The 51,536-nt window shown below is 38.3% G+C and overlaps 1 protein-coding gene and 1 non-coding gene across 4 annotated transcripts; one reads left to right on the top strand and one right to left on the bottom strand.

Annotated features, from left to right (window-relative positions):
• Positions 1–10,768: 10,768 nt before the first annotated feature.
• MYBL1 (MYB proto-oncogene like 1) lies at positions 10,769–43,245 on the bottom strand. 3 transcript variants are annotated; one of them, XM_070392807.1, is made up of 16 exons: positions 43,147–43,245; positions 34,922–35,027; positions 34,529–34,600; positions 30,835–30,927; positions 29,376–29,596; positions 26,874–27,048; positions 24,709–24,780; positions 24,038–24,142; positions 21,296–21,529; positions 19,882–20,250; positions 18,262–18,404; positions 16,916–17,030; positions 16,007–16,123; positions 15,815–15,919; positions 15,194–15,373; positions 10,769–13,350 (listed from the first exon to the last, which is right to left on the bottom strand). In XM_070392807.1, exons 1-16 carry the CDS (start codon positions 43,164–43,166, stop codon positions 13,222–13,224), a joined length of 2,256 nt encoding a protein of 751 aa, XP_070248908.1. In that variant the 5' UTR covers positions 43,167–43,245; the 3' UTR covers positions 10,769–13,221. The 3 variants fall into 3 exon arrangements, with proteins under 3 accessions (XP_070248908.1, XP_070248909.1, XP_070248910.1); XM_070392808.1 differs by lacking the exon at positions 15,194–15,373; XM_070392809.1 differs by lacking the exon at positions 15,194–15,373 and having other exon boundaries at positions 21,296–21,526.
• On the top strand, positions 33,756–33,888 carry LOC138993560 (small nucleolar RNA SNORA51). The gene has a single exon (XR_011468287.1). It is a non-coding gene; the product is annotated as a small nucleolar RNA SNORA51 (small nucleolar RNA).
• Positions 43,246–51,536: the final 8,291 nt, after the last annotated feature.

Raw genomic sequence — 51,536 nt, 5'->3', positions numbered from 1 at the left:
TCAACAATACAGAGTGCCGGGGAAAAAGTAAACATCTTTCTGGGACCCTCCAGCAAAATCTATAGAGAAGGAACTTCTTATCCAAGAGCCCCAGGAGCAGTTCCCAAACTTGTAGCTTTCATAGACCTGCAGACATCATGCTCCTTTACCCCTAAATACTTCAGTATTTGCTAGAACAAAGATAGCCACTTATACAACCAGAGCACAGTGATCAAAATCTTCAAATTTAACATTAATACAATGTTATTATCTATAAGTTTTATTCCTGATGCTAATTATTATGAGCTGAATGTGTCTTCCCCATATGTTGAAACTCTAGGCCCCCTTATTACTATATTTGGAGAGAGGGTCTCCAAAGAAGTAATTAAGGTCATAAGGGTAGGATTCTAATTCAGTAAGAGTGGTGTTCTTCATAGAATGGAGCCAAGATAGTCTCTTCAATAAATGGTGTTGGGAAAATTGGACAGACATATGCAAGAAAATGAAACTAGACCATCAACTTACACCATACACAAGAATAAACTCAAAATGGATAAAGGACTTAAATGTACGACAGGAAACCATAAAAATTCTAGAAGAATACAAAGGCAACAAAATCTCAGACATATGCCAAAACAATTTCTTCACTGATACAGCTCCTAGGGCAGTTGAAACTAAAGAGAAACTGAACAAATGGGACTACATCAAAATAAAAAGCTTCTGCACAGCAAAAGAAACCATCAACAAAACAACAAGAAAACCCACCTCGTGGGAAAACATATTTGCCAACGTCATATCTGATAAGGGCTTAATCTCCAAAATTTATAGGGAACTCATACAACTTAACAAAAAGAAGATAAACAATCCAATCAAAAAATGGGCAAAGGATCTAAATAGACACCTTTCAAAAGAGGACATTCAGAAAGCCAAGAGACATATGAAAACATGCTCAAAGTCACTAATCATCCGAGAAATGCAAATCAAAACAACAATGAGGTACCATCTCACACCTGTCAGAATGGCCATCATCAACAAATCAACAAACGACAAGTGCTGGAGAGGATATGGAGAAAAAGGAACACTTGTGCACTGCTGGTGGGAATGCAGACTGGTGCAGCCACTATGGAAGGCAGTATGGAGGTTCCTCAAAAAATTGGAAATGGAACTCCCATTTGACCCTGTGATCCCACTTCTAGGAATATATCCCAAGAAACCAGAAACACCAATCAGAAAGGATATATGTACCCAGATGTTCATAGCAGCACAATTCACCATAGCTAAGATCTGGAAACAGCCTAAGTGCCCATCAGTAGATGAATGGATTAGAAAACTGTGGTACATCTACACGATGGAATACTATGCTGCTGTTAAAAAGAAGGAACTCCTACCATTTGCAACAGCATGGATGGAACTGGAGAGCATTATGCTAAGTGAAACAAGCCAGTCAATGAAGGAAAAATACCACATGATCTCACTCTTTCATGGATAATTAAGACCATTACAAACTTTTGAACAATAATAAATACAGTGGCCGAGCTGCCTCAAACTGATTGTCGGACTGCAGTGGGAAGGCCAGGGCGGGTTGGGGGACAGGAGGGAGGGGAGTAAGAGATCAACCGAAGGACTTGTATGCACCCATATAACCATAACTAATGGACATAAGACACTGGGGGGTAAGGGAGGGCAGGGGCTTGTCAAGGGCGGGGGGGGGGAAAAGGACACTTATGTAATACCCTTTGTAATACTTTAAGCGAAAAAAATAAATAAATAAATAAATAAAAAAAGAGTGGTGTTCTTACAAGAAGAGACACCAGAGAGCTCTCTCTCTCTTTCTCTCGCTCTCTCTCTCTCTCTCTCACCAGATGAAGATGCAGCAAGAAGGCAGCCTTCTAAAAACCAGAAGCAGGACCCTCACCAAAAACTGAATTTTTAGACACCTTGATCTTGGATTTTTCCAGTCTTCAAAACTGTGAGAAAATAGATTTCTGTTGTTGAAGCTGCCCTCTCTATGGTATTTTGTTATAGCAATTCGAGTAAACAAATACACTCATGGTCCCAATAATGTGACTTTGTAGCAAAATTTTTTTTCTGGCCCAGCATCCAATCCTGCCAGAATTCTTACAACACTTTGTCTATACCCCTTGCTTTGGTTCACAGTGGGTGTGGGGGACGGGAACTGCCATGTGTTTTTTATAAGCTTTTAGCGTGTATGTGTCCATCTCTCCAGGGAAACTTTAAGCAAAATGAATCTTTGCTTTTGTCGTGCACATCTGGGATTGTTATACATGGCCCACACAGGGCCTTGCACACAGAAGGTACTGAATGAATATTTTTTGATTGATTGAACGGGAATAAGCTTTCATTACTAACTGCATTACCGCTTCAGGCTAACGGTCACTAAGTGAACCAGACCTTGGTGGCATGTCCTGTCCTGTTGCCAAAACAAATCTTCCCATTGCTCACTGGGAATAATACTTAGTCACATGTATGCTCTAGTTCAGTGATGGCGAACCTATGACACGTGTGTCAGAGGTGACACGTGAACTCATTTTTTTGGTTGATTTTTCTTTGTTAAATGGCATTTAAATATATAAAATAAATATCAAAAATATAAGTCTTTGTTTTACTCTGGTTGCAAATATCAAAAAATTTCTATATGTGACACGGCACCAGAGTTAAGTGAGGGTTTTTCAAAATGCTGACACGCCGAGCTCAAAAGGTTCGCCATCACTGCTCTAGTTTGTAAAAATAACTCTGTCTTCACGCTCAGAGACAAATAAGCTCTCAAATCCCTTCAAGATAAATGTCGACCTCTTACCAGGATTTTGAAGACTCTTCAGGATCTGGCCCTAATGTGCATTTGCACTGTATTATTATGTCTTACTATACACTCCACACTTGAACCAAAATGGGTCACTTGTCATTCCCTTTGAATGTCCTTAATTTTCCATTCTCCAACCGTTACTCATTCTTGCCTTTTCTGCCTAAAATGCAATTCCTTCATCACCTTTGATTAAAATTACTCTCTAATATTGGAGCTCAACATGGAGGTGAGCGAAATTCAATTGTTCTTCCCTCTTTGCATGTATACATTTATTCCACAAATACTTATTGAGCACCTGCTACATTGCAGGCACTGTACTACATGGCATCTACAGCAGTGGGTGAGACAGATATAGTTTCCTGCCATCATCATCATCATCATCATCATCATCGCCTTTGCTAGTGGCCAGTCTATTTGAGAATCTGAGCTGGGTTTATATTTAGAATGACTTGCTTTCCTGATGTAATAGTACAACAGTTGGTCCTTTGGCCAACAAGAATGCCTCACCTTTGTAGACAACTCGAGAGTGGATAGGAGCATACACATTCATTATCTCATTTCATCCTAATGCAGAGATAATTCAGAGATAAGCCCGGTCCCATCTTATGAAAGAGGAGACTAAGACATTAAGTTAACCGACCTAGACTAAGAAGGGTAAGGATGCTGGCCTTCTGACCCCTTGTCCAATTTCACCACCTCCAGAAACCAGATGTGGAGAAGAAATGAGCAATGTTATCTCCACTTTATAAATAAGAAAACTCACTCCAGCACAACAGAAGTCAGATATGCTGCAAAACAAATGCAACGCAGTGGCCTTTAGAAATAAAATTCAATGAACTGTCTTCTACCAAGGTAACATAAATCAGCAATCAATGCTTTGAGAAAAAATTCACTAGTTGCTGGAATTTAGTTGAATTCATAAGTTCAATTGTTGGCAATTTGACCTTGCTTTACAAATACTCAAAACTTGAACAACTAATATTGTAATTTGTTAAACCCGTAAAAATGTCAAATGTAACTAATTCTTCTGCATTCCCAGTTTTGACTTATACTACTAAAGTAACTTAACATTTCAGAAACTTTAGAAAAAAACTCATAATCCGCAAATTCTAACATCACCACTGTCAGCTTGAAAGTGTTTCTTGTCATTCTTTTGTCAGAGGCACAAGTTTTATATTATTACAAGTATAGTTCCTCATCCCTGGCTTGTATTTTTTTTACCTGATGTTCTATTTAGACATTTCTGTGTTTCAACATAGTCTGGATGTAGAACAGGTCTTGGAACCAGAAGACCCAAGTTCAAAACACAGCTCTTCCACTTATCACCTACCTGCAAAGGCAGTTGTAGGTCTTTTGGGGCCCAAAGCTTTTACAATGTGGGTGGCCCTTCACAAAATTGAGAGCAGAATGAATATTTCTGTGGAATGAAAAAAGGAAATAACACATTTGGCAACAATTGTAGATTTTGTAGATTTTGATCTTTGCTTCTGAGATGTCTTTAGGTGATTTACCAGAAATGCTTCCTGATTGCAATCTGGTTGCCCCCCCGCCCCCGCCATACCACGTGATTCTTGAACTCAGAGGAACCCTGCAAATGGGTGCCCTGAAGTTTTAGCTTAATTTGCTTTATATTAAATACACCTCTGCCAGTAGATGTTGAGCAGGTGGCATAACTTCTCTGGTCATTAGTTTGCTCATCTATAGAATGGAGTCATAATGGCTACCTCAGGAGGCTGCTGTGAGCACCAAATGAAATAATGAAGAAACCAAAGTTGGAACCCAGTAGGCACCACACAGGCTGGTTATTATCCCCTAACACCAATGCGCTGCATTGCTCTAGCTCCTTGTAGAAACTAATTCCCTTTCGGTTAGATTATCATTTTTAAACAATCTATGTTTTCCTTTCTCGTCTTTTTTTTTTTTTCCCTGCAAAAAGCTTTATTCTTTCCATTTGGTCCAATGCATGGGCGAGGACTTCAGGGTGGTTAAAAGAATGGCTAGTAGTTTTGGGGAGAGGCTCAGGCAAAAGCCAGACACCAGGGGAATGCAGAAGGGCCCCTCAAAGGTCTCTGGGCTCCAAAGGCTCCTAGTCGTGCTTGAGGGTGAGCCTTTTGAAGAGATACTCGCCCAGCCCAGCCTGGGGGCCCACCAGCCTGCAGAGGTGAGTCAGGTGTAGCCCATCTTCTTGATGAGTTTCACCTCCTCATCCAGGAAGTGGGTCTGCGCAGGTAGAACCCAGGACACGTAGATCCAAAAGGGTCTGATTCAGGTTCCTCTCCAAGTCCATGGCCACTTCCATGGTGTTCTGAGTTTTGCCCACTCATCTTGGGGAGGCTTCAGCATGTCCTGGAAAAGAATGTGGCCACCACATTGGTTTTGCATGTTTAAGAGATGCTCGGAGCCCTCAAGCTGCTTCTCTGCCAACTCGAGGAAGAAGTGGCCCACACCCTCGAGAGCCACATCTTTGCAGTGGAAATAGAAGCAGAGAGAGAGGTAGGTGTGGGAGTCCCGCAGATGCAGGTTGTCCAGGCGGTTGATGGCCGCCTCCACCTCCGTGGAATAATGCTGACAAATTTGGGAGCTCGTGGTTGGTGGTTGTTTGGCAATAAGGAGTCAAGGTAGAAAAAACAACAACAGCGTGTTGGCTGGTCTCAGAGGTGGTTCTGAAGGTGGTGACTAGATAAGACGATGGAAAGTGGCCAGAGACTGGAAGAAGGGGTGTCCTGGGGTCTGTTCTGTCCAAACACTATTGAAGCAGGAGACACATCCAGGACCGCCGAGGGCACAATCTCTTATGCCATTTTTAATGGATTTTTATACTAGTAGATTTTGTTTGTTTTTACAAACCCTTCTCTAGCAATGTATAGCTAAAATAGGAAGCAAGTAAAGCTACACTTTATCTGGGCCTTCCCTTAATTATTTCTTCTGAAAACAGTGCCTAATAAAATCGTGTTTTTTTTTTGTTGTTGTTTTTTTTTTGGATGCGCTGATGCAATTAGAAAAAGGTTAGGGGACTAAGAGATTCAACGGCTCTGGCCTGTGAGCAGACGGGCCATTCATAACTTTGTAGTTTCTAATTCACAGCAGTCTCAGATGAATTTCCTGCCCAAGCTGGTCTGCTTATGGGACAAAAGCCTGGAAATGTGTTTGTTTCACGCCCCATTGGAGGCACACACTGCTCAGGTCTGGCCCCTCTGGTGGCCTATATTCATCAGTGATTTGGCTTTTACAAATCACTACAGGGGAATCCAGGTTCAGCAGCACATAAATGCTTTCCTTCATACTACTGGGACTCCACCACGAGCCTTTTTATTTTGTAAGTAACCCACAAAAGTTTCAATTAGCTGTTTCCTGTTACTGCTTCCTACCAACAAAAAATACCTTTGTCTGCAGTGATTTCTCCAAAATGTTATGAAAAGTCTGAAGGCGACTCCAGAAAGTTGCCCCTAAGTCATTTATTCCCCCTCCGAGGACCATGTTCATGTGGCTGCATTTTACCTGATATTCTACCGGCTCTCACAACCCAGGACTAATTAGGAACCTGTAAAGTAATACACGACATGAGGAAAGATGCTAATGCCCCTACAAGCGAGAGATGCCAAGTGTCTCATTTCATTTTAGTAAATTAACCTCAGCTTTAGTCCTGCCTTTGTGAAAGAAATGCTTCTGCAGTTACAACTACTCCAGCTTCAGCTCAGTTACCTCACCTACTGTAGTAATGGAAGAGGAACAGGAAGGGAGAGCTACCAGGTGGGGAGGAGAGGTGAACCTGAAAAGGAGGCTTGGCACCATCTCAAAAACATACTATCAACAATAAAAAAGATATTTAAAAAAAAAAAAAAAGCAGATCTGGGGCTAAGGGGCCAGAAAATGGGCCGTTTACATCCTCTGAGTGCCGCAGAGAAGAAACAAGAAACCAATGAACTAATTTTAAAGAGTGGGTGATGAGGCATAGCTATTATTTGCCAAGATTTCTCTTATTAAAACTATAGTACAGTGGGGCCTTGACTTACGAGTGTCCCGACTAATGAGTTTTTTGAGATACCAGCTGTGTCTCGGCCGATTTTTTGCATTGAGTTGATAGAGTAATTTGAGTTAATGAGCTCCTTAACGAGGTCGGTCTCGGAACGAATTAAACTCGAAAGTCAAGGCCCCACTGTATTCTCTTTTATATTAAAAAAAAGATAGCCCTGACCGGTTTGGCTCAGTGGATAGAGCGTCAGCCTGCGGACTGAAGGGTCCCAGGTTCGATCCTGGTCAAGGACACGTACCTTGGTTTCGGGCACATCCCCAGTGGGGGGGGGGGAGCCGGGGGGGGGGGGCGGTGCAGGAGGCAGCTGATCGATGTTTCTCTCTCATTGGTGTTTCTTATTCTCTATCCTTCTCCCTTCCTCTCTGTAAAAAAATCAATAAAGTATATTTTAAAAAAGGATATATGTGCAAAATACTTAGAGACAATTGAATACTTATAAGCAAATTTCCTTAAATACTAAAAGTAAATGCCTGGTCATTTTGTATTCTATAAGAGATAGGCAAACCTCAGTTTAAAATAAATTTATAAAAGTGGCAAAAGTATATCTGCTTTGATTTATCAATGTTGATTCTATGGTAAATTTCACTATACTACCTCTCTTAAGGTATCTGATCCACCTCTTTATATCCCAGTCCAAAGGTATGAAAATTTGTACTAATCCCTACTGTTGCTCTTTCCAAAGTTAAGCTGATTTTTTTCTTCTACTTTTTTTTGGGGGGGGGGGAGTGGGGGCATCAGTATAGCTCAGTAAGTGGTGATTTCTAATAAGGAGAGTGTGCCCAACCCTATGCCTGGGGAGAATGCTTCCCACATACACACACGGATGCATATTTATTAGATAAATGAATGAACCCCCCCACCCCCACCCCAAGGCTCCTCTCAGCAACCCTCCCACCCAGGGCAACCACTATCCTAACTTCAAATATCATAAATTAGTTTAGCCTGTTTTGTACTTCCATAGAAATGGAAACATATACTATACACTCTTTTGTGCCTTATGCGTAATTTTAAATTTAAGACTCAACCCAAATCTCAGACAATGGATTGAATGCCAGCTCAACAAAGCACTGTGTGATTTTAGACAAGACTCTTAACCTAAGCCTGTTTTCATTCATAAAAGTGGATTATAATAAGGTTTACCTAATAGAGTTGTTGAAAGGATTAAATGAAATAATGTACGTGACTGGTACATGGCTTCAGCTGCTATGTTGTCCTATGTTAGTCTGTGAACTTCTGTGTGGTGCAAGACCCGTGAGTTGTGCTAACCCAACAATTCCCTATAATATAGGAGAGATGGGGAATCCATACTATCCAAATAGTGACCAACCATTTTCTTTTTCTTTTTTTTAAAAAAATATATTTTATTGATTTTTTACAGAGAGGAAGGGAGAGGGATAGAGAGTTAGAAAGATCGATGAGAGAGAAACATCGATCAGCTGCCTCCTGCACACTCCCTATTGGGGATGTGCCCACAATCAAGGTACATGCCCTTGACCGGAATCGAACCTGGGACCCTTGGGTTCGCAGGCCGACACTCTATCCACTGAGCCAAACCGGTCAGGGCCAACCATTTTCTTATTCTCAAATGAGTATCCACAAATAAAATATTAAACTTGGCTATTGATCTCATTTGCAACCAAAGAAGATATGCAATTTCTATTACACAATTATTCATCTCCCCTTCTAGAACATCGGCTTCCTTAAGGGAAGGGTCATGTCCCGTTTATCACAGTATCCCCAGGACCTAGCACCAGGTACTGTAAGCACTCAGTTAAGTATTGACCACTAGTTCAAAGAATCAATAAGTGCTAATTGTATTGGGGCTTAGGAAATTATGTCAGAATTTGGCCCAATCTTTTGAGCTCTGGATTGGCAAAATGACAGTAGTAAAATCAAAATAAAGTCAATCTCCCTCCCTCTTACCCTGTGCTGGCCAGGAAAATCCAACCTAACACATTCTATACTTGGAACTAGAATAAGCACCCAGGTCTGAGACCTTCAGAAATAAGGACAGTGTACTACACTGCTTTCAATACTGAGTTTGCTCAAATTCAACAGCTTTTAATGTATTAATGCCAAGATACTACAAAGTTTTCAAAAACACTCTCTTCCCAACACGTCAGCCATAAATAATTTTTTTCCTGGTATATTTCATCTTGGTGTATGATGTATTTCACATATTCTTGACTGTACAGTGGGGCCTTGACTTACGAGTTTAATTCGTTCCATGACGGAGCTCGTAACTCAAATTACTTGTATGTCAAATCAAAAAGTGAATGAGTGAGACACGTGATGCTGGGCTGATGTTGTGACGTTCACTGTGACGTTCGCTGCGCCAACTAGCGGTGGGGTATCTGAAGCTGGCTCATAACCCGAATTTTAGCTTGCAACTCAAAGCAAAAAATTCGCCGAGAGACGGCTAGTATCTCGAAAAACTCGTTAGTCGGGACACTCGTAAGTCAAGGCCCCACTGTATCTTTTTTTTAAAGCAAGAAAGGGGGAAAGTGTAATGTTAGGATGCAATTTCACTTGGTTCATTTTCCCCTCCACTACTTACTTAAAAATAAATTTTCACTTCTCACAGAGTGAAGTGCCTCTTGAAAAACTACCATCTGTGTTATATTACAGTTAAAATTCTGATTGGCTGGCAATCCTATCACTCTATAACTGGATAAATTGAGCAGGAAATGACATGATTATAAAATGAGCTAAAAGATTTTTAACAAAATAGTTTACTGACTATAAAGCAAAACCGGTGTCATGCAGATAACTAATAAACCAAAGCTATTTATAATCTGTTGCATAAAATAAGTATGGCTAATATTCTCCACGTCATGACTAATTTTTAAAAATTCTTCAATTTAATACTTACTGAGATTTTCTAAGTACCCTGCTAGACACAGGAGCTATAGACAGAAATCCCTACTTTTCAAACCAAAGTCTAGTGGGAGTTTTATGGAAGCACTAAGATAATGAGGAAACGATTCACAGGTCTGTGCCCTGAAGGTTGAGTAAGATGTTAACAGGCTAAGGAGACAAATGCAGTGATGCAGAGAACATTGCACACACAGGCATGGAGACGGGAGCATGCGCATTAATGTTCTTGGAAGACGCAAGTCACCAGTCCACATTAGGAAGTGAAGAATTATTTAGGCATCAGACAACTATAGAAGGTCTCTGAATAAGAGAAATGTGACAGATCTGCTTTCTAAATGTGTTTTTAATGCTGAATATAAGAAGAGATCTGCCTTGTCCTCTCAGCAGTTACATTACACACTGGTTTCATGTGTCAGTCTCACACTTAATACAAGCAGTCTACCGAGAGGTAAACTCATTTCTGGTGGGTGAATCCATCAAATTTCTGAGCCTAAAAGGCTAAAGGTAAAATCTGGATGAATTCACCCAGGCAATGTAGTAATCCATAGACCTGACTGGGCGACCAGTTGACCTTGCCCAGGTGACACCCAGATGTGTCTGTAGAATGGAGAGCAGAGCGATTAAGTGAAATAATCCAATTAGAGATTAAGGAATGGAACTAGAACAGTGGTCTTATGTAGGCTGAAAATTTACAACAGATTTCAATGTGAGGGGTGAGGGAAGGACAGGAGACTTCTTATTGGATGATCGAACGGAAGGCCACATGACTAAGGGGGCAGAACAAAGGCAGGGCAGGTCCAAGTTGAGAAAAAGAGGACATGATGCATTTAAGGTGCTGACAGAGTGTCATGGGGAACTATTTAAAGACAGTTTAACATAAGGCTCAGAAAGAGGCTCAAGAGTTGTGTTAACAGATAAAATCACCCATAAAGGGAGTCCTAAAGGAGAAAAGAGCTCTAAGCACAGAATGTTGGAGTGAGTCCTTAAGGTTCAATGAATAGCATAACACACAAAACCAAAGTGAAATGAGCAATGCCAAGTCAACTTGTACACAGATGCTTTATTTCTAATGTTAATAGTCAACACTGTAAGCGAGATTCTCTCGCAATGGAAAGTTTTCCCATACATCAAGAAACTCAATTTAGTCAGGGTAATTGCTGTATTAATATGAAAACCTTACAACGAAATACAGTATTATATATGTGTACCAGTTTCCATGCAAGTATGGCTGCTACATGTATGTCTGGCATTTTTATAACATACTGAAAGAAATTCAAATGAACACAACAGTATAAAGGTGACTTAAGATGCCTGACATGCTTAAGATTTTAAAAGTTCTTGCAAAAAGCAACAAAGCAGTTAACTGAAGGATTCAACCAATACCAACCCAAGTAGTACTATATCCAATAATACCAGGCTTCTTTGCAATATACTACCTTTGGAATAATTTAATGCTCAAGAAAAATTATGCTTTAAAAAATATAGCTCTCCAAAGATATTATACTTTGGTGATTGGATACTATGTACATCCAAGGGCTACATAAATTAAAAAATAATAATAAAAAAACAGAAAACAAAAAAATGAACCATTATGTGCTATTAGTTCAAGGCAACTAAAATTGAAATGATCCAGTATGATTTTGCTACAATCATTGGTTTTACAAAGTGAAATTTCTGTGAGAAGTTCACTAATTAGGAAGCAATCAACATACTTAACAAACATGCTAAGATGATTCCAATTGGTCCATCTATTTGTTATCAACAAGGCATAATCTTAGTCTAGACATTTTCTTCACTTCTCACTACATCTGATATGCAACAATGAGCTAGTGGATTTAAATAGCTTAAACCCTATTAGGTCTATTGTTCAAGAGCTAGGCATTAAAATACTTAGTATTCCCATTTCTATTAACAGAGATCTCAGAAAATCTTAAGCTGTTTTTGTCTTAAGGCATAGTATTTTGGTATTTGCAAGAATCTGCCTGGTAATGGTTGATTCCATTAAGTTAACTTGAGAACCTGCCATCATTTGCTTTTTTTCTTTTCAAACAGTGCAAGTGGTGGTCGCTCTTTCCTTCTCTCATAGCAGCATACTTCAGGGGTGGAGAGGGAGAGAGTGTGTCAATTATAAATAAAAAAACTACAGTGTACAATTCTATTTACCTGTCAGTGTTTAAGTTGACAGCACACTATTATATGCCTCAAAAATATTACATAAAATCTCTACACAAAAGCAAATAAAGACATTCTTTCAAGAAGAAATAAAATAAGTGCAAACACCTAAAACAGGCAACTGAAGCAACTGTTGTAACCTGTAGAGAAACACAAAACATTTTTTAAAAGGACAAAATATTTTTATAAATAAAAGATAATGTTCTCTATTTCTGAAACATAGAGTAAATATAACAAACTTCTAAGTGCAAACTGTTTTTAGGGACCAAAGTACCATATTATTTTTTAAACAAAATGCAAAAATTTCAAACACATATACAAATTACCAGATTAATTTATATGAACCCTCCCCGTATAATTTAAAAAGAAAATATTAAATTATTATTTAGTACATTTTTAGAACTACTTTGTAACCAACATGATTTAAAGGGCATAGTGCAATACTTAGGTAGATGTGACATACAGTATAGATATTGTATTCTTTGCAGCTATAACTTACTACTGTTTCATACTTAAAAGTCAAAATTGTTCTTATGTAAGCTGTAACAACAGGAAACAACACTAGCTTCTAGACACTCTGTATAGGTATAAATATCTACATTTAAGCTTTAAAAATGAAAATAAATTATAAAAACAGACTTCTTTCCAATTTACAAAGTTTTCCTGCTCCGATATACTGTACAATACATTCAACAAACTCTCAGATCTTCTGAGACTTATGAAGAAAATACTGACTCTTTACAAAAGAAAAAACCCCTTTTCTATGCATTTTGTTTTCAGTACTATGCTCAAATAAATACATTTAACACTGTAGTTAATTTTATTGTTTTTGAAAAATACCAAAATTTAGTAGTGCAACGTTCTATCCTTCAACTTCCTTTCCATTGTGTTTCTTTGTAAATGGTAGGCTAAGTAAATCAGCACGTTGGCAAAAGTACTTCATAAAACCATGTATGCTTCCCATACATAGACTAATTTCAGAAATTACACATACTCTGTAACAAAACTGCAGCATTAAGAGAGTAGCAACATATATCTTCTGAAGAAAATATGTGAGAATTTACTTTTAGAATATCCATAAACAGTCTAATATGATTTTCCCATCTTGCTCTTTAAAAACAATTTTTAAAAATCTCATCTCTTAAAAGATAAATTACAAAACTGCCTACCCCTTAAGCGGCTTAGCTTTCTGCCTGCTTAGTATGAAAAAAGATGCAAACCGTTTTAGGGCTGTATTAAAACCTTAAAAACAATTAATTGACACAAATTTCATTGCAACCTAATTTAGTATAGGCTATACTAAGGGAGTGGGGCATTTCATCAGCTTTAATAACAATTACAGTATGAGAGCTCTTGAAGTGCTGCTAGTGGCTGTGTAAGTGCTCAAATATCTTCTTGCTTGTTCAGTCATAATGAGTTGGTCTTCTGTCTTCCCATAAACCACTGTTTCCCATTCACAGTTTGACTAGAGAGGAAATATTAATAGTAATGTTAAAATTACCAAAACAATTATCCATACTACTTCACAATTACACGTTTAAAAGGTAATTATTTTAATTGATTGGATATTTGACAAGTAGTTATAAAAAATATTTGGATAATGACATTGTGATTCTTTTTAAATAATGTTATGCTTTAAAAATAAATATTGAAATATTTTTGGTCATTTCTTTGGCTGTCTATATTGTTTACACGCCTGTGGAGGCAGTTTAAAAGCTTTATGTCTTGCAAAATAAGAAATACAGTCATAGCACAAAGTCAAGTTTATGTTTGTTTCTTGTGTTTTCTGCCCTTATTATAAAGACTATTACTTTACAGGTATGACCTGCTGTGTAATAAATTTTCCTGAAAAGCTTTGTATTAAACACTTGGAAATCAAATTATCTTAAATCAATTAAGAGAATATGCTGCAAGTCCCTTTGAAAAGCAGTGGCTCAAGACAGAGATGAGGTGGCTATACTTGATTGCCAAAGATGTTTTCAAGGAATGCTTAAATGTCAGGGATGCTGGTGCTGCAGTCATTGTGGTATAAAGAAAACTTCCTCCTCAATGAACTCTCAAATTCTCTGGTTTGAATTCTTCAGGTAACATAGTAAAAAATTCCAGCCATTTGGAACTACATAATGGCTGCATAGCAACAGGAAAAAGATGGTTTTACAACTTTTGAGCCAAAAAGTTCACCAGAAACCATTATACCAACAAAATCAAGCTGCAACTGATTCCAACCACTTACCCTTTCAAGTAGCAATTGGGGCTATATTTATGTGTTATAGGAAAAGAGATGCCAGAAGTGAATTTAGAGATCTTTCGTTTAAAAATGAAATAATACACACCCCTATGTTCATTGCAGCATTATTTACAATGACCAAGATTTGGAAGCAGCCCAAGTGTCCATCAGTAGACGAGTGGATAAAAAAGCTGTGGCACATTTACACAATGGAATACAGTAGTACAGCTGTAAAGAATGATATCTTACCTTTTGCAACTGCATGGATGGACCTGAAGAGTATTATGCTAAGTGAAATAAGCCAGTCAGAGAAAGACAAGTACCATATGATTCCACTCACAGTTGAAATCTAATGAATAAAATAAACTAACAAACAAAATAGAAGCAAACTCATAGACACAGAGAACAGACAGGAGAGGGGTTGCAGGGCTGGGTGAAAAGGTGAAGGGATTAAGTTAAAAAAAAAAAACAACAAAAAACACACACACATACACCTCGTAGACACCAACAACATTATGGTGATCACCAAAGGGAAAGGGGGTGGATAGAAGTAGAAGAGGGTAAAAGAGGTATAAATGGCGATGAAAGGAGACTTGACTTGGGGTGGTAAACACACAATACAATATAATACAGAAGATGCAGTATAGAATTATACACCTGAAACCCATATAATTTTATTAACCAATGTGGAAGGAAAGGAGAGAGGGAGGAAGGGAGAGAGGGAGGGAGGGAAAGAGGGGGTGGAGGGAGGGAGGGAGGGAGGAAGGAAGGAAGGAAGGAAGGAAGGAAGGAAGGAAGGAAGGAAGGAAGGAAATGAAGGAAAAAATGAAATAGTGATCAGGAAATCACCAGATAAGTCTCTCACTACAATTCCAATAGTTTAGTTTATATGTGGCCTGATAAAGGAGTCCCTCAAAGACCCAAGTTTAGTTTGAGTGACAAAATAATAATGAATGTTTAGTTACTGTTATAGTCACTGTCAAATTTAAAAAGAAAAAGCATAATTTGTGATCAGTAAGTCCAAAGTGATAACTGAATAAACAACAACAAAAATCATTAAAAGAAATTTATAAATTCATACCTGAAGATTCTTTTCCAATGTGACAACTTTGGAAGTGTTAGGGTTTGGTTTCTTTTTATTAAGTGTATATGTTTTGTTGGTTAAATTTATATCTTGTTTTTCAGGAGTCAAGTTGCACCTATTGTCATGTATTTCCAATAATGGTATCATTAATAAAGATGTTGTAAAAATATTTTCTGACTAAGAGAGAAAAAAAAGAGGAAAATAAAATAACTAGTTCAAAAATAGTGACAAATAGAGGGACTACTGAGTAAGGGTATTGGAAGCCTTGTTAATCTTCCTCTAAGAAAGCTTTTGGCTCCGATAAAATTTCTAGTAATGTAGTAAAATTAAATATTTCAGAAATAAACCAAAGATAAATACTGAGATTTAAAGTTTTAAGAACTACCACTTTTTGATATCATACATAAAAGAGACCCAACTCCTCTCAAAACAAAAACATATAAAAAGCAAGGAAGTAAAAAGAAATATTCTCTACAGTTACATGCTTCTTTCTGAATTAAGCAGATTAACACTAAAGGAAACTTTATATGACTCTCTAATGAATAGACCACAATGAGTAAGAAACAAGAAGCACTAGAACTTACAGCAACCATTATTTTTTTAAAAATCTTTACAAACCTGTGTGTCTGGAATGTCTTCAGTCAATAGTTGAGGACCTGGTTCTTCTTTTTCCCAGTTATCCAAAACTAGTGATTTTCTGACTTTCTTCACAGAAGCAGTATGCTAGAATGAATAATTTACAATAAAAACTTATGGCAAAGTCACTTGGCTATGATAAGGCTTTTATTAACAATGATACCAAAAGATTACCTCTTGTTTGCAGCTTTTGTAAACAGGTTCATCTTCCTCTTTGAGGAATATGTCCGTTCCAGTTTCTTCTTTTAGAACTTCCCGAATATCTTCTTCCAAGAAGGCAAGTGGCTGCGACTAAATTGTTTTTTAAAGGGTTTTTAAAAAGTCTTTTATACCAATTCCTTTTTCTCCCATTAGTGGCTTAATTTTCTCCCAGTTCCTTTTGATACATAAGTTGAATAAATTAATCAACTAACCAGTTTTGTGGCAAAAACAATATTGTACCTTGCAAGCATTGAATGAAGTGTGGCACTTTTTCACATATATATGTGAAAGCACAGATAATACTTCCCATCTCAATTCATGAACTACTGTTGCTAACACTATTATTAAAATTATTTTAATAGAAGCAACTAATTAAGCACATATTACTTAAAACGTAGCGCCACCAGATTTATTTCTATTATCTCTTTTATCTTCCCAATAACCATCTGGAGTACGTTTTATCAACTCCATTGAACAGAAGAGAAAACTGAGCCTTAAAGAGATATCCTGATCAGTTTTAAAAATATTATTAGGAAAGTGCTTATGTATATTAAAATATTAAAATTATTTCATTCTACTACAGGTAACTACTACTGAAACTACGAAAAGCTTGGTTTTAGTGTTCAGAAAAGAGCTCTGCTGACACTTGGTTTGCTCTCTCTAGATGATATAGCATTAAGTAAAAATTCACAATAGCCAAGCAAAGGTTTATTTACAAGTCAAAAAAGAAAGATTAACACAAAGTCAAACTTATAAGTCAAATGATAAAATTTTTATCAGCTTCAGTGAACAGCATTTTTTAAAAATGTTAAAAACCAAGGATAAAAATAAAACTTTGTTTTTATTAAAATTAGGAAAATTCTTTAAAAAGAGTATACATACCACAATTTTTAGCGGTCCATATTTTTTCTCCTGAGCAGCTAGGGCATTCTTAAAAGGAGTAGGAGTTCTTGGTGTGGTACCCAATATAGATCTTCTAATTGTAGGTGTTCTAAACCTATCCAATCATTTAGATATTTGTATTACAATCAAAATTTGTCTTCATAGGAATTAAGGAAGGCAAAGTCATGACAAAAAGCACACACTAAATTTATCTTGCATATACACATGCTTTATTTAAACACGAGAGGCCTGGTGCACAAAATTCGTGCAGGGGAGGGGGGTCCCTCAGCCCAGCCTGCACCCTCTCACAATCCAGGACCGCTGGCTCCTAACCACTCGCCTGTCTACCTGATCAGCCCTAACCACTCTGCCTGCCTGCCTGATGACCCCTAACCACTCGCCTGCCTGCCTCATTGTCCCCAACTGCTTGCCTGTCTGCCTGATCGCTCCTAAACGCCTCTGCCTTCCTGCCTGATCGCCCCTAACCACTCTGCCTGCCTGCCTAATCACCCCTAACCATTCTGCCTGCCTGCCTGCTTGATTGCCCCTAGTCCAGCCGTGGGCAAACTACGGCCCGCGGGCCGGATCCGGCCCGTTTGAAATGAATAAAACTAAAAAAAAAAAGACCGTACCCTTTTATGTAATGATGTTTACTCTGAATTTATATTAGTTCACACAAACACTCCATCCATGCTTTTGTTCCGGCCCTCCGGTCCAGTTTAAGAGTCAAAAAGTTTGCCCACCCCTGCCCTAGTCACTCACCTGCCTGCCTGATCGCCCCTAACTGCTCACCTGCCTGCCTGGTCACCCCTAACCGCCTCTGCCTCAGCCCCCGGTGCCACGGCTTCATCTGGAAGGATGTCCAGCCTAATTAGCATATTATGCTTTTATTATTATAGATTACAGGACAATTGTAAAGTATGCCTGCTTAAACTAATTCTTATTCCAATCAATTATCTTAAATAGAAAAGAGAACTAATGTAGAAAAAAAAAAAACAGTAAAAATGTTGTTTTGCTTGAATTCAAAGTTTTACACTGCATTTAGCTGGTTTTCAGTCTCCTAAGAATAAATGTAAGGTGATGATTTTTTTTTTTTCAATTCTAAGTCCCATATGGATAGGGATTATGATATGTGCATAAATGGATAAAAAGTTAATCTATTCTTGAAATCTAATCTTCTAATTTTCTCTAACATAATTATTTAATACTAGAGGCCCAAAGCACGAAAATTCGTGCAAGGGGCTTGGCCCTCGCAGCCCTGGCTTCGTCCGGAAGGTCGTCCAGAAGGTCGTTAGGCTGTCCGTCTAATTAGCATATTATGCTTTTATTATTATAGATCTACTTACCCTACATTTTCCTTTTGATCTTTGGGGGTTGCTTCCTTATGAAGAGGAGTTGTAATAAGAACTTTCTGCCCACAAATAGGGGTTGATGTAAATGAAGGATTCTCTATATTAACTTGTTCATTTCCAGAGCATGTGTTGAAAAACTAAAAAAAAGAAGAGAGTTTATAGTCAATTTCTAGAACATAAATATCCCTGCATAATTCTATTAAACTGATAAAATTTTCAAATTGTTTCCCAATTTTTCTTAGAAAAGGATTGCCTATAATACCACATTTACATTCCACTCCAGGAAAATTAAGCTCCAGGAGGGCAGGAATTTTTGTTTTGTTCATCACTGCCTTCCCAGAAATTAGAACAGTGTTTAGCACATAATAGGCATTCAAGAAATAGTTGTTTAACAAATATTCAAAAGTTAAGAACCAGTACAAAACTTTTAAAACAAGATATTATCAAATAGGAATCTAGAAACCATAAATAGCTGTTGTGTTAAATGTAACAGTTTTGTACAACAATGTAACTGAAAAAAAGTTTTATTAGTTTATTAATAAGTGATCTTAAGTGTCTTTTTCTATGAGAAAACTTTGAATTCAGAATAAAGCTTTGCTGATGAGAAATACAGCTGTCTGGCAAATTTACCTATTTACAATACATCTCAGAACTTCTGAGCTGCCAAAACTGGTATCACACAGTCTATTTTCCAAATGACACACTTTACTCATTGGATCTTAACTTACATACAAGTGTGAAGTACTAATTTATTTTTGTAGCCAATAGGTGGAAATTGCCATACAGGATGAATTTTAGCTCTATCAATTCTGGATCCTAATATTTGCAAAATACTTAACCCTAAGATTAGCAGTCAAACCCTCTTAAAACCCTGCAACGATGCCCATCAATTATAGGGTAAATTTCAAGCTCTTTGCCATTGAATATAAAGTCTTTATAATCTTGTCTCACCTTCTCAGCCACTTTCCACCTTAGAATTTACACTCCACCAAAAAATTACTAGTGTGCCCAAGCCCGTTTTACCTTCCTCAAGGACAGCGGTTCTCAACCTGTGGGTCGCGACCCTTTGGGGGTCGAACGACCCTTTCACAGGGGTCACTTAAGACCATCGGAAAACACATATATAATTACATACTGTTTTTGTGATTAATCACTATGCTTTAATTATGTTCAATTTGTAACAATGAAAATACATCCTGCATATCAGATATTTACATTACGATTCAGAACAGTAGCAAAATTACAGTTATGAAGTAGCAACAAAAATAATTTTATGGTTGGGGGTCACCACAACATGAGGAACTGTATTTAAAAGGTCGTGGCATTAGGAAGGTTGAGAACCACTGCTCTAGGAGCTTTGTAATTTTGGAGGCTTGGCTGGGGGTCACACTATTCACATTGCAATCTATGTAAATGACACCCCCTGAAGGAGGAGAAGGCACAATTTTCAAAAAACATAGTGATTGTGTCCTACCTTAGCATGCTCATACTTACATTTAAGTACATTATCCATTTTTATATGATATCAAAGCAACGAACCACTAGCAAGGATATTAAAGATGTAATTTAATCTAGCTCATCAACATTTGAAAAGATAAACAGAAACATTGCTACCTGTGAAGGAGAAAATGGTAGTGTTTTCACCGGTGTGTGTTTTAATGCTGTATTACTGCCATCATTGAATGTGCCATCACTAAGTTCACTGCCTGGAGACTGACCCACGCGCGTTCTTCTCTTCTTTCTGAGAATGGTTGGTGGAGTACTAAACTTGGCCACATTTGGGGATGTTAAAGGAACCGCCTCACTTTCTGCACCACTGCAACTGTTTTTTTTCCCTTCAAGTACAAGGCTGACGTTAAACTGACATTCCATGGCGCCTTCGTTGTGCTGAATACGCATCAGTTTAACTGGAGTGGACTTGACAGGAGAAGCAGTAGCACCAGTAAGATCAAAGCTGGTGACATCACTCCACGCTACAGGATCCTGCAATAAATCAAATTCTTTGAGTTAATGCTGTAACCTAGTGAAATCTGATCCTGAACTTGGGATAATTTCCAGTTAATTAGCTACTCATTTTTCTCAGTAGAAATAGGCTTTCCTTTCTTTTCTTGTTCATCTTTTTTTAAGCAAAAGCATTTGAGAGGAACAGATTATAGTTTTACTATGACTCTAATTTGGAATATCCCAAAATAATATTCCATCTAATTCAGTAGCTGGGCAATTTAAAATGTCAAAGTATTTTAAATAAAACGAACAAGTTACCGTACATTATCAGAGTACAATTCATAAAATTTCACACTCTATTCCACATCAGAAAAACACTATCAATTTCTACATAATCATTTTGGACTGTGTAGGGAACATCTTCAAAATGGTTATACACTTTGATCCAAAAATGCAATTTAACCTAAGACATAATCATAATTTTGCACAAAGCTTTACATAATACTGAAAAACTGGACACCACCTAATGTTCAATGATAGTATATTGGGTAAATAAATTTTGTTACATTCATATGATAGAATACTATGAAACCATTAAAATTCAAATTTAAAAAATTGTTAATAAAACAGGGACATGCTCATGATACAATGCGGGGGGATATAGAAGCATAATATATAAGTGCATCTTTGGCTTTAAGAATATATGAATATCTATGTTTTATATGTATAGAACACAGCCTGAAAGGAAATACCTTAAATTATTAACTCTTGGTTTATGGAAGATTTTCTTCCTTATAGTTTTCTCTGGTTCCCAACTATCTCTAACATATTTGTATAACTTGTATAACAAAGAATGAATTGTTAAATTTTAAATTTTTTAAAATTCTATACAAGGTTCATAAATCTTGAGAAAGATTTACATATTTTTTCCAGAAGTCACTGCAAAATATCAGAGTGAAATTAAGCATGTCAGACAAAGTAATGCTTAACATAAAACTGGTCAGTGTCCATTCAACTGAGTTTCTAAACATGAAACTATGTAACTGAAATTGAGCTTTTGATAATCTCACAATTTCAGACTTACAGATTCAATAAGTTCTAGAGTCTCTGCAAATTCTGGGATGGTCTGTAGAGAGGACAGCACAGCATTTGCCTCCACGGCCAGGAACTTTGTGGGTGAATTCTGCTGAGCAGCCATAGTCTGATTTTCATCCATACTATAAATCTCACTAGTGTGCTCCTCGAGGCTGTTTAGAGTATTGGACGTGCTATCATCCATGAGGAAACTACCAGACCAGCTAGAAAAGCTTCCAGGCTGCTAAAAGCACACAAAAAAAATGTGAATGTTACTTGTCATTTTCAACCTAAGCATAAGTTTGTATTTTAAATAAGTTATTTTCTAGAATAACATACTTCACAACATTTCAGCTGGAAATATAGTAGCAAATATACTGTTTTTCCTCAAAATTGATAAAAAATTTTCATTAAACTTCATATCTTAATTCTATTTCTTTTTTCTGTGTTTTTAAATTTACAAAATCATAGTAAGATAAAACAAGCATGTCCAAACTCCTAGAATCTGGCCTCTATCTTTCAAACTTCATCTCCCGACACTTCCCCCTCCCAGGGAATACCCAACTATATAGTACGTGTGATTCCCTGATGAATTAGTCTTTTACCCCAGAGTGCCTTTGCTTGAACTACTGCTCCCTAGAATGTTGTCCAACCTACTGACCAGGGAAAACTTATATTCCTCATTTAAAATAAAACATTAGAAAGTACTCCACCTGACTACTCTTTCACTACTGTTCCATTTATAATAATGACCTATTTCACTTACTTTGCTAATATATTGCCTATCTTTTAAGACTGAGCTTAAATATAATTTCTTCCAGGAACCCTGGCTACCTAACTCTCAATTAGACACCTCTCCTTTGCGCTCCCGTAAAACTTTGTAACCTATTTTTCACACAATACACTGTTTCCTGCCACTGTTCCCACTGCAGAGTGAATCCTTTGAGGTCAGGGAGAGTGTCATTTTCTTTCTCTCTCCAGTGATGTACACTAGGCGATTTACTTATCTTTTGAGTCTAGTTTCCTAGTGTCTCATAAAAAAAAAGAAAAGAGACTTTGAAAAGTCATGATTAAGAAACAACATGTAGCCCTAGCTGTTTTTGCTCAGTGGATAGAGCATCAGCCTGCAGACTAAAGGGTCCCGGGTTCGATTCAGGTCAAGGGCACATGCCCGGTTTGCGAACTCGGTCTCCAGTTGGGGGGGGGGGGGGGGGGGGGCGCGCATGCAGGAAGCAGCGGATCAATGATTCTCTCTCATCATTGATATTTCTATCTCTCTCCCTCTCTCCCTTCCTTTCGGAAAGAAAAAAAAGAAAAAAAAGAAACAATATGTAATTTGAAAGTTGTTAAGAGAGTAGAACCTAAGAGTTCTTATCATAAGGAAAAAACTTTTTTTTGCACCTACATGAGATGATAGATATTAACACTAAACTTAAGTGGCAATCATTTCACAACATATATAAGTCAAATCATTATGTTGTACACCTTAAACTTAAACAGTGCTATATGTTCATTATACTGGGGGCAGGGGGAGGAAAAGAAACAATATGTAAAGTGTATTGCACTGTCCAATGAAACTTTCTTAGGTGATAAAAACGTGCTACATCTGAAGCTGCTCAGTATGAAAGCCATTAACCATATAGGCAACCAAAATGTGGCTAGTGCAACTGAGGAGCTGAATTTTTAAATTTATTTAAAATTAATTTAGAGAGTACATTGCTCCAGTCCATAGGAAGCACTCAACCAATGTTACCTATTACAATTAAAAATAAAAATTGCTAGAATGTGCTAGAATCACAATAACAAAATGTTAAGTTTCAAGTTAAATAAGGTGAAAAATTTCAACACTGTTGCTAAACAAGTTCCATTCCTTTGAAAGTTTCCTTAAAAAAATACAAGAAATTAAAGCAATTTTATTTCATTAGCATAGAGTTTACAGCCACTTTCTGAAGAGAACTTTGAAATCATATGCATTTCAATTGAGTTTGTAGGTGGGAAAAAGGTTCAAAAAGGGAGATTGCTGGACCCACTGGAAAAAAACATAAGGCTGCAAACATACACACCTGACTCTGAACTCCTAACAATAAACTACCTACTTCACAGAGTTAATATAAGGATTACCAAAAACTCATCAACACATCTATAATGGATCCTCAGTAAAATGGTAGTCATGATACCCTGGTAACCAAAACCCAACATCCATACAAAAATTTTTCTAGAGAGTATAAAGTCTAAATGTTCCTTTTCCCCATATTTTAATGTTATTACTTTTTCCAATTTACTGAATTCAATTAGAAATACAATAAATAGGAAAAAAATTCAAAGAAAGAATAAAAGTAATTTTGGAGTGCATAAATCTCTACATTTAATTAGTTTTCAAGCTTTATTTGTCTTTCTACTAAAGCCATAATTACGTGGAATGTCTAAAATAAAACCAAAGCCTAATCTAAACTACACATCATTTTCACAAATATATATATCAAAAATCATACCTTAAGTCTGCTTAACATTTATGACTCAAGAAGCACCTTAATAGTGAACACTGTAAAATATGCTCCAAGAGATGCATATCAAAATCAGGCAATCTCAAAGTAACAAATTAGAAAGACTAGTCTTAGTCTATATTAACATCTGAAGTCATACTGAATATGCGTTCCACTTTGTGACATATGAAAGTCAATGCTGATGAGAACCATAAAAGCATATAAAAGATTCTAACAATAAAATCTAAATACTTAACCTAATTTCTTACCGATGGAACTCGCTTTCTTCTAACTTCATTCTCAGCTGACATAAGAAGCAACTCAAGTTCCTTTATTTTTTTTTCCTTATCAGGATCTTCATCAATGAAGGGTTGCTTAAATAAGTCAAATAAAAGAGAAAACAGGCTACTTAACATAATTGCTTTATTATTATTAGTGTTTTAATTTTTATTTTCTTCTGCACAACACAAAATCTATTTTCTCTAAAGCTGAATACTACTAAATCCCAAATACCCAGTAACATAATCCCTCTGGTGTCTAAAGAGGTTGATGGTAAATATTTACAATTTAACAGAAAAGATTTGGAAAATTTAAATGCATAAAACATGTATACTGCATCATCTGTATCAATTTAGAAATTTATGTTACTCTTAGTACATATTTTTAATCAGTTTAGCAAAAATATGTCCATTCGCAACCTGAATGCATGAAGTTGGAAAATAAAAGAACCATCTTACTGGTGTTGACAATCACTTTACATTTGTACGGTTTGTTTCTCAAACCCATGGAACAAACTTTTTCCTTTAATGTTACAATACGCAAAGCAAATAGGACAGATAGTGTTGTTTTTGTCCTCGTTTTATGGAAGAGGAAACAAGTACTATTAGACTTTCAATAATATGTTTGCGTTTCCTTTGTTTTATTGTAAATAAAAAGTTACCTGAATAAAGGCAGAAGTCTGCACATGTTCTATACAATTGCCTTCAGGTGACACATACTGATAGCCCGGGATCTAAGAAGTAATTAAATCATTAATATTGTAGATAACACTTTAAAATCTATGACAAAGCACAAAAACGCTTGACAAAATAGCAACATTAAAAACTCAGGAAGTATCTGTTAATTTTGAATGTTCATACCAACAATAGTTTCTTATCTAGTAACTAACATTCTTAGGATTTACTGATGAAAAGTATTAACACTTAGAAAAGATCTATGTTCTAGATGAAATGTGAGAATTATTTGGCCTAGAGTTATCAGTCAATCACTCTATTGACTACAATATCCACCAAATACTTTTTAAGTCTGTTATTAGGATTCCTCTATTTCCTGGAGAAGACAAAGTAATTGTGTTCCTATCTTTCAGAGGAAGGGGTTAGTCCTTATGAAGAGCTCACAGAGATGGAAACTAAAGCAAATTTTTCTACTTGCATATTTCCTACTCCTACTTCCAACCCGTGGCAACATCTAGGTAGAAAGATATGAAAACAGAGGCTTGTTCTATTGCTTGTCTTCGAAAAAAAAATTAGCATCATTCATGTACTTTTGAATATTTTGATAATAGATTAAGAATTATTCTGCTTTTCTAAAGCATCTGTAATAAGAATTTTGAAGTTGCATACAAATTTAATGTGCAGTGGTGGAAGGAAATATGCAAAGGTATTTTTTAAAACCTTAAAATCTAACAAATTTAAATATGATATTGTGTATTTCCCACAATGGCCTACCTAAATCACCATCTAATGCAGAATCATTATACATAACTTCTATCATTAAACTTAATTTTCACAATCTTGATTAGCATCAGTTATCACTCCACTTGGTAACTCCAATGGATTAGAAAGGTATCTTTCTCTAATTTTTCATTAAAATCTGTGACAGTATTTCAAATCAGTGCATTTTTTTTCTTTCAAGTAAAAATTAAAATTAATTTTTAGTAGTTTAAATGAACTATGTTTACATCTTTCAATAATTATTAAAAAGGAAACAATTCTTAAAGTATAAGAAATATCCTATCTTTCCAATATATTTTTATTGAGACTGTTAAGCATTCCCTTGGCCCAAATAATTTTTAAAATGAGTCAAAAGAATAAATTTCTATGAGTTAAAAATAAATAAAGTTAAATAACCTTTCTAAGATAGAAACAGAACATTTCAGTTTATACTGCTGAAATCTAGGACTCTAAAAGAAAAATGTAAAACTCTTAAGGTACTGAGCACCAGCAGATAACTGTCTTCGCATGTCTTTCTATTTGTAAATTAAGATGTCATTACTTTCTTTTAAAATTATGTCTTTAAAAATGTCCATTTAATGGAATAAAATCAATTCTGAGGCATACTAAGCATACATTTTTAACACAAATTTTGTCTTTTTTAAGTCAACTTCACTTTTACATTGTAAAAAGATCCAAGAATTGCTCTACATGAAAAATGGCATGACAAATAGCTAGATAGGGAAATGTAAAACAAACCTCATGAAAACTACTAAACTAATTTCTTATAGGTAGGAAAATGCACTGTAAGGAAAATAGAGCTTGCCCCGTTATGAACTTGGGTAATCTCTACTCTAGTGAACCTTTTAAAATGAAGACTGAAGTTACTCAACTGGTTAGTTAGTTGAGGGGGAAGCAAAGTTAAATGCCATCAAAGAACAAATTATTTACCACACCCTCCAAAACGATGGCTTGAATGATATTTTCTCCTTTAAATCATTTTATATGCACTTACATCTTAGAGATAAGGAATACTACAATTACACAAAACTTTTTAGAACTACACAGACAACCATTAGCTTTGAATCATAAATAGATTCAAAGAATGATAGTATTAGGAAATGTATATACTAAATTATTAAACTAAATAATGTAAACATTACATGTAAAAGGAAAAATTTTAATGACTTTGTCCCCAAAGTATTTATCAACCAAAAATGTAGAGATAAACCTCCACTAATGGTATAACAAGTTGTGGAATATTTTTTCAGCTTGGACATTCAAATGTCTTTTCTCCTTTATATGTTGTATTTGTCCTATTAAGAAAACAAATACCTTCCCATATAGCAACTAAAAAATTTTTTTAAATAATAAAGGTATTAAAAATATGTGCCTGAACAGGTATGTAAAATTGATTCTGGGTTTGCAAATGGTCCATTGTCGCACAAGGTTTGTGTTGAAGTTTAGATGAAGATCGTTCTAATTTTATTCCATCTTGTAAGTAGCCCTCCTGTTCCACTTTTCTTCGCATAGTAGAATTCCAATGGTTTTTAATAGAATTATCAGTCCTATAAAATGAAAGTGTATAATTTTAAAAGAAAAAGAGGATTCCAAAGTTTAATACTATATAAAATGTACACAGTGCATTTTACAACATTTATGTAAAATTAGTTACTTTTTAAATTAAAAAGATAAACTGTATGTCTATATGTCAGGCACATTCTAAGCACTGGAGATATAGCAGCAAATAAGGCAAAGGAAGTCCCTCTTTCATGGAATTTACATTCTCATTGGAAATGTGGCAGAAGGAAAGTAGGAAAGAACAGAAAAACAAAAATTAAATATGTAATAAGAGAAATGTCAGTGCAATGTACATTATTAGAGAAAAATAATGTGTCTCATTATCGATGTGTCTCATCCATGTTTCTCTCTCTCTCTGTCTCTCCTCCTCCCTCCCACTCTCTCTAAATATCAATGGAAAAATAACCTTGGGTGAGGATTAACAAAAGGAAAAATGAGTAATAAGGGTAATTTTGATTAGGTGGTCCAGGAGGGCTTCTGAGAGGTGACAGTGAAGCTAAGATATAAATGACAAGAATGAACCAGCTATAAAAGAACAGGAAAAAAAGAGCATTCCAGATAAAAAGCATAGCAAGGACAAAGACCTTAAAGCCAGAACAACCATGATTGTGAAAAGCAACCACAATTACAGAATCCCAGAATTCTTTTTCACTTCTTAGAACAAAATACTTATGGAACAAAGTTCATGGACTCCGTTTTTACCTAAGTTTCCTTTATATAAACATAAATCTTCAATCTACTTATAGTGTAAATTTCATCTTTCATAAACTCTACAAACATTTACTGAGAACCTAAGTTATGTCAAGGTACTAGACTACGTCCTATGCAGTAATAGCGAACCTTTTGAGCTCGGCGTGTCAGCATTTTGAAAAACCCTCACTTAACTCTGGTGCCGTGTCACATATAGAAATTTTTTGATATTTGCAACCCTAGTAAAACAAAGACTTATATTTTTGATATTTATTTTATATATTTAAATGCCATTTAACAAAGAAAAATCAACCAAAAAAATGAGTTCACGTGTCACCTCTGACACGCGTGTCATAGGTTCGCCATCACTGTATGGACAATAAAAAGATGTATGAGATTAAAAACATCAAAAGTTCCTAGGCCAGATTCAGTAACTTGAAAAGAACCTTAACATTGTGCTTTCATTTCCTTATCTATAAAGACAGCATTATTTACTCTGTGTATTTCACAAATATATGAAGGTTAATTAATAATATATGTATAAGCATTTTATAAACAATGAAGTACTATATAGAGATTACAACAACAAAATGCATATCTTCTAAGTGAGGTATGAATTTTTTCAATGTTGTTGGTCTATTGTACTATTAGGAAACATTTGAATCAGTGCACTGTATAATGTACATACCACACCCCTGCCGCTGAGGGAAATTCTACATCTGAGCCACATGGATATAGAGGGGTGGGCAAAAGTAGGTCTCTAATTGTGAGTACTGGAAACACAGAGTATACCAAGTAGACTTCAAGAATGTGGGCAATTTGAGCACTTATGAGATTGTACCTAAGTGCACCGTGCCTTTATGGCATTCTTTTGAATTAATAAAGCTATTGTAATAATTATAACTTGGCCCTGGCTGTGTGGCTAGGTCGGCTGGAGCATCATCCCATATACTAGAAAGTTGTGGGTTCAATCCCCAGTACGGGAGGCAAACGATGGATGTTTCTCTCCCCGCCACTTTCTCTCTCTCTAAAAACAATCAATAAAAACATATTCTCAGGTGAATTAAAAATAGTAATACAATTAAATAATCATAACCTGAATGTCTTTCTCCATATGAACTGTAAACCTCCTTTTGCCTACCCCTGTATGCACTACTTTCATGATTTGAATCATACCATAATTAAGAATTGAGTTTTCTCTAATGTACTTTCATAGCAATTTATTTCAGCTAGTATTGTTTGTTATTTTCTGGGCTTACGCATAGAATCCAATAAAAAAGAAACCTCTTCGATTTAGACTCCATTCCAACCAAGTTTGTACAAAGGTCTGCTTCATTGGCATTGATATATAAACATAATTTGGGGGAGGGGGTGCAGTAAATGTCCATAATCCAAAGGTCTATCATTTTATTGCAAAAATTACTATAAAATACTTCATTAAAAATAATTATATCCTTACTACAGATATATTACAAATAGTCCCAAATGGTTGCTTGTATTATACAGTCTAAATTTTAATTATAAATAAAATAAAAGTCATGGGGTACTTGCAAATATATTTAATAGTAACATAATAAAGATCAAGTTTAAGTACAGAAAAATGTATATACATTTATATAAGCACCTTCCAGGAAGTAGTTTGGCAATTTCTGCCCAACGATTTCCCAACCGCTTATGTGCTTCATAAATGATCCTGTCCTCCTCTTCTGTCCAGGAAGATTTCTTTACCTCAGGATTCAGATGATTATGCCATCGTTCTCTACACTGCTTGCCTATTCTTCCTTTTAAATGTTTTGCAATTAAAGACCATCTTTTTGGGCCATATTTCTGAACTAATTCAATAACCTAAAAAACAGAAAAACAAAGTTTAAAAAACCATTACCTTGACCGAATGTTAAAAACATAACTCACAAATGCTTTTTTTAAAAAATGCATTAAATCCAAGCCACAACTACAACTTAAAAAAAAAAATTTGCCAATAAATACTGCTTCAGTATTTGCCAACTTCAAAGACTGATCCCAAACTTATCTAAAATACAAGGTACTAATTAAAGTGACTTGTAAGTTAAATTGTTTTCATACAAATAATTTAAAGTAGCTGTAATAGCCTAATAAATCAGTTTGGAAGTAGGATGGATCTACAGTTATTGTCTTTTCATTTCTTCCTTTCTCAAACTGAAAGGATCTAGATCTCACATTTTAAAACTCATCAAGTAAATCAAATCAGTTCTGAGCTTAATGAAGTAGTAACTTTTTTAGAGTGTGGCAATAAGAATACTCTAATTCTCCAACTACATTAACAATTTTTATGCCATAAAGGACATGAGTGAAAGGGTAATTCCAAGTGGAGGACAGAAACTCTCCCATTCTTCTTTTTTATAATACAGAGAGTTATCTTGGTTTTTAAATCATCCAACCCTTTGGAAACATGATGCTTTGATATCTATCTTATTTGGTGACTTATTATAGGTCAGAAGGGAAAATTGAGAATGTATATTAAAGTATATAAAATGCTATCAAATAAGATAAAATTGTTTTTAAAATGTTAACTCAATTTTCAAAGAAACTATACCCTAAATGTTACTAACCTAAACTCTAAACAAGGTGCTAAGAGGGTAGTATATTTTACTTCCACAAAGCAAACTCTCTGAAAGAAAATACCATATATACTTTGACTCAATTCATTAAAAACTACATTCTGGTCAAGGGCACAAACCTGGGTTGCAGGTTCAATCCCTGGTCCAGTCAGGGCACATGCAGGAGGCAACCAATCAATGTGTCTCTCTCACATTGCTATCTCTCTCTTTCTCTTTCTCCCTCTCTCCTCTTCCCTCCATCCCTCCCTCCCCCCCACCCCAACTCTCTCTAAAAACCCATGGAAAAAATATCCTCAGGTGAGGATTAACAACAACAACAAAAAAAGACACAACTTACAATTCTTATGCAAGCAGCACCCAGAGAACAAAATCAAAGTGATTTAAATATAGACTTTATGTGTCAAAACAATGTACTAGGAAGAAAAAAAGCTAACCGATCTACACAGCGGAAGAAGAAGAAAAAAAAGAACATGAACATAATATTACCCTCTGATCTTCTTCTTTGGTCCAGGGACCCTTTATCAATTCTGGATTTAAAACTTTCTGCCATCGATGTTGGCACTGAAAATCAGAACGATTCTGAAAAAATTTAGATGATTTTGTTATTGGACAACTTTCTTCCAGAAAACTAGTCAGCCCAAACTTATGTCTCACAACCTTAAAAATAAAGTCTTCAAGAATAATGTATTCAACAGCATTCTTAAATATGTAATATTTCTTTTACATGCCTGTGTCCCAATTATTTTTTAATTAAAGTAGTGGCAGGGCTTAGACTACAAACAAAAACAATATATACTTGAAATTAAAGTATTTGTCTCTATACTGTACCTTGTAAAACAGCAAGCAGCAAATCTATAATACAAATACTGCCCATAAGAAATGTGTGTAAGGTTGAGAAATAAAAGGAAGTAAACAGAAAACTATATAAAGCAGATAAAAGAACTCAAACAGCACAGCAGCCTAGATTCATATAGTATAGCAGTACATAACTCTACACAATTAAAAAACCCTAAAGGCATTGCTAGACTACTACATGGTGCTTGAAGAAGGATGTTTATAAATGATGACCCCCCCAAGTTGTCAAGAAACTAAACATATCTACATGGGAAATGTGTATTATGTATCAGTTAAATTATTTAAGTGTTGAAGCTTAAAAGAAAAATGAATTTACCAGGATAAGAAAACCTTATGTAGAAATATCTCAAACTCCAAAAATGATTAATAATAAATCAAACCTTATTTTAGTCAATTCATAACTTAGTAACTCCTATGTATTATGATGATGATAATAATAATAGTTATTTCAGCCGAAACCGGTTTGGCTCAGTGGATAGAGTGTCGGCCTGCGGACTGAAAGGTCCCAGGTTGGATTCCGGTCAAGGGCATGTACTTTGGTTGCGGGCACATCCCCAGTGGGAGATGTGCAGGAGGCAGCTGATCGATGTTTCTCTCTCATCGATGTTTCTAACTCTCTATCTCTCTTCCTTCCTCTCTGTAAAAAATCAATAAAAAATATTAAAAAATAATAATAATAGTAACTTCATTAGTAATTCAGTTTACAAAGACATTAGTTAATATACACAATTATAGATAATTTAAAAATATATAAAGCAATAGATACCAATACTTTGTTTACCAATAGCTCGGTCTTTGTGCCTACTGCACTTCAAATTATTTTTATTCAAATTGAGCTTCATTTTTAGTTTCTATACATCAATGCTGATCCATTTTAAGGCTATCACTTTCTTAAAAATAATCAGGTTGTTCCTTTATGTTCTTGTAGCATTCTCTGTTCACTTCATTTGCTGTTATACCATTGAAGTTAAACTGATAAAACTAATGTAAATAACTTTTCTGATTTAGCTTCCATTTATTGAACATGGAAGCTAAATGTCTAGAACTATGCCAAACATTCTATGTTATTTCTAATTCTCTCAAAAATACTACAAAACCAGTACTATTATTTACATATCATAGCCTATATCAGTGATGGCGAAACTTTTGAGCTCGGCGTGTCAGCATTTTGAAAAACCCTCACTTAACTCTGGTGCTGTGTCACAAATAGAAATTTTTTGATATTTGCAACCATAGTAAAACAAAGACTTATATTTTTGATATTTATTTTATATATTTAAATGCCATTTAACAAAGAAAATCAACCAAAAAAATAAGCTCATGTGTCACCTCTGACACACGTGTCATAGGTTCACCATCACTGGCCTATATAATAAGAGATAAACATGCAAATTAACCATCACTCCACCACAAAGATGGCTGCACCCAAGGCTGAGGCCAAGTTCCCATAACGAGCCTTAAGGAGCAATCAGCAGGGACCTGAGGCTGCGCCCTCCCGCCCAGCAGGGCTTGACAGGGGACCCCAAGGTGCACCCCCCACCCCGGCGCCAGGCCGGAGGAACTCAGGCTGCGCCCCTGCCCTGGCACCGGGCCAGGGGACCTGAGGCTGTGCCCCCCACCCAGCGAGACTTGACGGGGGACCTCAAGGTGCACCCCTCACCCTGGTGCTGGGCCGGGAAACCTCAGGCCTTGCCCCTCGCCTGGCAGGGCTTGACAGGGGACCCTCAGGCCACACCCCCCGCCCCGGCACCAGGCTGGAGGCAGCAGGCCACACCCCCTGCCCAGCGGGGCTTAATGGGGGACCACAGGCCGTGCCCCCTGCCCCGGCCCAGGCTGGGGGACCTCAGGCCATGCACCCCGCCTTGGCGCCAGGCCAGGGGACCTGAGGCTGAACCCCCCCCACCCGGTGGGGCTTGACAAGGGTGGGACCGGCTGGCTCTGGATCTAGCCCAATGAGGGGGGCCCGGCTGGGTCTGGGTCTCGTGCGGTTTTGAGGCACACGTGGGTGGGTGGGGACTTGACTCTGGGTCCTGTGGTGCACCCCAGACTCTGACAGGAGGAAGATTTTTATATACATTTTACTAATTTTCTTTCATCTCTGACACTTCTATTATACAGAAAGTGCAAATAGCAATATTAAAATATTTCCTCTAATTAATCCCCTTTTAATGTGCATGAATTTCATGCACCAGGCCACTAGTTATCTATATAACTGAAGATCAAAGAAAAATTTTTCTAAGCTAATAGAGTTGACATTTGAACAAAATTTAGATTGGCTCAAAAATTTAATGTTCTTTTCATTATTTGGTCTCCATTTTCAGGTTATATTAAAAGGAGTGACTGCCTAGCCAGTGTGGCTCAGTGGCTGAGTGTCAACTTATGAACCAGAAGGTCGCGGTTTGATTCCCAGTCAGGGTATATGCCTGGGTTATGGGCTCGATCCCGACTGGGGGGTGTGCAGGAGGCAGCCAATCAATGATTCTCTCTCATCATTGATGTTTCTCTCTCTCTCTCCCTCTCCCTTCCTCTCTGAAATCAATAAAAAATATATAGGCCTCCTGGTGCTTACCACAGGCTGTGTTCTTACACTGACTGTACAGAAATAGGAGGCAGAGTAAACTTGCCCCATATACACCTCAGCTCAGGCTCTTTTGCCTGGTCTGTATTGTGAATGGGGAGACATTGAAAAAAAATATATATATATATATATATTAAAGGAGTCATAACAATATAAAAACAACATAGATAACATGGTTTCTGAAACCCAAAGTAGTCAATACAGAAGTTAAAATATGAATTTTTTAAAATATGAATATTTTGCCTTACTACCAAAAGTGTAGCGAGGAACAAATAAAAGTATACGTAAAAATACTTAGTAAATTATAAAATTATATGCTAATAAACAGTAGGTAAATAGTAGTATGTATAATTTTTTTAAATCGGTAAACATTTTAAAATGTAAGCATTTTATGACAAACTTTTCAACAGACTTTTCTGATTTTTATTAATTAGTTATCAAGTATTTCAATATAATTAACTTTTCTCAAAATGTTTTAATACTTATCAGCAAATATGTATAAAGCCCTACCCAAACTTAGTGTCATTTTTGTTTTAGATTAGTAATCTTTTTAGGCCCTGTGGATAAACTAATTACAAGAAAATCAGACTTTCTAAACCATTGGCCACTATAGGAGGACCAGAACAAAAGATGTTTTTAGGAAGAAAACCCGAACCTAAAATAATATAGACACATTTTTAAAAACAGAAAATTTAACTCAATTGCCCAAATCATCCATTATATATAGAAATATAATGTTTCCCTTACCTGAAGATGACTAGCAATGAGAGTCCAATCGTCAGTTCCATGTTGTTCAACCAACTTCTTTAACTTATCATCCTATTAAAACAGGTATGAACTTTAGAAAGCTTTCCCTCACCCTATTCCTCTATCCCTTAATACAGATAATTCTCTGCTTGTTTCATGCCATATCTGGTGGCCATTTTTAGGACTAAATCTACTATAATATAAGTTTTCCCATTTACTCTACTGTTTCTAGCTCAACATTAATCCACTAGTCATGCCTCTGGCTGAAGAAAAATAATGTGCAAGTTAGTTGATGGATAACTTTTCTCATGTTTTATTTTAAAATAGTTTTCATATCTATAACAGCATTAATAAATACAGGTATGAAGTTAGTAAACTTTATCAGATAATCACCTCATCTCTTGTCCATTTTACTCTGTTCCAGAGTTTCTTTAATCCTTTTTGTTGGGGTACTTCATAATCATGATCAGCATACTGAAGGTCATCATCCTCATCCTCACTTACAAAAACACAATTGTGAAATGAAAAATTTTATTTAAATTTTTAAATTCAGTCATTGAACAGGTATGACTAAAGAAGCCACTCAGACTAAAAGGCATATATCCAATAAGATTATTTAAAGTATTAAAAAAAAAAACTTAGAGACATACATTGGAGAGAAACTATAGTTCTTACAACCAGAGATAAGAGTGGATATGCCACCAGGGTCCAAGGTAAACTTTATGTCATCCTAAGGGGTTTGACTTTTATTCTTTATTTGATCTTTATCCTAAAAAGTAAAGGAGTTTAAGAAGTGAAAGATAAATCACTATCAGAAATTGGAGAAATGAAGGAAGGAAGACCAATTAGTAATCTTTTACAGTAAATTATTAGGGCCTGATAATGGTAATGGTAAAACACAAAACATAGGCAGTTAACACACTGGAAGAAATAATCCATTAATAATACAACAAAAGTTAAAATATGTAGAAATAACTTGAATGTACAAGGTCAAAGTAGAGTAAATAAAAAAACAGTATTGTGAGACACAAAAGACTTGAACTAATGGAAAAACATCCAGACCACATTCTTGGACAGAAAAATGGTATTCTAGATGTCCATTCTCCCTAAATTAACATAAAAATATACTGTAGGGAAACAATAAATCAAACAGAATGGCAATGGCACATAAACATACACACATCGCTACAACAGAACATTCAGAAAAAAATAAAACCCATTTGGGAATTTGGAAAATTAAAACAGCAACATATTAAATTAGTAGGGTAAAGATGGACTTTTCAATAAATGGTAAGACACTGGGTAGCTATTTTTAAAAAATAAAGATCAAGTCCTACTTTAAAATAAAAAATTCAGATGAAGCAAATATTTTACATTTTTTAAATGAAACCATAATAGTACTATAATAGGGTAGAATTCTGTTTTTTATATTATTGAGTAGAAGAGCTCTAAATGTGACAAAAATCAAGAAACCATTAAAGAACAAACTGACTAAAGTAATGACAATGGTCATGGAAAAAAGTACATGACACAGATATTTAACAGGTAGAAACAAAAAGATTTTACAACTACTAGATATGAGAGACATGGGAAAAGGAGAAATCAAGGATGACTTCAAAATTTCTGGCTTTGGGAGCATAAATAGAGCTATTCACTGAGATAAGGAATAGAGAAGGAAAGCTGAACTTTGAAGGGGATGGGAAGAGTACTAAGTTCTGGACTAGCTGATTTCAAGGCACTTAAGAACTATATGAGAAATATAGTATATACTAGTATATAACAGCAAGTATATATATTCAAATATATATATCAGCACCATACAAAGAAATGTAATGCAAGCCACATATGTAATTTCCTAGCAACCACATTTTAAAAAATAGAAACAGATAAAATTAATTTTAATAAATGTTATTTACCCAACATATTTTTAAAATTATCATTTCAACATGTAATCAATATAATCATGAAATGTTTTACATTATTTTTTTCTTACTAAAGCATTCAAAATCAGGTGTGTATTTTATAGTCAAGCACATTGCAGTTCAGACTAGCCACATTTCAATAGCCACATGTTGCTATAGTGCTGCTACTGTGCAAAGCAGATCTTGAAGGCAACTGGGCACATGGATATTCTGCTCAAGTAAAAAGTCTAGGGTAGCCGAAACCGGTTTGGCTCAGTGGATGGAGCGTCGGCCTGCAGACTGAAGGGTCCCAGGTTCGATTCTGGTCAAAGGGATGTGCCTGGGTTGCGGGCACATCCCCAGTGGGAGATGTGCAGGAGGCAGCTGGTCGATGTTTCTCTCTCATCGATGTTTCTGACTCCCTGTCTCTCTCCCTCCCTCTCTGTAAAAAAATCAATAAAATATATTAAAAAAAAAAAAGTCTAGGGTAGACACACAGTTTTGGCAATCACCAACATACAGAGAACAATTAAAGCCATGAGAGCAAGAAGTCCCAGAAAAAGAGGGCAACTGAATTGATAAACTGAATTAGAGAATTTTTAGTAGCCAGGGCACTAAAGTCATCAGCATCTGAAAATAACATAAGCCAATATTTATTTAAACTGCCTAAGTCCCAGACACTGTGGCAGTCTATAAAGTTTCTCTAAAACCCCACAACTCTAAAAGGGGATGATTATTCTTGTTATTCCCATTTTACAGAATAGGAAATTTAGAAAAGTAACTTCTTGCCCACAGTTACACCAAATATAGCATGACTGAACTCCAAAACTCACTAACTACTAAATATACCATATTGGAAAAATAGGTAAGAGAATACCAAAAAAGCTGGTTCATGCCAGACAAACTTCAAGTACATTTTTAAATCACAGCAAGGTTCTACTTCTAACTTAACTACTCACTTTGAATCCATGAATATATTAGCCTCTCAGAGCTTTAGTTTACGTTTGTAAAATGAAGATAATACCACCTACATTATAGAATAAATGAAAAACATGGAAACACCTTATACAGCATCTGGCACTCTCTGGTGGCTCAATGTTATTATTATGTGCATAGGCTGAATGTCTAACAATATTCAGTTATTTTGCTTTACTAGATTCAACTTTACAAAAATTCATTCTGATTTCAAATAGCAAAATCTTGATGATTTGTTTAACCTTATTAATAGAACTTAGTAAGAGCATGTAGGTAGTTCTTAATATTACATAGTTTCAGTTTTATAAAACTGAAAAATAAAGGCCTGGATTTAATACATACTGTCTACAAATCCTTTGTAGGAACTTCTCATTTCCCTGCTATTTGCAGCCATCTTCAGCTATCAGAAATATCACCTGATTAGCCAAGACTACAAATTGTTAAATTGGAGATGGTTCAGGATCCAATTACTTCATAAATTTCTAAGATGGCTACTAAATCAGATAAACCACCATACTAAAGTTTTCTATCCAAATTGTACGTACTCATGGCAGCTATCCTTCCTTCTTAATGCCAATTACACTTGCCAACCTTCCCAACCAAATAGTAAGCAGAGTGCAAAGACCACATCAAATATGTTAATCTCTCAACACCAAGTACAGTACCTGCCATTCAAATATGTATGTGTAAAATTAATGAATGAGTTTCCTTACTCTTTCACCTCTTCCAAGTCTCTGGATTCTAAAATTACCTCACACGTGGATATGAATAAAACATTTTTTTTAAAAAAAGAAAATACCTCTAGGAGGTTCTGAAGGGCATTCCCATTTATTAAAAAGGACTTCCAAAATCCAAATTTACCTCCAAATGATAGAACATAAAAAACAGAACCTGCTAAAACAAACATTTAAAAAAATATATTCAGTACAGAAGGGTTTCTTTGGGGTGTCATGTTGCCAAACCTTTCCTAGAACTATCCCAGCAACATTACCACTTCCTGCCATCCCAAACAGGCCTTGATTGTGCCTTTCACGGGTTCCCCTCTTCCTCCCTCCCTCAGATCCCAACAGCTGCCACAACAGCATTTTGAGACTGCTTTAAAAATTAAGTTATTTATAAATCAAAACAACTTTCAACTTGGGGAGTTGCCCATATAAATCTTTAGTCACAAAAATATCTACATCCTATCTAATCTGTATGAAATCCACCTTAAGGTTCTTACTAAAATATTTTAAGTTAAGGGTATGAGTCCAAAAATATTACTTGGGTCCAAAGAATAATATTCCTGGAAACTTGTTCATTTTTAACTTTCAAATTCTCCCTTATTTCTAATCACATACGTGGTCTGTGAGAAATTTCTATTTCTACACGGGGTTTCATTCTCTGTTTTGCATCAGCATGGTCATCAGTTTTCAGGCCAAGTTGTATAGCTCAGTCAGTGTTCAGGAAGCTGGGTTTTTGAGTGGGTGAGTGTGAGAGAGCATTAAAGTAGAATTCTTAGAGTCATCTCCCTACCACTGGGACTTCCCTAGCTAATTCTTAGTTTTAGAATTAAGCTATTTCTGTATTATTTAAATTATTGTTGAAAAGATTATGTAACTTTTAAATAAGAAGTATGACAGAAAAAGATCCTAGAGACAATTTATTAATATCACAACAGAAAGAGGGCTGACAATGCCAACAGTTTGCCAAGAATAAAGGGAAAGGATAAAACCCCACAAGAAACCTCACCAATATTCCAATTTCACCATTTAACAATGAAAAAAGTTCCATTGCTTTCTACTCTGCTCTATTTTTCTGATTTTTATATCATCTTTTAACATTTCTGTATTATAGCAATCAATGCTGGTAAGATGTACTAAATAAAATCAACTTCCTACTGTGTAGATAAATAAACCATTTCTAGCCTGGGATGACTAATCTAGAAGACAGCCAAAAAATAGGTGAAATTATTTCTGCCATCACAAAGCAAAAATAAAAGAGGAATTTGGTCTCAGAATTTTCATCCAGGCCTTGGTTCCAAAATCATTCTGACAGTTTTAGTGTTTGAGTTAAAGAAAAAATTTATGCCATAACTGTTAATACATTATCTGAGTATTCAAATGGAAAGGGTTTTGTCGATTATGAATGAACAAAGTGATTAGGGTAATTATGAAACAGCAAAGTGAAGCACACACATACAAAAAATATACTATGACTCACTAAGCAAGGAAGATGGTTAACAGTAACTTCACACTGAGGTGTAAGCTAATATGATGTGACAGTCATTTGTGAAATAACACACAATTATTCATACTTGACAACACTAGATAAAACATACTGGAGAAGTTCGATTTTATACGCCACCAATTATATCACCTAAAGAGAGTAAAATGAGGTTGCCAAAGAAAAAATGTGAGAATTTTAAAAACTTTATTTTTATTTGAAAACAAACTACTGGTTTGAAATTGGAGAAATATCAATAGTTTTACAAAATTTGTTGTAATAAAATCACTTCAACTTGATCATATTTTAAATCACAAACTGCATCAAGTCTGAAATTTTTATCATAATCAAAAAATACATCTTTATTAAACTGTTTTTGACAGAATAACAGTGCATTCTTAAAAAGTCCAATTGAATTCCAAGTATGAAAATTTACCAGGTTAATTTAATATAGTGAAATCAGGCCACCCAGTGGTAAATATGATGTACTGCATACGTGAATATTTTTCCCCCAAATCTTGACTGCTAACTAGCATCACTATAGTACACAAATTTGACTTTATTTGACCATTATTAATAGCAATAGTGAAGTAAATACTTAAGAGAGTTCTCCTAGCTATTCATAAACAAAAACAATATGAGGGTATTTCTATTTTATTCCATTAGTGGGTATACATTTTTAAATGAGAAAAAAAAATATTACAAAAGGGTTCAAAATAGCATATATATTAAATTAGAAGTTACCTTACAGACCATAAGATTAAAATCCCTTATAATAACAAATAAACAACTGGGATACAGAGTTTATTTGCTCCCCACCCCCCAAAAAAACCAACAACATTGCTAGTTAATGACAAAACTGATTTTTAAAAATCGTTTTTCATATTTCAGTATTCTTTCACCCATAACACCTATTTTGATGGAGACAACATAGTAAAATCGCTTCCTACACACACGTGTACCCAACTGAAAACATCTTCCAATTCAAGAACTGGCTTTTATCTTTTCAGTTTAGTGTAATCACAGGTCATCTCAAGTGTAAACAGGCCTTTTGGCTTCTAAATGACATTTTTTAAAGTTTATACTTAAGGGTAGACTTGGCTTTAAAAACTAAAATTAATTACTTAATACATAAATATGTTTTAAAAATCAAATACATGTTAATAACAGGTATGGCAACTTTAGGATTGCCTACAAATTGTCATTAAAACCCCCAGTAGGATCTAAAACTATTTGAAGTCACAGCAATGAGCCTTTTCTTTTATGTATATATAGATATAGCTATAGCTATTTTAAAGATCAAAAGAGCCAACATCCTTCAGCTGTTTCACACCTGAGGTAACAGCGTTTTACTTTTTTTTCAAGATCATACAGAAAAAAATGTATTACAGGATTTATGCCTATATATAGTCTTATGCAAAATTCTTATACAGCAAAGTATAATTTTCATTCAAATACTTGAATATAATTTAGAATACTAAACATTCAAGTGTGAAGACCCTAAGAAAATACACCATCCAGAAATGATAATTTCTCACATCCTCTACCTGAATACTCCCATAGGGTGTGCAACTTCACTCCACTATATTTAATTACTCCAGACTTATAACTCCTTAAATCATTCTATAATATACATTTCAATTAATTTATACAGCAAACAAGCAATAAAAGTCAACAGTACAATTAATGTTTAGATCTCAAAGTTCACAGTATTGTCAATAAAATAAAACTTATACAGGCAAATTAATCATTAAAACACTTCTTTCTTAGTCTATCATTGTGAAGCATACACAAATTATGAAGCAAACAGAAAACCAATTGGAGAAGGCACGATTCTGATATTCAAGCATCCATGTCTAACCATAACTAAATGCTGGTGACAGCATTAGCCAAGAAACTATTTTGAATAAAATCAACATCAGTACTGATAAGTACTGCCACACATTATAGCACTTGCCACTTGCTTACTGGTTATTTTTATTTTAGTTTAAAATTGTTGTATATTCAAAAGAAAGGGCCTAATCCAGTACCTCAGTAATTATAATTACAGGAACTTCTAATATCTATCTTTTCTGAAATTTAAGAGGTTAACTGGGTCCTTGACATTCCAGGGCAGTGATTCTCACCTGGGTGATTTTGCCCCCCAATAGACATTTGGTAATGTCTGGAGATCTTTGATTTTTCAGGGCTGGAGGAAGTGGGTGTTACTGGTATCTACTGTTCTTAAGCCAGGGATGTTGCTAAACATCCTACAAAGCCCAGGTCGGCCCCTCACCGCCCGAAGAATTACCTGATATATCTATAGTGCCAAGGTTGAAACCCCTGTTCTAGAAATGTGGGTTTATATATGTGTGTGTATACATTTGTTCCACCTCAAAAGTTTGACCTACACTGTAGTTGCTACAAACTAATAAGCTAACAAGGACTTAATTGTATTTTATGCTGCTTTCTGCAAAAACATCTTACATGCAGCAAGTGCCTAACAAATGAATATAGCAACAAATATAATGTGTATCATGACCAATTTGTAACAGAAATCTGCACTGAATGAATCCTGATACTAAATTTCAACTTAATACATCACTAGTTAAGACATTGAGGTTGTGGATTTAGAAACAAAGCCATTTGGAAATAGTGCCAAACTTCTTTTCAGGTTTATTAATATCACAATGAAAAGACAACCTAGTTTTGTTTTTGTTTTTTTGTCTTCCAAGTGATTACTACACACAACTTAGGAGTAACTACTATACATAAATAAATCAGATACATAAATTCATCCTAGCAAGTTTTTTGTTTTTTTGTTTTAAAAAAGTGCCTTACCGCTGTTCAAACTTAGCTACGGTCAGAGCCAAACATGGACACTCAAAATACTAAGTGAATCAAACACCTTGTTTTTATTTTAAGATCAAGCTACTGGTAGTATTACTGTGACATCTATCTCTATGTATACATATTTAATAGAAAGTATTAAACATACACACACAGAGCTGAGAGCATGAGTATGGTCATTACAGGAAACATCCTAAAGGTCCTCTCTCCACTATTCCGCAGGTTTTCCCAGGCTTTCGGGAAGCGAGGATGGCAGAGGGGTCTCCGCCCAGGTTCGCCCCTGGGTTCCTAGTTTCACTGGCAGCGATTCCGAGAAAAAAAAAGTGCCTCTGAACACCATTTCCAGGGCATCCTGGCAGAACACCGCCCCTTTTCTCGGCGTAGCGTCTTCCCCGAAGCAACTTACCTGGCAAGAAACTCTCTACACCAACAAGTGGTTGTGAGAGATTCTGGGGAGCATCCACTCGAAGGAGCAACCTGGGCATCTGTGACCCACTTTCTGGCTCTGAAACACGCCGGTCCCCCAACTCTGCACACGTCACAGCTGTGCTCGGGGCCAGCCGGGCCCAGGCGGCTGTGGAGCAGCGGGAAGGGAAACCTCTGCCCCGGGCCGGCCCGGGAGGGCCTGGTGGGGAAGCAGCGGGAAAGGAGAGAGGATCTGGGGATGAGCCTGTGACGACAGACCCGGGCGAAAGGGATGTCACCCACCTGCGCGACCTCTTCGCCATCCTTCGAGTACCGCATAGGCGCGGGCTGGGCGGGGACGCAGGTCAGCCTCCTCCAGCCTCAGGCGAATGCTTCCGTGCCCCGACCCTCCCGCCGACTGCCCGGCTCCCTCTCCCAGGCCACCGAGCGCGGAACGCACGTCCCCGGAGGGGCACGACAGAGGGGCGGACAGACACCCGCCCCCGGTCCGCAGCGCTGCTCCTACCCCCGGCCCGGCCCAGTCAGGGATGCCCCCAACATGTCAGCAGGCGCGCTCCCGCCCTCCGCCGGCCCCTCCCGCCGCCTCTCAGCCTCCTCGCCTCGGGCGCCGACCCCCGCCCGCTCCCCGCAGCGAGCAGCTCTGCAAGGCTCGCAGGAGCCTCCTGCAGGGTTTTGTCCCGTCCGCCGAATCTCGCGCCCAGCCTCCCTCCAGAGCCGCCGTTTGAATCTGCGCACGCGGCCCCGCACCTCATTGGCTGGGGCGGCCGCACGCGAGGACGGGGGGCGGGGCTCGGAGAGCGCGCGCGAGGGTGGGCGGGGCCGGGGCGCTGGGAGCCGGGCCTGGAACTCGCGGGAGTCGGGACGGAGCCGGGAGCCTGCGGAGGGGGGCGGGGCTCGCGGGCGCTGCTGTGACAGACCCCGGGGCGCGCCGGGCGCCGCACCGCGAGGAGGCGGGACGCCGAGGGCCGCGCGGGGCCTGTCGGGAAAAGGAGTTCCCGCACTCGCCGAGAGGTGGGTCTGGAAGCAGCGACCGGCGCCCGCACTTTCCGGGGTTCGCGGACGGTGCTCCCGGGGACCTGGGCGGGGCTCGGCGGGGGACGTCCCTGCCGCCTTCTCGGGGCCACAGCTCCTCCCTCCTCGGTGTGTCCCGCCTCGCGAGGGAGGGGGCGCGGTCTGCGGACCTGAGGCGAGTCTAACCATCACTTTTGGGCGGCCGTTACTGTGTAAGCACAAACAGGAGCCCTGTTTGCCCCGACGCCCTAACTCCCGGAGTAGCGAGCAGTCCGTCTGTGGCGGAAAAGTGAGTACAGTTACCCAGAATGAGCTGCTGTGACAGGTGGAAACGAGTTTTTAGCTGAGGCAGGCGTGCTCGGGACCGAACCGGGAACCAGTCCGGGTCTGCGGCCGGTTTGGGGAGCGTGGGGAGCAGCCGCTGGGCGCGGGGAAGGAGCCCTGACCGGGCGAGTGATGCGGGAGAAGAGAGCGGGCGGGCCTCTCGCCCGGATGGTGAGCCCGGCGGGCGGTCCGCCGCGGGAGGCGCCCGTCCTTCTCGGGATCGCCGGGCGGGCGGAGCGGGAGCGGCACCCGGAGAACTCGCGGCGGCGGCAGCGACTTGAGAGGTTTCGCATCTCGGAGCTGCTCACGGCTCCATTCGAGTAGCATTCAAGTCCATGAACTACAGTGACCATTCAGAAACGGCGGAAGGTCTCGATTTGCAAGGTGTAACATGCTCTGCTGCAGACAGCCCTAACCCACACGTCAAGATTGTCAACAGCCTCGCGTTTGGCTAATTTTGAAATTGTACGCATCCCTTGTTGCACATCAGAGATGCAGGTGCAAATGTGGACTGAGAGGAGTTTGCATGCAACTGCTTTCAACATTTATAGTTCCTTTTTCTCAAGGTCTGGCTTCTGGGGAAGGCAGGCAGGTAGCTTTGAAGTCATTCCTTAACCGTGTGGCCGGTTCAATGTTTTGTTTAACCTGATTTAGACAGATATGTCATTTGAACACAGTGTTTTCTTATCTGCTCCTGGGTCCGTTATTTCTCTGCTTGTTGAGTATCCTAACAGGAAGCAGAGTTCCTGCTACATTTCAGGCGAGATCCGTTCCATATAGTAGAGCTTGAAGGCAGGTATTTTAGATTTTGACAGTAAACTAAATCACCCTCATTTTAGAGGTAGAGAAAAACCGTAATTCCTCAGAAAGATTGTGAATTGATGTAAATCACTTGTAAACAGCCAGTGTGGAGTTAGAAATAGTTCACAGTTGTTTGAAAACACATATTCAAATACAAAGCTGGGAGTTGGGGTCTTTTAGCAAAACATTTAATAAAGGAGTTTTATTCACAATATATCAAGAACTCTCCAGGCCCACTAATGATAAGAAAAACAATTTAGAAAGGGGGGAAACATTAGAACAGACACTTCACCAGAAAAGATATACAAATAAGCCACATGAAAAGACGCTCCACATCATTGGTCATTAGAGAAATGCAAATAAAAACCACAATCAGATACTACTCCATAGCTCTTAGAATGGGGGAAAAACACTATGCAAGCGCTGGTGAAGTTGAAGATGCTAAGCGAATACAACTTTCATACAATGCAAATGTTTATAATGGCTTCATTTGTGATCACCAAAAACTGAAAAACACTTAAAGGGCTACTCCTACTCTTCAATCCCAGAGAGTTGTTTTGAATAGTATAGTCCTGCCTCCTAAGTTTTTCCACTGAAGTATAGGGGACTGAATACCAAGGCGTTTGGAGACAAGTGTTGGACATTTCTTTGAAAACTTTTTTTTTTAACTGATGTGACTTTTTTCCTGCTCCAGGATGAATATATTCATGCTTTTAATTATAAAACTGATTTTAAAATTATGTACTAATTTACTTTCTACCTCCAAATCTTTAAATTACTTCATTATCCTATCTAATAAAGAGGGAATATGCTAATTGACCCTCATGCTGTCATAAAGATGGCAGTGCCCACAGTCAATAAGGAGGGAATATGCTAATTGACTGCCACACCCTCAAAGATGGCAGTGCCCAGTCCCCTCAGCCCCGCTAGCGTGGCAGGTGAGCCCAGCTGCTCTGTGCGCCTGCCTCTGGAGTCCCCCAGTCCCCTCAGCCTCCCAGCCGCCCAGGGCCAGCCCGAGGCGCAGACAAGCCTCAGATGGCAGCTGCCCAGCTGCCCAGGGCTGCCCGAGGCTCAGGTAACTATGGCTGGCTGAGGCTTTTGCTGCTGGCAGTGGCAGAACCAGAGGTATGATGGGGCGTCACCTTCCCCTGATTGCTGGGTCGCCTCCCACCCCTGAGAGCTCCCCGACTATGAGAGGGGGCAGGCCGGGCTGAGGGACCCCCCCTCCAGTGCATGAATTTTCATGCACCAGGCCTCTAGTTAGTAAATAAATGAGCAGGAAGGTGCACCTTGCTCATCCTTCACATGGCTGCACCTACTTCTTCATAACTTCCTGCAAAGGCCAAATACTCCCAGGGTTTGCTTATGTTAGTTGGAAAAGCTTATGCTAGTTTAATATGGTTCCTAACAGGCTATACTTTTGTTGTTGTTGTTGTTGTTAATATATTTTTATTGATTTCAGAGAGGAAGGGAGAGGAGAGAGAGATAGAAACATCAGTGATGAGAGAGAATCAATGATTGGCTGCCTCCTGCATGCCCCACACTGGGGAACGAGCCTGCAACCAGGCATGTGCCCTGACTGGGAATTGAACTATGACCTCCTGATTCATAGGTTGATGCTCAACCACTGAGCCACACAGGCCAAGTAAGACTATACTTTTAATAAAGATGTATCAACCATTCCCATATGTACATTTTTGTCTCTTCTATTAATTGTTAGACCCCAGTCCCTAGAATAGTGAGACACCAGATGCTCAATAAATACAGTAACTCTAGAATGAATGAAAAGGGCAAATAATAAACAAGTACATAAATATTTATGCTCACAAGAATGCAAAATGGATTTGAAATATTTTATGACTACTAAAGGGAGCAAAATTTTTCTAAATCCTGCCAACAAGGTTTGAATAACAACTGGTATAATCCTTTTGGAAAGCAGTACTGAGCAAAAGCCATAAATATGGGCATAACTTTTGACAGATATTTTATCTTAAAAATGTAATTCAATGTAAGCTTGAAAGATGTCTTGAATGCTTATAGTAGTGTATTTAATTAGAATTCCAGTTGGGAAGCATTCCCATTTTGAACTAGTTTAAATGGCTCATCAGCAAGAAAGAACAGTATAATACTAAGGTAATGTCATCAAATGGCTATTACATTACTAGGCTATTCTAGATGCTTTGCATGCATTCCTCTTAAATAATATTCACAACTTTTAAAAAGCATGAGATGGGGCAGGATAGGCTTTAACTTTTTAATCTATATACTTCTTAAAAATTATTATTTATTGATTTTTAGAGAGAAATGAAGAGGGAAAGGGGAGGGAGAAAGAAAGATTGATTTGTTGTTCCACTTATTTATGCATTCATTGGATGATTGTTGTATGTGCTCTAACCAGGTATAGAACACTCAACCTTGGCAAATCAAAACAACAGTCGAACCAACTGAACTATCCAGACAGGGTTATCCTATGTACATTTGTTATATTTGACTTTGTTTATAAAAGTATAAGTTCATGTCTATGTTGTTTTTAATTTTTAAAAAAATGAGTTAAGGCTAAACTCTAAAAATTGCTGAAAACCCTATAAGGAAATGGCACAATATGGTATATAAAATTTGCCCAACATCGATAATCCTATATAATAAAATGCTAATATGCAAATAGACCAAACGGCAGAACAAGCAGTCGATATGATGTGCGTTGACCACCAGGGGACGTGCATGGAACATGGCAGGTGTCCCACGGTGGGATGGTGGAACAGGTGAGCGAGAGCGCCAGACCAAGGTGGGGCGCTGGTCACTGTCATCGGGGCAAGCCTCTGGTGGTTACTGAAAATTCTTTGCTCCCGCACGGCGCGGTCCCACCCAGCGCTCACACCTGCAGCTGGTGCTGGCCCACTTGCACCCACTACTGGCACCAGAACCGCTGCTCGCACCCACTGCCGATGCCTGGCGCCGGCTCCAATTGCTTGGCACTGTCAGCAGGTGTGAGCAGCGGCTGCTGGCCCCAATCACCCCCACTGCTCCTGAGAGGCGATAGGGGCAACAGCCACTGCTCACACCCGCTGCTGGCACCGGACCCAATTGCTCTGCACCATCAGCGTGTGGGAGCATTGGCAGCAGGAGCAGGGCTGCCAGCAGACAAGGGACCAGGAGCTGCAGCAGGAGGGGGCATGGAGGATGGGCCGAGACCCACCCCTGTGCCTACCACAGCCTCAGGGCCCACAGTTCCTTTCAAGGTGCAGGAATTCGTGCACTAGGCCCCTAGCGTTAAATAATCCTTTGGCAGAAATAATGCGATCATATATTATATATTCAATCTGAAAACAAAAATCAAGTTTATAACTATATATTGGAGACACAAATGTCTGCTCTAACTTCTCTCTCCCCGCCACCAATATATTTTGCTAATCTCTACCTTTGGGTACTATTTTAAATTGATGAAAATTATATAAATAAGAATCATACAGTCTAAAATAGACAACAATAGAATTCTTAGTTTGGCCTAAAAGGTAAAAATAAGAGTGGTTGAACCTCAAGAAAATTGTAAGAGGAAAAAGTGTTTCAGAATGTCCCTGTATCAACCAAATATTCCTTGCCTCTACCCTTCTGTGGCAGATAGAATAATGCTCCCCAAAGATGACCACATCCTAACCCCAGAACCTGTGACTATATTTACCTTAATGGCAAGTGGGATTTTACAGATGTAATTAAGGATTTTGACTGAGATTAAGGATTTAGTTGGGATTATCCAGGTGGACCCATGTAATCACAGGGGTCCTTAAGAGTGGAACAGGGGCCTTAACTGGTTTGGCTAAGTGGATAGAGTATCAGCCTCTGGACTGAAGGGTTCCCAAGTTCGATTCCAGGCAAGGGCACATGCCCAGGTTACAGGCTCGGTCCCCAATAGGGGGCAAGTGCAGGAAGCAGCCAGTCAATGATTCTGTCTCATCATTGATGTTTCTCTCTCTCTCTCTCTCTCCCTCTCCCTGCCTTTGAAATCAATAAAAAATTTAAAAATAAATAAATAAAAAAGAGTGGATGAGGGAAGTAAATTCTCCTCTAGAGCTCCTGATAACACCTTTAGTTTTAAAACATATTAGCCCATGGAGATCCTTTGTACTTTTGACCTCCAGAAGATTAGGATAATAAATTTGTATTGTTTTAGTCACTCAATTTGTGGTAATTTGTTATAGCAGCAATAGGAAACTAATACATCTCAGAAATGTTCAACATTTCTGGCCTGTAATAATAAAAGTAGAGCTTTCTCTTCAAAAAGTGATCTTTTATAGTGTTTAAAATGTAGCCCCCTACACTTCCTACACTCCCTCCTTTTTTTTTTTTTTTTTACAGCAAATGAGCATACTAACTGAGGGTTCAAAATGAAAGATAGGAACTCCAAGTTAAGAGAGAGAATACTCAGGCCATTAATGAAGAAATAATTTATTAGCATACCACAAAATCCTTAAAGCAAGATTATCATTCATTTGTGGGAAATGTGACATCTACCAAGATATGAATGTGTGTGCTTCTTCTCTTAAATTCTAACCTTTCTACCTCCGAATTTTATCACTTTCCACTTTGGCAGGGACAATAATCTATCTTTTTTTTTTTTTAATCCTCACCCGAGGATATTTTTTATTGATTTTAGAGAAGGGTTGACCAGGCCGGCAGGGGAGAGCAGTTGGGAGCGACCAGGCCTGCAGGGGAGGGCAGTTGGGGTCGGGGGGGACCAAGCCTGCAGGGGGGAGGGCAGTGGGGGCAACCGGGCCAGCAGGGGAACAGTCCACTGCTATCTGTCTGTATTTGTAGCTGTTGAGTTCATAGTAATTCTATATATTTGTCAGCTGGATTACTTGTACCCAAGAGTAATTTTATTATCTCTTCTGTTTCTCCTCCATAATATAGGTAGAGTACTAACTTTACTTTTTAAATTGTGTATAAGCTATCTATGAATTTCATTTTAATAGGACACAGGGAGTAGAATATTCTACATAATAAGAGAGGGATATGCTAATTAGCCCAGATATGCTAATTAGCCACGACCAGTATGCAAATTCACCATCACTCCAACACACAAGATGGCCACCCCCATGTGGCCACAAGATGGCCGGCAGGGAAGGGCAGTTGGGGGGGACCAGGCCTGCAGGGGAGGGCAGTTGGGGGCGACTGGGACAGCAGGGGAGGGCCGTGGTGGGGGACCAGGCCTGCAGAGGAGGGCAGTTGGGGGGGGGGGGAACTAGGCCGGTTACTATGACGTGTGCTGACCACCAGGGGGTGCACGTGAAACATGGTCGGCGTCAGCAGCAGGCGGCAGAGCACGGAACATGATAGGCATTGTCCGTGGCGGGATGGTAGAGCAGGTGAGCGGGGGCGCCAGACCAACGCGGGGGGCAAGTCACTGTCATCGGGGCGAGCCTCTGGTGGTTACTGAAAATCCTTTGCTCCCTTGCGCCATGGTCCCGCCGGGCACTCGCACCCACTGCCAGCACCCAGCGCCAGCCCAGCGCTCGGCTCTGTCAGCAGGTGTGAGCAGCAGCTGCAGGCCCTGATCACTGCTCAGGGCTTCTCCACCTCCCCCTGCTCCTGAGGAGTGATGGGGACTGACAGCACCTCTCACACCCGCTGCTGGTGCCAGAGTTGCTGCTCGCACCCCACTGATGGCACTGGCCCCAATCACTCAGCGCTGTCAGCAGGTGCGAGTGGGGCTGGCACCGTCAGTGCATGGGATCAGCGGCGGCGGTGGGAGCAGGGCTGCTGGCAGACGGGGGACCAGGGGGCCGTGGCAGGAGGGGCCAGGTGGGGGCACAGAGGATGGGCCAAGACCTGCCCCTGTGCCCGCCGCAGCCTTGTGTCCCACAGTTCCTTTCAAGGTGCATGAATTCATGCACTGGGCCCCTAGTCTATATATATAAAAGCCTAAGCAAGCAAACGACTGGTCACTATGATGCGCACTGACCACCAGGGGGCAGACACTCAATGCAGGAGCTGCCCCCTGATGGTCAGTGCCCCGATTGACCCCGATTGCTGGCCAGGCTGAGGACCCCACCTGTGTGTGAATTTGTGCACCAGGCCTCTAGTCCTATATAATAAAGAGGTAATATGCAAATTGACTGTCATGCCCTTGCACAAGATGGCCACCCCCATGTGGTTACAAGATGGCTGCCACAAGATAGCCGGCAGGAGAGGGCAGTTGTGGGCGACCAGGCCAGCAGTGGAGGGCAGTTAGGGGTGAACAGGCCTGCAGGGGAGGGCAGTTATGAGTGACCAGGCTGGCAGGAGAGGGCAGTTGGGGGGCAACCAGCTTGGCAGGGGAGGGCAGTTGGGGGCGACCAGGCCTGCAGGGGAGGGCAGTTGGGGGTGAGCAGGCCTGCAGGGGAGGGCAGTTTGGGGCAACCAGGCTGGCAGGGGAGGGCAGTTGGGGGCGACCAGGCCACAGGGGAGGGCAGTTGGGGGCAACTAGGCCAGCAGGGGAGGGTGGTTGGGGGTGACCGGGACAGCAGGGGAGGGCAGTTGGGGGCAATCAGGCTGGCAGG

This window comes from Myotis yumanensis, unplaced genomic scaffold, assembly GCF_028538775.1.
Source record: "Myotis yumanensis isolate MYYU_CA2020_CCGP unplaced genomic scaffold, mMyoYum1.0.hap1 SCAF_15, whole genome shotgun sequence".
NCBI lineage: Eukaryota > Metazoa > Chordata > Mammalia > Chiroptera > Vespertilionidae > Myotis > Myotis yumanensis.
This window is presented reverse-complemented; position numbering and strand designations above follow the sequence as displayed.

Excerpts from the sequence above, each read along its gene's own strand:
- MYBL1 (XM_070392807.1), bottom strand. The coding sequence starts at position 43,166 with ATGGCGAAGAGGTCGCGCAG. Across the intron at positions 34,601-34,921 it reads TAAAATGGACAAGAGATGAG|GATGATAAGTTAAAGAAGTT; the intron begins GTGATTATCTGA and ends CTGTTTTAATAG. Across the intron at positions 13,351-15,193 it reads CATTGGAAAAGAATCTTCAG|TCAAACTGTGAATGGGAAAC; the intron begins GTATGAATTTAT and ends TTTCCTCTCTAG.